The following is a 68,345-nucleotide window of genomic DNA, read 5'->3' on the forward strand; positions in this document are numbered from 1 at the left end:
ATGCGTTGACGTCAATTCACGCGATGAATATACGCACATGCGCAGGTTGGTTTTTCCCTTAAAAAGGTAAGCCTATAGCACGTCACAATGTTGGCGCAGCCAGGTCCACTCACTTCTTCGGAAAGCACTGGATCGTTACATAATATCACGCTCGATGGTTATACATGCGTTGACGTCAATTCACGCGATGAATAAACGCACATGCGCAGGTTGGCTTTTCCTTAAAAAAGGTAAGCCTATAGCACGTCACAATGTTGGCGCAGCCAGGTCCACTCACTTCTTCGGAAAGCACTGGATCGTTACATAATATCACGCTCGATGGTTATACATGCGTTGACGTCAATTCACGCGATGAATAAACGCACATGCGCAGGTTGGCTTTCGCTTAAAAAAGGTAAGCCTATAGCACGTCAGCAATGTTGGCGCAGCCAGGTCCACTCACTTCTTCGGAAAGCACTGGATCGTTACATAATATCACGCTCGATGGTTATACATGCGTTGACGTCAATTCACGCGATGAATAAACGCACATGCGCAGGTTGGCTTTTCCTTAAAAAGGTAAGCCTATAGCACGTCACAATGTTGGCGCAGCCAGGTCCACTCACTTCTTCGGAAAGCACTGGATCGTTACATAATATCACGCTCGATGGTTATACATGCGTTGACGTCAATTCACGCGATGAATAAACGCACATGCGCAGGTTGGCTTTTCCCTTAAAAAAGGTAAGCCTATAGCACGTCACAATGTTGGCGCAGCCAGGTCCACTCACTTCTTCGGAAAGCACTGGATCGTTACATAATATCACGCTCGATGGTTATACATGCGTTGACGTCAATTCACGCGATGAATATACGCACATGCGCAGGTTGGCTTTCCCTTAAAAAAGGTAAGCCTATAGCACGTCACAATGTTGGCGCAGCCAGGTCCACTCACTTCTTCGGAAAGCACTGGATCGTTACATAATATCACGCTCGATGGTTATACATGCGTTGACGTCAATTCCCGCGATGAATAAACGCACATGCGCAGGTTGGCTTTTCCTTAAAAAAGGTAAGCCTATAGCACGTCACAATGTTGGCGCAGCCAGGTCCACTCACTTCTTCGGAATGCACTGGATCGTTACATAATATCACGCTCGATGGTTATACATGCGTTGACGTCAATTCACGCGATGAATAAACGCACATGCGCAGGTTGGCTTTTCCTTAAAGAAGGTAAGCCTATAGCACGTCACGATGTTGGCGCAGCCAGGTCCACTCACTTCTTCGGAAAGCACTGGATCGTTACATAATATCACGCTCGATGGTTATGCATGCGTTGACGTCAATTCACGCGATGAATATACGCACATGCGCAGGTTGGCTTTCCCTTAAAAAAGGTAAGCCTATAGCACGTCACAATGTTGGCGCAGCCAGGTCCACTCACTTCTTCGGAAAGCACTGGATCGTTACATAATATCACGCTCGATGGTTATACATGCGTTGACGTCAATTCACGCGATGAATATACGCACATGCGCAGGTTGGTTTTCCCTTAAAAAGGTAAGCCTATAGCACGTCGCAATGTTGGCGCAGCCAGGTCCACTCACTTCTTCGGAATGCACTGGATCGTTAAATAATATCACGCTCGATGGTTATACATGCGTTGACGTCAATTCACGCGATGAATAAACGCACATGCGCAGGTTGGCTTTTCCTTAAAAAAGGTAAGCCTATAGCACGTCACAATGTTGGCGCAGCCAGGTCCACTCACTTCTTCGGAAAGCACTGGATCGTTACATAATATCACGCTCGATGGTTATACATGCGTTGACGTCAATTCACGTGATGAATATACGCACATGCGCAGGTTGGTTTTCCCTTAAAAAAGGTAAGCCTATAGCACGTCGCAATGTTGGCGCAGCCAGGTCCACTCACTTCTTCGGAAAGCACTGGATCGTTACATAATATCACGCTCGATGGTTATACATGCGTTGACGTCAATTCACGCGATGAATATACGCACATGCGCAGGTTGGCTTTCCCTTAAAAAAGGTAAGCCTATAGCACGTCACAATGTTGGCGCAGCCAGGTCCACTCACTTCTTCGGAAAGCACTGGATCGTTACATAATATCACGCTCGATGGTTATACATGCGTTGACGTCAATTCACGCGATGAATATACGCACATGCGCAGGTTGGCTTTCCCTTAAAAAAGGTAAGCCTATAGCACGTCACAATGTTGGCGCAGCCAGGTCCACTCACTTCTTCGGAAAGCACTGGATCGTTACATAATATCACGCTCGATGGTTATACATGCGTTGACGTCAATTCACGCGATGAATAACGCACATGCGCAGGTTGGCTTTTCCCTTAAAAAAGGTAAGCCTATAGCACGTCACAATGTTGGCGCAGCCAGGTCCACTCACTTCTTCGGAAAGCACTGGATCGTTACATAATATCACGCTCGATGGTTATACATGCGTTGACGTCAATTCACGCGATGAATAAACGCACATGCGCAGGTTGGTTTTCCCTTAAAAAAGGTAAGCCTATAGCACGTCGCAATGTTGGCGCAGCCAGGTCCACTCACTTCTTCGGAATGCACTGGATCGTTAAATAATATCACGCTCGATGGTTATACATGCGTTGACGTCAATTCACGCGATGAATAAACGCACATGCGCAGGTTGGCTTTTCCTTAAAGAAGGTAAGCCTATAGCACGTCACGATGTTGGCGCAGCCAGGTCCACTCACTTCTTCGGAAAGCACTGGATCGTTACATAATATCACGCTCGATGGTTATGCATGCGTTGACGTCAATTCACGCGATGAATATACGCACATGCGCAGGTTGGCTTTTCCCTTAAAAAAGGTAAGCCTATAGCACGTCACAATGTTGGCGCAGCCAGGTCCACTCACTTCTTCGGAAAGCACTGGATCGTTACATAATATCACGCTCGATGGTTATACATGCGTTGACGTCAATTCACGCGATGAATATACGCACATGCGCAGGTTGGTTTTCCCTTAAAAAAGGTAAGCCTATAGCACGTCGCAATGTTGGCGCAGCCAGGTCCACTCACTTCTTCGGAAGCACTGGATCGTTACATAATATCACGCTCGATGGTTATACATGCGTTGACGTCAATTCACGCGATGAATAAACGCACATGCGCAGGTTGGCTTTTCCTTAAAAAAGGTAAGCCTATAGCACGTCACAATGTTGGCGCAGCCAGGTCCACTCACTTCTTCGGAAAGCACTGGATCGTTACATAATATCACGCTCGATGGTTATACATGCGTTGACGTCAATTCACGCGATGAATATACGCACATGCGCAGGTTGGTTTTCCCTTAAAAAAGGTAAGCCTATAGCACGTCGCAATGTTGGCGCAGCCAGGTCCACTCACTTCTTCGGAATGCACTGGATCGTTAAATAATATCACGCTCGATGGTTATACATGCGTTGACGTCAATTCACGCGATGAATAAACGCACATGCGCAGGTTGGCTTTTCCTTAAAGAAGGTAAGCCTATAGCACGTCACAATGTTGGCGCAGCCAGGTCCACTCACTTCTTCGGAAAGCACTGGATCGTTACATAATATCACGCTCGATGGTTATACATGCGTTGACGTCAATGCACACGATGAATATACGCACATGCGCAGGTTGGATTTCCCTTAAAAAGGTAAGCCTATAGCACGTCACAATGTTGGCGCAGCCAGGTTCGCTCAGTTCTCTGGAAAGTGCTGGTTTACCACATTCGGCTGGTTCGGCATTATCCGTGTTAATGCACGTGCTGACACAGATTTAAGCGAATAATAAATGGATGTACGCAGATGAGCTTTCGTGCAAATAAACTTAAAAATAAAGCCTATAGCTCCTTATAATCTCGTTTACTAGTAAATGAGATTCTAAGTATCTCGTAAATATCGCCGTACGCTCTCGTTTACGAGTAAACGAGAGTCTGCGCTGCTGTAAAAACGAAGCGCGATTGCTGGGCTCATTCACAAAATTCTGTATTGACTAAGGAACAGGTAGCTCAATTCTACTTCTACATTTGGCTCATAATTCTAGCCAGTTGGTATTGAATGTATAAACCTTTTGCAAAAAAAAAAAAACCTCATCTGACTGACAAGCGCTTTATCTCCAACATTAGTTGCACCAAGCTCTATAATGTTTCACAGTCGTAAAGCATATCTTAACTATTTTCGGGCAAATAAATTGTATTACCTAATTCCAAAGCAAACATTTTGTATATTTAGATTAGCATGTGACTCTTTCTGTTCAACACACCTTTAGACTACCGGAGACCACTCAGGAAACATGACTTTATTGAGCGTAAGAATAAAAATATTATGGTATAAATAAAACGTGAGAGAACTTGCCGCCAATCTATTGCGCCAACAATTAATTGGGCCAATAGCTGTTTGGCCAATCTTCTGGTCCTTAAACCAACCCACTAAGATGAATGAATTGATAACACACTCTCCTCGTACATCACTTCTTTTTATTTTGACGAAAAGCGTACAAACTTCTTGTTGAAAGTAAAAGATCTTCAAAAAAAAAAAATCCCGCAAGCTTGAAATGTAATAGCCCCACAATTTGCGTTCTCATAGTTTTTTCATGCTTTCTGATCAGGTTCGGCTTCCATTGCAATGGACCACTTAAAGCTGCTTATCCATCACTTACTTATCGTATGTCATCCTGCACTCAACCTCATTGTAGAGAAATATCGCATTTTCCTGCAACACCTGTAAATCAGGACACGCAAGACACCGCAGCGACTACCTAATTTTTCAGAATGGTATCAAACGTATTTCGTGATATGCTTAAAGTGCTCGGGAGCAACAAAATTGAAGTATCTTTTGCCAACGGACCGGGTGACCCAACAAACAGCGCGCGCTGAACTAAGTATTACAGCATAACAGCGCACACCCGATAGCCGAAGGCCAGTCGTCACAAAAGCTCTGACAAGTCATTATGAGTGCGCACGATAACGGAACACAAATGATGAGAAAGCAACGCTGTATACAAGCACGTGCAGCTACGCATTGCTAGCAGACGACAGCAGGAGCAATTCACACTAGGCGTGGAAACGACGGTGACTCTGCTCGATTTCCCAGGCAATAGTGTTCTAGAACATTCCTTACAGTTGTACAGACTCACATAAAAAAATGCACGGAAAGTCGGCCGGTAGCGTCAAGTTGCATTCAAGCAGGGTAGCGCGCGGCATGGCTGACGTCCCTCAAAGATATCGGGATTATCGAGTACCAGGGCGAGAATGCGAGTGCGAGATGATAAAGCTGGCAGCTTGATTCCCACTATCTTCCCGAACGCCCATTCCTAGAGGTCAGGTGGTATGCCGAGTTTTGAAAGCATTGCAAAGTTTTGTGATCGCCAGCTTTGTGATCGAGAGTGGTCGTGGTCGTGGAGTGAACTCTGTTAATGTGTGTCTTCGGGCGCGTGACACGACGCGTGTTTACTTATTAAGCGAATGTTTACTGCTATTTATATTGCCCACAAAACGACGACCCTTACCTCGTGCTGTAGTCTAATGCTTTGCTATAGGTGTGAATGCTTCGCCTTTCGGGCGAAACTGCAATTTTTTTAGCATTATCTCGCTGGTATTAATTTAATGAAATAAAAATAAAATAAATATTTAAATACATCGAGAGCCGGTGCAGCAGTCCTTGATTTTGCAGAAATACGTAAGTGATGTTGACCAGATTGTTTTTGAAATGGCGTTTCTCGAAAGCTTTTCTGAGGCCGACGAGGAAACTACTGCACCCAAAAAAGATGACGAGTACGTGGTTGTGCGCATTAATGCTAAGGTTCCACACGCTTTATAATACAAGTATTACGCTGCCAGTGGATGCCTTGACAGCAGGCGCACATACGGATCGCAGGACTCACACTTTGCCGAAAGATATCGCTACTATGTATCTTGTCGGAAGAGACGTTCAATAAATTTTTTTGTCGTGATCGTTTTGACTATTTAGCGACTGTAGAGAAACGGGAAGGCAGGCTATTGTTTGTTGTCGTCTAGAACAAAACGTTCTGCTGACGCGGAAATAATTGCAACATTGCTTACGAAAAAAAAAAAAAAAAAAAAAACCCCGGTGCGATGTTTGTTCTGCCGTTGAGCAGGCTCGTTGTGCAGCGAAGCAAGCTTTTTTTGTGTCTGATGTTGCTAAGCTGGTCCCTTTTCGCCGAAACGTTGCGGCACAGTCTATGGGAACTTTATACGATGGCACTTATAAACTACTTAAAACCTAAAACGAGCACAATATGAAGCTGGAAATTAAGACGGCACTAGTTGACTGCTCGTACGCAAAAGTGGAAGTATGCTTTGCTGCTAGAATATGAGCTGCGCGGTGTAGCAGCCCACACGCGTGACAACATGTATGTATACAAATTCGTACTTTGAACACTGCCGGTGCAGAATAGTGAATGCGAGCCAAATCTTTCTGCAAATGCGGTGACTTTCTCTCCTTCTCCGAAACGTCCCTCTGGGACATGCCGGCACATTCGCTCCGTTATATTCTTCACACTGATGAGCACGACCATCACGAAGCAATAAGCAAAAGGAAGCAAGCTTGTAAGCGGGCTCATGCAGTAGCCGATGGTTTTGATAAGCTCCGTTACGGTTCGCAGGTCAGACAGTGGCACTCACAGCCACGTTGTCGACTGCTGGAAGAACTACCAAAAGCAAGTCAATGCTGTGTAAGCTTGGCAACGCAGACAACTAATTTGCGTTTTAATATGACTGGAGCGACACTTACCGGGCACCTTCGCACCAGTCTGTGAGCATCGGAAAGCATCGCTTAAAAACCATGACTGGCCCCATGTAGTCGTCTGCTATAAACGCTAACGGTCGCTGAAGGCTTGTAATTGTCGCTAAGTCCATTAAATGTTAGCTCGCAGTGCGCCCGCAGGGCGCGTGCCACAATGAGGGGACACTCAATATGCCGTTGACGATTTGATGTAAAACGCCCCGTGCAGCGCTCCAAAAAATTTGTACCGACCATGTCACCGGTTAAGAGGAAGCTTTAGCTCGCGATCAACTTTGATGCCACCTATTCAAATACATGTAAGACGTAGAAACCCTTTTCTGAGAGAAACTCCTGGGCCGACTTAATGAAATGTGTTGCGTTTGAGATAGAAAGTTAAACTCTAGTGATAGATGGACGCGGAGTTTTGATTTAGGGCATGAAAATTATCATTGGAATTTTTAAGAATTAGGAAGTTTGAAAAAAAATAGAAGCACCAAGTTTACAAATTCGTACGGAGCTCTGCACCAAGAACAGATATCGCAGTTATGCAACTGCATCCATTTGAGTATCAAAAGTGGCCAAAATGATTATGTCAATTCGCATGTTACGTGAATTTGTTGCATTGTTTACAAAGGTTTTGCAAAAGTTATATTCACAAATTAGTGGTCTATTTGAGAGTCATGTATATTTTATCACTTTTGTCCGCTTGAGATGTACTATTAGGTGCAATTTACAGAACTGTGATATCATTTTTCCACGGAGGTATATAAGCTGACTGGCATGATCACTGTCTTTGTCTGCATGTCGCGAATTGGGCAGCTTGAGGAAATGAAGCTGTTCTGGCCTTCCTGTTGTTCGTGAAAGGTAAGAATTTGCATGGGATTGTTGTCGGCAGCTTCAGCCTGGTTTCTGCACTTTGTCAGATACCAGCTACGTTTAATGCCACAGCAGCTCCAGGACAAATGAAGAATCACAGAACGAATGTCAGTAGTGAGACTCAAAGCGTGTGAAATTTGCCAAGAACATCGCAGCTCCAATGCTGACTTTGTAAAATTGTTGGCAATTTCTTGTGGCTTGGGCATAAACTGCGCATTACAGTTCTGTGAACACATGCTGCTATTTTTTTGTTTAACAGCTGCATGAAAATCGGCAGGCATATATAGAATAGGAATATTTCATTGTTGATTTGGTAAACATTTCGCTTGGTAAAAGCGTGGCGGTCATGTATTAATTCCTCATGTAACTTTTTCGCTGCTATAGAAGGGATCATAAAAGACAGACTGTCGCTGCTGCTTCTCTGACGGTTAGTTTAGCTAGGTAACTCCCAGTTTTCGGTGCCCAATAGAGGCTGTATCAAATCTGCAGTAGAGTAGCAGTCTGGGTCAGTTGGTACATACAGAAGGAACTTAGTTTCCTATCGCACTGGCGTTAGCTACGTGGCGTTTTGCAATCACCTTTGTTCGTGTGTGGGTGTCGGCTTTTGAGCTACGCATGCTCGCCGGGTTTTCCTGAGAGACGAGGTTCTTCAATAAAGCACAGTTGTTAGTCCAGTCGTCGTGTGTGCCACGTCTATTTCTCTGTCCTTCATTTTTTGACTGGTTTTTACTATTCTGTATCAAACCTGTTTGAGAAAATTTAAGTAAACTAGCAGCATTGTGAAATTTGAAACAAATTCTCTGTCCAAACACGATCATTGCAATCTGAAGGCTAGTGCACTTTCATGCTACTGCTTAGACAAACCTCGTGATTGCATAAATTCTGGAAAGCTGTGTCTTGCTGAGCAGACACAATCCTCTGTACGACTTACCTTAAAGATGTGTTACCAGCTACTTCATCCACTGGATTTTGAAGATGGAAAGTCTGATATAAAACGTACGAATAAAATCTCATGCGCGAAAATGTACGGCGTGAGGTTGTTACCACTGTGAACAATTGCGTTATGTTCTTTGTTTAGGAAAGTCAGAAAACAAGACTTCCAATTTGCTTAATGCATTTCCTATTGCGCAAGAAAAGAATAAAAAAGAAAAGGAAACAGATGAAAAATTAAGTTTAGGTGTAGCAACCTGAGTAAAAGAGCGCGTAGAACGCGATTTGACCTCTCCGTCATACTATCAGGATAATTGCATACCTTGCTCGCATTGTTTTTTTTGTCAGTTCATTCTTATTGCTTTCAGCAAGGCGCTTGTTTGTTAGAACAAGCATTCGCTCTATTTATATTTGTGTGTATTGTTGAAATGTTGTCCCTGCTAGCAGATTGTTATTGTTATTCGGTGAATTCTAATAACAAAACGCCTCTGTAGAAACAAAGGCAGAGCGCTACATTGTCGTAGCTGTTTCATTGAAAAAGCACAAGCCATAATGCTGAACACGGCTAGGCGTGTCATGTTTTATTTGCTATCACAAAATATATCAGAACTAAAAGACATACAAATTTATCCCCTGTTTTAAATATGCGATTGATTATTGTGTCATCAATCCCCTCTTCAATAAATTAATAAAGAAAACGTAGTGGTTAGATTTTTTGGAGTTCAAGCGCTAATACTAATGGTTACACAATTGAACTTATTGTTTTCATAAGCTTACCGCCTACTGCACTGTCACTATTGTAGACGGATATTTTGTATAAGTTTTTTTCAGTGCAGATTAGGTGCCATGCACAAAGTATTCATATCGAGGCGTGATTTTTTTTTTTTGATGCGCACTGAACAGAAGGGTCTTCAGCTTTGTGGTGCTTACAAGCGAATCGGGAGCCGCTTCCAGCACCACAGCGATTGATAGAAACATCGGCAGCAAACTCGTTAAGTTTGCTAGCAATGTGCCTCTAACAACAAGTCACATCTACGAAAATTCAATAGTGATTCACACGTAGTGCTCTTTAGCAAATGATTCTGATATATATATATATATATATATATATATATATATATATATATATATATAAGTAAACGGGGCCAGGTTAGACGACTGCGTAGTGCCGTTAGACGTGAAAAGCAACTTAATTTATAGACTAATTTATTAAAAGGAGGTTAAATTCACAACTCTATCTATCGAATATAAAATCATCCGTTGTGGATGCTTTGTTGCAAACGAGGTCGCCTTGGGTGTTGAAAAGTGCAGAGATATTTTAATAGGCGGTGTTTTTTGCATTCTCAGCTTAACTGAATACGCCGGCGAGGTCGGCTAGAGAACTAGGATTCTCCTGTACAGCTAAGGAATGTTACAAAATTGGAGCAACCTTTGGGACTCTACGCACTGTATGCACATACGCACATAACCTGCAAGCCCTCTTGTCTTTGTCATTGTTATACGTCGTGCTTGTTATGGTCGATGTACGCTTTGCTTCCGCCTATACTGAACATATTTCGTGTTTTGTATGAAAGTATTCAGTTGTTGACGCACTTACATTTTGTACTCACATTTGCGGATCGTGTCTTAATGCGTTCCTCATTTGATTTGATATAACTTTGTAATCAGCACGTTCCCTGTGTTTTTGATCTCCATTTTCTCATTCGTAATATCCTCACCTCTAAGATCTACTGAGTAATGAACGCATGTTTAATTCTGAAATGCAATGGTGAACTTTAGGTAGCTCAGCGAGCACTGCACGTGGCCAACCAGTGGCAGTTACTTAGGCACGCACTAAGTGCTTGAACACATGAAACCGGCTGCGAAGAAACTTGGTCAGCGATGTTTCCAACACCACGTAGACCGAGTACAGGGACACGCCCAGCCAGAGGCCGATGTAGCCGCCAATGTAGGCGAGCGCCTCTTGTCCCTGTGATAAAGGCGATTTAATAACAATACGCATTAAAAGAATTTCCGCGTAGAGACTTCCCGAAACATATCAATCAGCAGGATCCGAATACACAATACCATAAGTTCGTAAAATTTTTTCTTTATTGAGTGGACACGTTTTGTGCGCCATCAATAGTAGTTCGTACGCCAGAGTCACGCTAGCGACTCTTTCGTACGAACTACTTTCTTAATACGGGCACGGCGTGCGTATTATGTAACCATTCCTCTTATTTTACTTTCTTATTGCCCTTCGCTATCAGTTCGCACGGAGCCGCGCCCCTGCTACTGCTGGGATCGGCCCTCAGCGGGAAAGATTAAAAGAAATGAATAGAATAGAAGGCAAAGAATCCTTTCATAATAAGGCCCCAGGGCCGTGTTCACAAAAAACATTCTGATTTGTTTTTAACGCCAGTGATGTCTGCAATAGGCGAAGTGTACCTGTAAACTTGGTTTTATGCCGATAGTTATCACGAGTGGCGGGCAGCTAAATATCGGCAAATAAAAAAAAACCCGCTTGTGTAAAAAAAAAAAATATGAGTTGACACTTCAAAGTGGTTCCTAAAAAAGTACTGGTCAATCTCGAGGGTTAACGTATTATTAGCGAAGGTGGCTGGGCAATAAGAAATGGCTCTTTCGAACGAATGTAACCGTTGTCTGCTTTAGTTTTTCCGAAACCTCTCGGACGAGAATGACGCCTGTGATAGGCCGTCGCCGAGGAGAGCGCAATCATGTGTGGCGGGCCCCAAACGCCGGCCAGTGAGGAAACGCTCTTACGTACGAGGGACCGAATGCACAAAGCTTTTCCTTTGTAAGGCTTTTTGCCTTTGGTCGGCCCGCATCGCTTATAATACGTCCACCATCCCGAATGGCTGGCATCTCGGGTCGGATGCGCAGTGCTTTTCGTTCTAGGTCTCATTTGCATATGGCTCGCGGCTTTAGCTAATAAGAGCCCAGCATCCGAATTGACTGGAATTTTCTCTTACGAACAATTCTAGAGTAAGTGCTTTTTGTGCACAAAAAGCGCTTTCTCTACGAAAGGACTCTTTTTGTGGCTATGAGCCCAGCACCTGTGCACAAATACTCTTCTCTCGTAAGAACGTTTCTTTGACGCCCAGCCAGGGAGGAATGTGGTTGAACGCGATTGGCTGAAATGCCACCGGCAACGCTCGACGCTCCATGCAAACTAACATAACCTAACCTAACCTAACCTATCGTGGGTGACACGTAAATGCAATAATCCTCCCAGCATGACATGAGAGCGTCGCCAGCTGCGTTTCAGCCAATGGCATTCAACCGCGGTTGCTCAGGCGCTATGCCTTCTAGATTTTCAATATATGCGCGCCCCGGCAGCCACCACTCATGATAGCGATCGGCATGGTAATGAAAAGATCGCTATGACGAAGGCCGACCATAGGCCGTACTTAGACGAGTTTGGGAATACGGGTACAGAACTAAAGACTCATTTATACAAAGCGAGCGCTAACGGGTTGAGCCAAGGCTACTTTAGTGTTTCTCTTAAGTGCCCGTTCTGCTTGAATACGCGAGTAGGACTCACCGTAAGCCGCCTCTGGTAGTCGTAGACAGTTTGCAAATTTGTCGCGAAACGAATGATGGCCGTGAATGATGACCTGTGAACACAAGCCAACCATTGGAATAACGACCATGAAAGTGCTCTGTGTATCAAGGTATCTTGCATAAAACTTGCCTGCCCCCTTTGCCTCGTCAAGTGTGAGAGCCCCCCCCCCCCCCCCCCCCCCCCCCCCTGCAAAAAACCTAGAAAGAGAGGCAGAAGAACCCCAAGATAAAAAAGAATGCTTACTGGTTTTGTCCGGGCTGGTGCGTGTAAACGAAAGAAAAGAATGCGAGATAGCATGAAATCCTGTATATTTCATCATGTGCATACAGGATCATGAAATAATGCTCCAGTATGTGAGTTTTTTAGTTGATGAGAAGCTTCGATGTAGGAGCCCCACAAAACTGTAGCTACGGCGAGTCGCTGTGCCTTGATTGTCTTGACGTCGCTTTATTCTGACGAGCACGTTCTATGTAAGAGCTGTTAATTGATAGCCTATATGGGGCGAGGCTTGATTGAACGCAATTTGCATAAAAATAATTTGGTAATTACTTCAATTCAAGAAATAAGTTATTTCTTGAAGAAAGCTAAACTGAGTTTCAACAATTAGAAACCATTCAATACAGGTTCAAGCAAGGGTTATTTTTGTGTTATGTTAGCTGTAATAATTTCAAGTATTCTTTACGGACGCATTCATAAACGCTTTATGTTCAGTTAAAGCAGAAGTGCTGCGCTTAACCATGGAATAGTTTTGTGTCAAACCTTCTAGAAAATTGTTAAGTAATATTGAAATGAAATGTCTCTTGAAATGCAGGTGGACTAAAATAATATAAGCACCCTATTGTACAGATAATCGAAATGAATCACAACTGGATTAGTTGCCATGTAGTCAAAAGCTTAATCTCGACGATACCAACTCTATTATTTTGAGGAAATGGTGACGAGGAGGGAACAGTCCTACGCTGTAAGTTGAAAGTAATTGAAGATTGGCCAACTCCGTTCCTACGACAGTAGTCGGCAATAGACTCAGACGACATATCACTATTTCATGAAACTGAGTCGCGGATACCAAAAACGAAAATTATAATTATAGCCTGTAGCCCTCTTGGTCCGGTGTTTGCATTCGTAAATTACATATACATATGTAAAACCTCGAAGAGGCTGGTTGTCGAGCGTCGTTTGCGTGCATACGCAGCAGTGAAACCGTTTCTTCGTCAAGTAAAAATTTTCATACTGCCTCTACTTGTATAATCTTGCTGCCGGCCTGCTCTGTTGTACCAACTCTTCATGCGAGATTGAAATAGATGCAAGAGTTCTCACAATATATCAGAGCTGCTTCTTCCCTTACTTAAAATAATCGAAGTTCGCGTTACTTCTGCTTGAGTGACATTCTTGAGTTACATCTGACATGCAAGAGTGACATGCAAGTCAGATTCATCAAAACTGCTGCATGCAGGTAACAGTGCAATGTCTACTGATAAAGGAGTTGAATTGCTCGTCAGAATTGACAGTTTCAGTTTTTTAAGAGTTGCGTTACAGTTGCAGCTGTCTATAAATTTTACGTGTTGTGCTTTCAGCGCAAAGAAAATGATAAGCCAATCAGTAGTGACTTCTTAATAACAAACAACATAATTAAGTACACATTTCTCAACAAAAATCGACCATATAAGCGACTTAATAGTCAACATATGCAATTTGGTCTTGCACATTTATGACTACGTTTCTCCTGACAGTACCAGAATATTATCTATAGAGTCTCACTTGACACGTCGTCAGATGGTATTGGGAAATATTACTGCGTAGCATGCCACTGGCAGTCCTTCTGTTGTTATGGAGTTGGTCGAACACTTACGTGTACATTAAATGGTGGTGTTCAGCGTCCAGAAACTGCACGATTGTTAACACAGGACACTGGGTTATCCGTATTAATGTTGACCATCTGTCTTTTTTTAACGTGCATCCAAAGCATGGTACATGAACGTTCTTACATTTCGTCTCCATCGAAATGCGACCACCGCAACTGGGAATCGGAACCGCGAAATCGCGCTCAGCAGCGCCCAGCCATATCCACTGTACTCACCGAACGAAAGCTAGGAGAACTACGTTGAGCCCAATAATGTGATTAACTTGCTAGGCTATTGATATCAATAACATTTCACTTTTATTCGCAAGGAATGTTTTCACACAGTCTGTGATAAAACGTTTTATTTTTATTTTCAAGTGATACCACAGTCAAGTTAGTAGAGACAAGCCTCTGTGAATTGACTAACACGGCAGATAAAGAACAGCCGTAACCACGCGCAATTGTTTTATAACAAAATAAAAATTACGAAGCCAAACTTGAGAACGTACGAAGAAGAAAAGCCAGCACAACCACACAAGAGAGGTGAATTATCGCAATCGTACTTACCTCATTATCTGCAAGGCCAATGAGCTTGACGTCGTACGTAATCTCGCTGTTACAAAAGGAAGGGGGAAAATTGCGTTTAAGTAAAACGCTTCATGCTCTCTTGACTACAAAAACATTGACGAAAAGTGGCTCTAAAAAGCTGCTGTCAACATTTTCACATTTTTGATTGTCTGACTGAGCTAATCCCCAAAGCAACACGCTGGATATGAGCTAGAAAACAGTGGGGTGCTTTGGATAAATTTTAAACCTTTGGAATTGCTTAACGCGAGTTCTATACACGAACGTTTTTTGCACCCCTGCTGCAATATATATATATATAATGCGGCCGCGAGGGCGCAAGTCCAACCCAAATCTCGTTCTCGGCAGCATAAAACCATAACCAATAAGCCCGCAAGCAAGTATAACTATAGAATTTTAGAAATAGAGAATTTTAGTGGACTCTAGCGGTTGGGGCGTGCGATACAACGCAAATAGAATTTATCTTTCCTCGTTAGTTCTGCATTTCAATGTAACATACCAATTAACACGCTATGCTTTCTGTGGCTTCACTGTCTGCTTCTTTGTTTGGTTGTGACTGGCAATAGATTGCGCCTCTTGGACCCCTTATCTTTCCCACTCGAGTGTAGTTTGGGGTGTTCGCGCATGCTAAGTCACTTGGGTACGCATGTCACAAGGTACCGTTCCGAATAAGTAGTCGTAATACTTTAGCAATAATTAAAAAAATAATAGACTGCTCTACATGACTGTATTGAGTGATTGTATTGAGGCCTCAGCGAACAGAATATAACTGTACCAGAACAAGAAAAGTTGGTATACCTGCAGGGTTGTGAGCATCGCTCCTTACAGAATCTGTTGTTGAGGTCGCGTGACATAACTTTCGCACAATTGCCTGCAGAGAAAGCATCATTTTGTATACCAGGGAGGAGGAAAACAAGAGGTGAAATGCAGAGAGGTTAGCCAGATTAAGTGTCACACTAAAAAGCTGGCTAAACAAGACAGATTGTTGTCTCGGAGACGAAAAACGTAGTTTCCCGCAAGAAGCTCATTTTCGCGGGAATGAGCGACATCTAGGACGGTCCCAGCCATTTGCTGACTTACTTTTCTTTTCACTTGAGCAGATAGCCCCATTAAAAGAGGTCGCGGCAAACTCGTGGTCGGGAAAAACGCAACCACAAGTTTTCAGCTCTTGCTGAATCAAGCAATCTTGGAGGCACACCTGCGCAGCAACATGAAATGAACGGAAAGTCGCTCGCAGTAACTGCACGTGCGAGCTTACTTAAGCTTGGACACAACATTGTTAAACATGCTTTTAAGTGCGGAAGCAGATTTCTAGGCGTTTTCATATGCAAATGTACAGGTGATCTAAAAGTTTTACGCTCACGACGCTGCAAATATTGGCGTACTGCGTGCGCTGTGAGTGATAATGCATCATTTTGCGTGCAATGACCGTGTGCTGCTGGCGGAAGCACAGAGGCAAGATTCTATGTTGCATTAGATGCGGTTGGAGCTGAACAAAGAGCGATAAAGTCAAGCAGAATGCATCTCTGACGTCAGTCAGTCCAAGCGATGCTTTGTTAGCTTTGGAGAACGGTGCATTGAAAAACAGCACATGGTATGTATAGTGTACAGATCTATTTTTTTCCAGAATACAACGTGTACCTGGTTTCGGATTCTTGCATGATTGCGCTTAATATTGGTCTGGGGACTGTAAAGTAAGACGCGTATATAACGGCTTCCATGTTCACAATCCCCGTGGTGAACACGCAATCGACATGTCCACCGAACCTCGACCTATATGTATTGCGTCGTCTAATACCGGTGAGCAGCTGCGAAACACAACTGCTCTTGCTACTGCAGAAAGGCCCTGTGCTGACGATTTCCGCGCGGTTAAGGCGCTTGCTGCTATGCACATGCGTCATAAACTGCTTGAGTGAACTATACGAACACATGTAGCGCACACCTTTAGTCAAAAGCCAACACAGTGGACCAGGGCTGCATAAATATTCATGACAGTCATGGGTGCAGAAAGGGTGCAGGGTGTGTGGTCAGAATTAGGCACTATAGAAGTAAGAAAATCCTGACTAGGAGCTTACCACTGTCGTTGAAAAAAGAAGTGTACAATAATTGCATTCTACCCGAGCTAACATATGGAGCAGAAACTTGGGGGTTTCAACATTAATCGATGCTATGACCAGGTACTTCGAAGACGCCAACATCTCCGTCATCACAGCCTTGGCACGTACCGCGCTGCCTCCGCAATCTCTCACAGAAATTCTGGAATTTCGAGGGTTTCCGGATAACTCGACACTCTGGCTGCAAAACATCACTTCCCTGGGCAGTCGGCACTCTTGGCCTGACGACGTCAAAATGTCGATTGCTGAGAGCCAACTTCGCGATTCCGCCAAAGCATGGCATCGATACGATGGCTGGAATCAGCAAACTTGGGCCGAATGGAGTGCAGCTTTAGTGCTTGCCTTCAGCCCGCTCTCATTCACACACGATGACCAGTTCATGCGTATGCGGTCGCGCCGACAAGCTCCCACTGAAGACGTCACAAATTATGTCTACGATAAGCTCCGACTCCTCAATGACTGGCCTCACATGGCCGTCTCCAGCTACGCGCCAGTACGTGACCGACGGAATGTGCGAATCTACTCATGCAGCCATCCTGTCTTTTCAGTCTCCTGGGATTACATCCCTGGTTTTCGCTCACAAGGCAGCGGAACTGCAGCAGTGTACTCGACACCGTCTCATTTATGGCGGGCGGCGGGCCGGACAGTCCGTACACTTCTCAGCGCGTCGGGACTGCTTTTCTTGCGGACGTCTTGGACACCACGCCAAGGAATTCCGCCAATCGCCGCAGTCCCTAATTCAGTACCAGGCGTACCCAACTCCACTGTTACCAGTACATGTCGAAGGAATAGGTGACTTGTCCACACTCATTGATACCGGCGCCGAGCGGACGGCACTACACCAGCATCATGCTCCCGACACCATTTCCCCGTGGACGCAGCCTCCAATCCACGGACTAGGATGTAATGTGATGCCAGTGGGCATGCTCGACGCTTATGTCCGGACATCAGCAGGGACAAAGTTTCTACCGGCCATCCCCATGTTCGAGGACCTGCCTACCGACATGATTCTCGGATCAGATTTTCTACTGTACGACGACATTCAAATTACCATCGATCGCGGCCATGTAGAGCTCCGGCCTGCGTTAACTGAGACTACTGCGGCGCCCCTGCCAACGCCGAGAGGTGAGCCGCTTCGTTCGCTTACATTAAATTCGATACTGGCTCGCCATGAAGCGGTGTACGCTGACACTACCGCCGATCTCCCGGGCACAAAGATGTTCCTGCATCGAATACCGACAGGGAACCATTCTCCGATATGCGTACCATGAGAAGATACGCTGAGAGGGAGCGCTCCGTGATCGCAGATCAAATACGCGAAATGCTCGCCGCGGGCATAATTAGGCCTTCATCAAGTCCGTGGGCAGCGCCCGTCGTGCTCGTGCAGAAGAAAAACGGGTCCTTGTGTTTCTGCGTGGATTACCGGCAGCTCAACAAGTGTACGACGCCCGACCCGTACCCCTTACCCCGCATTGACGATGCTATTGACACAGTCAGCCACTGCAGGTTCTTTTCGTCGCTCGACTTACGTGTAGGGTATCGGCAGACCAACGTCGCTGAAAAAGAGTCTGAGTCTGAGTCTTTATTCCAAACATGCATACATAAATACATGGCTGTGGAGAAGAGAAAAAAAGCCGCTCAGTCGTAGCTTGACAAAGCTCCCTTTCCCCCGTATACATCGGTATTGCGGTATGCACGGAAACAGAAATAGCACAGGCTAATTAAGTAGCATAAAAGACTCCAAACTGGAAAAACACAGTGCACAATAAAAAGGACAATACTACAAATACATTATATCTTCGGATACATTCAAAGTAAGTTAGTTGCGGTCACAAAAAGGAATTTAAGTAGCGGTGAAAATGCACACATTAACTAAATAAGTTTCGGAGAGAGTTAAAGGGAAGTTCGCGTTTCGAGGTGTGAGAAAAGCCAAACTTGTTAAGCAGAGAAGGCAATGTGTAGCTTAGGGTTTGAAAGGCGTAGTTAGTACGTGGGTGAGGCACAGACCAATATTCGTGGTGCCTTGTAAGGTAGTAAAGAATATTGGTGTGGAGGTTAGCGACTTCACATCAAAATGCCATGTTCAATCTTTGATTTGTAGAGCTCAGGTAAAAGACGATGCTGGTACATGTTGGATAACTGCATGATACGATAGCTTGTAAACAGTGGTTCAGAGTGCGCTCTGTAAGGCACGTCAGCAATCGCTCTAAGCGCATTTTTTGCATTACGATCAGTTTACTAATATTTGTCTGTGTTGTACTTCCCCATAACAATACGCAGTATTTTAACTGTGATTCAAACAGTACGTGGTACAACTTAAGCCCAGATAAGTGCAAGACAGCCTTTCGCACTCCGTCAGGCTTGTATGAATTCAATCGCACGCCGTTTGGGCTGCGAACGGCCCCTAGTACATTTCAGCTCGCGATGAATTCAGTTCTAGTGTCTGTGAAGAACCGAGCCTGTGTGGTCTACTTAGATGACATCCCGGTTGTTGGAACCACCGAGAATGAACACCTTCGCGATTTAGATGAAGTGCTGTACAGACTTTATGAGGCGGGGTTTCGCTTAAACAGCGAGAAGTGCCAGTTTGGTCTGTCTAAGATAGCGTACCTTGGACATAATATTTCCCCCGATGGCATTCAGCCACTCAGGGAGCGCATAGCGGCAGTGTCGGAATATCCCACACCAACTTTCTTGAAACAGGTTCAGTCATTTATGGGTATGGTCTCGTATTTGCGGAGGTTTATTCCACACTTAGCTTCGATCGCAGCTCCCTTGAGTGATCTCCTTAAAAAGGACGCGCAGTTTGAGTGGGGCGCCACGCAAGAAAATGCTTTCAGGACGATAAAGCAAAAGCTCACGGTATGTCCAGTATTAAGCCACTTCAATGATGACTGGACCACTGAAGTGCACACCGATGCTAGCCAAGTCGGTCTAGGGGCAGTGCTCGTGCAACGCGATCCTGATGGCGTCGAACACGTCGTTGCTTATGCCAGCCGAAAACTCTCCGACACCGAGCGTCGCTATCACTTCAATGAGCTGGAATGTCTGGCATTGGTGTGGAGCGTGGATGACAAATTCCGACACTATCTGTTCGGGTGCAGATTTACCGTGGTAACTGATAATTCTGCCTTAACGTGGATGTTTTCTAAGCAACAGTTGTGCCCACCACGAATGTGACTGCCCTGACATTTCCTGCATGTTTGAAAACGCTCGTCTTCTGATACGCCGACACCTCCTAAAGCAGCACCCAGACCGGCGTGTTGCAGACGGATCGTTCCCTCCCCGTTTTCGTGGTAGAGGCTTGCCCTGTCGTGCTGGAGCACTGATATATAAGGTAAGGGTTGGATCTGTGTTGGTGCGCGAACGCCTTTACCAACAAGGACGTGTGGACAGCCCGTCGTGTACGTTTTGTGGCTCCTGTGAGACACTTGAACATCTCATTTTAGAGTGTCCCGCATTCGTTGCGCAGCGCGCATTGCTAATTAAAGAATATGGACTTATTGGACTGCAATGTGCGACCCTTGACGATTGCCCATTTCCAAGGGGGTGTGCTTCCCGACGTGACCAGGCTCGTCGAGCCTTGCTAACTTTTCTGAAGAACACTGACTTGGCCTCCCGTTTATAGACATTATTTGTATATTGTTTTGTTCTGTCTGTGTCTCCGTCATTTCTTCATTTCCTCTTTTCTTTCCTTATGTTTTCATTTCCTCTATTCCCTCCTCCTGAAAGAGTAGGCAGGCGTTACGCCCCTCTCGGTGGCAGTTGTCAGCTTGCTCCCTCCCTATTTCCTTCGTGTCCTTGTGGTTATATGTCTCAAACCAAATAATAATAATAATAATAATAATAATAATAATAATAATAATAATAATAATAATAATAATAATAATAATAATAATAATAATAATAATAATAATAATAATAGTAATAATAATAATAATAATAATAATAATAATAATAATAATAATAATAATAAAGCACAAATTCGCCCGGTGGATTATCACGCTTCAAGAATATGATTTTGACGTGCGTCATCGTGCCGGGGTCTTGAATAACATCGCCGATGCCTTATCACGCAACCCCTTCGAACGCTTGGAACGAAACAGGCAAAATCACATCTTTCTTGCCCAAATAGACTTGCCCAAAGCGCAACAAGAAGACAAAGACTTCGCGACAATTATTGCCTCCATAACTGGCACAAAAACAAACTCGATGTTTCCAATACGCAATGGTGTATTGTACCGTCGTTGGTGGCAAAAGGACCGCTCGGAAGAACGTTACCTCCTGGCCGTTCCGAAGTGTTTTCGCACAGAGATACTGCGAGCCATTCATGACACCCCCGAAGGAGGGCACATTGGTCAACGAGCCACGCTTCGCAAGCTACAAGAACGCTTCTGGTGGCCGAAGATGCAAAGCAATGTGCGCTCCTACGTTACTAGCTGTGAAGCGTCTCAACAGTTTAAGCGACTGACGGGGCGCCAGCCTGGACTGTTAACACCTGTGGAGATACCCGAAGAGATCTTTTATACGGTTGGCATCGACTACATAGGGCCGCTACCCACCTCCACTGCTGGAAACCGCTACATCATTGTAGCTGTGGACTATCTGTCCAAATACGTGGAAGTGACTGCCGTACCATCCCTGGCATCCACTCATTTATTAGATTTTCTGCAACACAAGTTTGAATGGAGACATGGCTTGCCAACGAAATTGATATCAGATCGTGCCACAACATTTCGCAGCCGCGAAGTACGAAAGTACCTTTCCACGGCGGGGTGCAGCATCATTATACATCCGCGTTTCATCCCCAGGCAAACGGCCTCCCTGAGTGAACAAACCAGAGCATTCAGGCAAGGCTCGCTTCATATACAAAAGTAGGACAGACAGGAGAGGCCGATTGGGAACTCCACCTTCCGGCAGCTGTCTATGCGGTCAATACAGCGCTGCAGACCTCTACTGGTGTGACGTCATATGAAATCGTATATGGGAAGCTGCCCCAGCTGAAAGCGGTCCTCAGGCTAGATGCTCCCGTTAGCGTCACACACCCTGACAGTCGCACAGTCGCCTGCCAGAAGATCAGTGCTGCGGCGAAGGGAAAAGCCACACAAGCGCAAGAAAAGCAGAAGCACTATTATGACCACGTCGACCTGCCCCTGCGTACAACATCGGAGACGACGTGTGGGTGCAAAGAGGTGGCAACTGTCCAGGCAAGAAGCTACTCGCAAAGTTTGAGGGGCCCTTCAACATCACCGACCACGTAGGAGATAATTGGCGAGTTAGCACCTCGGATCCAAGCTTTGGACTTGGCCGGCGGAAAAGAAATAACTTCGCCGTGCACATGTCACGCCTCAAGAAAAGATTACGCCGATTGGACTGAACTGTCGCTTCTTTTTTGTTTGCCAGGTCCTCAGCGTGGCCGAGTGTGACGTGGAAGTACGGCACCGTGTCTCAGCTGCTTGGGCGAAGAGCGAGGTGGAGGTGGGCGGAAATAGAACAGCCGGCCCAGGAACGAGTGCTGTTTCTATTTCTTTACAGTATATATATATATATATATATATATATATATATATATATATATATATATATATATATATATACTCACAGCCTTCTTAACGGTATTAAAATAATGATGACAAGGCTGTATATTATTCGCAAAGTATTCGAAAAATCTTCGATTCGCGTCTGGCATTATTCAATTCGAATTCGATTCAGTCTTACAACTAACAATCGCCCACCCCTTGACTCTATATATATTGTTGCATGATTTCCGGTTGTAGAATAGCGGCGTTTTGACGTCAATGTGCACCTGCGCCGTCGATAGCGGTTAAATTCCCCGCCCCGTAATCCGTTACTCAATAACGTGCCTTTTAGGATAGTGGGATTGAGCGATCGGTGACCGTGACGGTAAGGCGCCCTCTGCGTACTTGCTGCTGTTTTGAAACATGCGGACGTGACCCTTCGATTTCATGCATTGCGGTGGCGGATTGCGCAGAGTTGTATGCTAAGCGTGTGAAGTAGTCTATTGACGTACTGCGTAGTTCATATAACCGAAGTAGGCGCCCACCCGACCTCTTTGTCGGTAGTCGGTGCATCTTGAAGAGCTCGGGTACGGAAGGCGCCGAAACGTTCTCTGAAAAAAAAGAAAAAAAAAGCACACATGCGTTTTTTCACGCAGTTTGAATCTGCTACGGTACTATCACATTAATTGTAATCCTGCAAATGAGTTATTACGTTGGGTCTACATGTTGGTACGAGTATATCTGATGGGGAAGCGGGGAACTCTTGAAATGTTTTGCCCATTGAACACCTCCTTGATGCGATCCCTGATCCAGATTACTCTCTTCCCAGATGACTATCTCGAGAAGCGCAAGACCTTATAAACAAGGCAAGAGCAAGGTACGCCATGACAAACGACATCATCGCCTTATGGCCGTGACAGCGGCAGCGCAATGACCCCTACCACCCGCCGTCACCTCCACAAGTTAAATGTTATGCACGCTCAAGGAAGGTGGCTCCAAATGTCTGTCGCTCGTGTGAGAACGTGAAGGGCTCAAGGCATTCCGGGGTAGGTACCGGCCTTAGGTAGCCTAAAGAGATGATATCTTCTGAAGACTGGGTCCGACCACGGGTCAACGTAAAAAAAGCCCTTAACTCACTATGAAGCTTCCTGTGCGAAGCTTCCGTAGTGAGCCATACTTGGATTCCTTCCCCTTACCCCCTTCCTAAAATAGGCCTAGAGCCAAGCTTTTAATGAACTTCTCTCTCACTCTGAGCTGTGAGTGCAATGATTGCGCGTCGCGTATATAGTGAAAGAAAGTGACTCGCCTGGGCTACGGACACCGTGTAGCGCATTCCCTGCCTCAGATGGATGGGGGCCAGTTTCTCCGGTGGGCAGACCTCCGGTTCGTGCACGATGAGCGGGTACTTCCACACGTTGTCTGTGGGCCCAGTGTTGAGTGCGTCCCACGCTGCGGTCAGCTCCACTTCTGGCCATGCATAGGCCAAGGGTGGCCGTTAAGATATGGTCGATAAATAACACCGATGGGCCGTTTGTGGCGTATTCGGAACTGAAGGTAAAAAAGAAGGGGTTTTTTGAAAAAAAGAAAAGAGAGGCGTTTTACCTCTTTTTTCTTTCAATAAACCAGGGCCCATACTCACAAAAAATCTTAGGCTAGAATCGTTCTTAAGAGTGAATTTTGGCCACTGCTGATGCTGGACATATCATTATCGAAAGTAGCCGCTCAGTGACAAAAAAGCACTCACAAACGAAAAGCTTTGCGAGTTCGGCCCCAGGTTTCAAATCAGTGCTCCCTTTCTCTGCTCTTTTCCAGTTCTTCTGCCATGGTGTTGTCCTTAAACTCAGGTACATTTAAGATGTTGACAAAGCTTACTGTCTTATGACCTCATAACATTGACAGCAATTTAACCATTTACTGCGCGATACCAATCTTGTTCATGAAGTCATGGAATCGTTCATGAAGGTGTCAAACGTGTGAACGTGAGACAACTTGTTGCCGGTAGAGTTGGTCCCAGGACCCAGCACTCAATTCGAACTTACAGGGCGGGAGCTACGACGTCTATTCTGGTGAAAGCCTACGTGCTGTTTTACGTATAACACAGGGCGCGGTAAACTAAAGCCTTAACAGGCAACGGACAGCAGAGCAGGGACCTGCGGTATGCCAAATGGAGCTAGTGAAAAGCGACTAGCGTGCAATCGCAATAACTGCAGAGCGTATGCCATGTTGGTGGCTGTGTTTCCTTTATATATTTAATTGATAATGCACGGAGGATCGCGAAACTGTTTTCTAACCGGAATGGTGTCATGCCACCTCGTATTATCGCGTTCAACTTATTTAACAATTTATTGTTTGTCGAGAAGCCGGCGACAAGTTAGTTGTCAATATTTTTAATTTCAATAAAAGAAATTGGTACAATCGGAAAACGGTACAATCAAGTAACTTACAGAGAACAAGGAGAACATGATCGCTTCGGAGTTCCCCAAGAGCGTTTTGTCAAGAGCTCGTGCTGGCCTCGGTGGCAAAATATAGAAATTGGCGCAAGCCCTACCGAAAACCCGTCTGTTGGAGCAGTTCCTAGTTATGCTGTTCGAGCGAAGAACTATAGATGAAAGTTTTCGACAAACCAGATCTTGAGCAATCAAGTCAGTTCTTATAGGCTGAGTAATTATGGTGACATGTTTTTGAATGTACACCTGCTTCATGTTTGCTGCTCATGATTTGTATATTGTAGAGGACCCACCAGAATCGCCACCAGCAGAGGACCCACCTGTGGCAATGGGTACATATACTTGTATATGCAAATATTTAGCTTTTATAAAAATATTTCAAAATCCTTGAATTATTGCTTGATTTTATAGCTTCTATCGATATACTTCGTTTTGACTATAATCACAAAGGTTTTCAGCACAGGTTGCGGCGTGGCTAAATTAACGCTCCAATAATGTGTCCAATCTGTCTAATAAGAAAAAAAGAATCCAAGAGAGAGAGAGAAGAGAGGAGAGAGAAATAGTTCGTGACACAGATAGATATATAGATGCACAGATAAACAGATTGATATGTAGATAGGCAGGTACGTTGAAAGAAAGGGAGACTAATGCTTTGAACAAACAATGTGTTGCTAAACAATAGTGGGAATGCTTTTCTGGCTGAAATTGTCTATATAACAGTGTTGAAATATTATGAAATAAAACAAAGCACTTACCACGAAAGATTTACCGCAACCGGGACGAAACCATAACGTTCTAATTCTACTGCGCTCACCGGATTGAAGCCATTCAGGAGTTTCCGCCATAATTGATATACAAAGGCAGTACTAAGGAGTGTTCCTTGACTCGCTGCACACTCACAGTTTCGAAGTACGGTTACTGCACACCTGATTTCATCCTAATGTGTTCCGTGTTTTGTAGCATTACGTTATGCCATTTGGAAAGCTAACTACCTAAATGAGAACAAAAGTCATCATTGGCACTTATATCATGCCGATGATGTTAAGGACGCGAAGTTGAAAACGTTCGTTTTTACTCCTGAAATTATGCTGCTATAAGCGAGCATTTAATATGTGACAGAAAGAATATTTGCATACGCAGTCTCTAAGATCCGCAACTGCGTATCATATTATGTCTTCCTGAGACCCGAAGGCAGCGCCGTATTTAAAGCACTCACTTTTGAAGTCTGCTCATATTACCGCGCGGTATCCTACGAACGTGAAATACAGATTTTGTTTCAATGTAATTGATAGATGCCAGAAGGGGGACCTCGATGTACGCTGACAAAGCACCATCTTCGCATAAGGATATGGCAAAAAATTACTTTCCTTTACCTAAGCAGACAGATCGTGCAAGGATTGTGTGGTGGGTTGCCATGCTGGCGCAGCATCTTGGATTTTCCTGTCATTTCGTGGTGTTCGAAATGTATTGTATGGTTGATTCTCGTCGTCTGTGACTACACAACAGCCTATATGTCAAGTTAGTGTCAAGTTTCTCGAAAGCTAGCGGTAAGGATATTATTAAACCACTTCCGTACAGTTCCTCAAGTACTTGTGATATCCGGGATAAACATGTTGCGTAATTTCTTCCTAGATAACTTGGAGAAAGGCTGAAAGCAATGCGCATTTTGCACTGTACCATGAGTCTCAGTAGAATATACAAATACTATTCGCATATAATTATGTTTGCAATAAGTATCCCTTCATACCTGCTGAATGCAAATAATGATGCTGAACCAATCCATGAAATAATATTTTTATCTCATATCATGTTAACCGACCCACCCTTGTAATGCCTGCATCCATGGCCTTTGGTGTGAACCACAGATGAATGAAAAGAAATTGCATGGCTTGCTTTCATAACTAATGAAGGGATTATTATTATTATTTTTTCTATTTGTAACACTCCTGAAACTTCGCATGTCTGCATGACAAGCTGCATGACTATATCAAGTATCACACTGACGTCCTGAAGTAATGGGCGAACTTTGATATTTTGGAGCAGATTTGGTCAGATAACCTGGCCTGATTGAAGAGCTCCTCCTTTCTCGACGCTTTGCCCTTCGGGGGTTTGGCTTGGCTGAGCGAAGCACTAAACCGATAATGGAAACCCCCGGTGGAGCCAATGCAGGCCAGTACCGCTTATGTATGTCCGCAGGGGCTTTTTGCCCCACGCGCCCTTGCACATTATGCTTTTCTACTTTTTTCTAGAGAGAGAGAGAAAAAAAACTATTTAATAATTGTTGCAGCAGTAATTTTTGCTGGCTGACTCAAGAAGAAGAACGCAGTGTCGAACAAAGACTTTTCAGCCCCTGTGAAGCGCATAACTTATGTGTCGCTATATATATATATATTTTTTTTCAAACACGTGTATACGTGAACCAAAACTAATTTATCACGTTGCAGCCCTAAAGGCGAACTCAGAAGCGTAGATAAGCTCTGACTCGCAACTTCGTACCACATTTATTACTTTTCCCGCTCATAATTTTAGATAATGCAGCTTGCGCGGATTTCTCTGCAAAAACTGTAGTATATACGTCCAGTGTAGATAAGCGTGCTTTTGGTGGCACCGTCATTGCCGGAGAGCGCAAAATGTAAAAAAAAAAAAAAAAATGTGCAACTACTATCTACGAAATGAGTAGTTCGGCTTCGTGTCTGACCCTACATATGAGTAACGAGTGAAAGTGAAGTAAAATTTTAAAGTGCAGTAAAACCAAGCCGTGAGCCTGGCTTTGTTCATGCATTAGCGGGAAACGAGGCTTCTATGCAGATCGCTGTTATGCGCCTTATCTCTTATATCAACGATCTCTTTCGTTCGGCCCGATATGCTCCGTATGCTTCGCTCCACATGCATCTCCTATCTAAATACATTGGAAAGGAGAAATCGTTTTTCTCGGCTACCAGTGCATCAATTTGGATGAAGCTTGTGGCGCTTAAAAGGGAAAGTTAAAATCTACTAACCATAGGAAGTAGATTTTCAATTTATGTGAAAACAAATTTCTAAAATATTTCGAAAATTTTAGAATTTCAAAAAATTCAGCTATCAACTTTGCAACTCTATAACTAAGCAATAAATTCCGATATCCAAATTTTCTCAGCTGCACCTAATAATACACCCGAAGTAGATAAAATTGATCACTATCAAATATATCACTAATTTGTAAGGACACTTGCTTTTAAAACCCTTGAAGCATTGCTGCAAGAAATTTACGTAAGCTGTAAAATTGTATACAAAAATTGTGCGCCTGAGGCGATCAAACAGATTCAGCTTACAGAACTGCGATATATGTTTTTGGCGCAGAGTAATGAATTGGTAAACGTCGTGCTTCTATTTATTTTATTGTTACCAATTTTCGGCAATTTTAATTTCCCGCCCTAAATAAAGGTTGCTAATTCCAAGATTCACTAGAATTTAAGTTTCTCTCTCAAATGCAACAAGTACTCGTATTATTCAAATTGGTCTGCCAGTTGTCTCAGAAACGCATTTCCGCGTTTTACATGTAGTTCCATACACACATCGTAGTTGGCCTGGAACAAATGCTTCCTCTTAAATTCTGGCATGGCATACCTCCTGGGCCGCGATTTTGTAGCGAGGCATTATGACTTATTGTACTCTAGTCTTATCATCCACCGCTCACGGCCGGCTGATACCGTTGATAACGCGAGCGGACCGTCAGCTCCGACCACTGACAAAGCGCGATAAGCGCGAAAAGGCATTATTACATGAAAGGCATCGCTACAAAATACCGGCCCTGCACTTGGATATATTTATATAAAAAAACAATATCACAGAAGATGGTGTCCATTCGGCTAACCAGTTAATAATACTTAATCTTCACTTATGCCCGATTCCGTTGCCCTCCTACTCTTTCAGGTAAACGCGGCTTAAACAAACTAGTCGGAACACGCGACCACAGATTCGCCGACGATGTGAAGTTTTAAGCAGAGCGCGATTCGCAATTTGCTAACGCCTACCGATGCCCGAAGAGACACGTGTACTGCCGGGTCGTTTGTTTTCATTCTGTTTTTATTTGAGGTGAATTTCACATGGTTATGCAAACAGAACGAATTTCGTTAGTTTGGCTTTGTGCCCTTGGCAGCGATGGAGCTTGAAAAAAAAAGCTAAAAAAAAAAAGACGGTGACTGAGAGTCTCCGGCTGTTGAATTAAGTGCGTTAAAAGTATGTTTTCGGATGTACTTAACAACAGCTGTAAAAAGTTGAAAATTGTTATTAGAAAAATGTTTCTATGTCACTAACGTTTGTTCTGCTAAATACTGGAGCAAAGTGTTGATTTAGTTGTAATTATCTTTCATAAATTAATTAAACTCCCGTTTAAGCCAATTCACGGTGGTTCCTAGTGTGCTTAAGCACGCAGAAAGCGTAATTATAGTTGGGAAGCAGTCTCCATAACTCGGCATTAATTATTGTTTTTTGACTTATTGCATCGATCTACGTGCTTCATTGGACAATCACGCGAGTGATTGGTGAACATGATATACGAAGCGTCTCTGAGATATATTGTCAGGTCTTGCAAGTGTTGGGCATGCAGCGCACAGATGGCAAGAAAGAATATAGATCAGGAGTGAAATGCGACACAAAGAGATTGGGTGAAGGCTTGGGACAGTGAGACAGATAGAAATACGACTATAGGGAAGTAGCAGCTAAACAAGGATAAAAACCAACCGCAACAACCTTTAATCTACGACGACGTCGCTACCGGGCCTACCGACTCTTGTGAAAAAGCATTCATATCCCGCCATTCAACCTGCAGTGGCACAGATTTGCACGACGAAGTTCTTTCCACGTCCTTAAAGTTCACCGCTTCGCTTCCAATTCTGGATGCTTACAAAGGTAGCGCGCGCGTTATTGATTTTGGGCGGTGTGCTCCAGAAAAACGTTAGGCCGGAAACCATTTCGCACCGCCACGACCTTTCTGCTTACTTTTTTGGCATCAACAGCCACGAAGCCTGTCATTCTCACCTGCTTCTCGAACATTGTACTGCGTGTGATACCATGCATTTCTTGTACTGTACTTTGAATTTCAATATCTAAACACGCGCTTTCTTACTTTTGTCTGCACATATCCGAAAGTACTTCAGTGAATACACAGCATTCAGCGAATGCTGTGTATGATACGTGTTTCCTTTGCTGCATTGGGTATTCAAATCTCTGAACATACGTATTTTCTTTCGTTTTTGCGGGCCCATCTCCGCAAACAGATCAATGAATGCGTTGAGAACTGCCTGTCAGCGCACTGTGAATTGTTTAGCAGTCTAGCGCACATGTCGCTCGACAGCCTCGTAAACATTCATTTTCTCCTTCAACAAAAACAGTCTTTCAGTCCGCACTTCAGTTCTCACTATTCAGGATCCTGATCATTTCCATATATTTTCGTGTGATCAAGGGCATACTAGTAGGTATAGTAGGACTATCTGGGCCTCAACATGCAAAGCAGACTTCTTAAATCAACCTACTATACTTTTGGGAGTATCAGGTTGTAGTTTACTTGTCCTAGCTGGAGCTAAGAAAGAAATGCGATGAAAAAAGGATTTTTTTAAACGGAGTAACACAGTGCACAATATGAATAATACACCTAAAAAGAAAAAAAAATCCGAGGACACCTAAGCATTTCTTATGAGTTTTGAATGTGAGAACCTTCATGTCCAATTGAACGCCGCTGATCGGCCATTCGAGTTATGAACTACTCGCGGGCTGTGACGCGTTGTGACGATTGGCGCGTTTCGATTTGGTTTTACCGAGGCGCAGTTAGAACGCAGGCGAGAGGTTGCGCGGACAACGAACACGCGGATAGCACAGGCGAGAGCGAGGGTTACGTGGGGTCGTAGCGGTGTCCTCTCCCCTCACTCAACACTTGGCGCGCTAGTGTTGCAGCAGGTGTTCCTTTTCGCCCACTCTGCTCCGTCGAGGCGCGCTCGTGACGTGATGTCGCAGCCGATGGGAATTTAGGTGCCGTTTTGGTGCTGCAGACGACAGACGCCGGCTTTTTCGCTCAATGTGCCATTTGACGCTTTCGCATTAAAAAAAGAAACAAAAAACAGAAATTTGCCGTGACCGGAGATATTACTTGGAGTTGCGCGTGGAAGAGGGACTCTGTATCGTGAAGCTAATTAATTTTTGTTTCGTGATAGTTAATGCAGAAATAGAATCTAATACGTGTATCCAATGTATACATAGCGGACAGACCATCCGTAGTTTGCGTTTACAAACACAACACAGACAATTCACGGAAAAGTTAAGGATACAAACCTTGGCTCATGAGGCAATGACATTCAAATGTGGAAACTAAAAGGAAGTGGAGGATAAAAACACCATAAACAGACGATACCAGTCTTGTCTGGAACCTTTTAATTACTAAGAATGTTCAGGTGCCGAATCATCGGACTAGAACGCGGTTTAAAGAAACACACGTTTAGGCGTTCTGGCATAACATGAACATCTTCGATTAGGTGTACAAGCCTATGCGCATAAGTAGAAACATGGCAAAGGTCACATCATCGTTGTTAGTTGCCGTGAGACACAGTATGGTATCAGAAATAAGGTCAAAGTCTTTCTTTAAAGTTCTCTGGGGGACTCCGAACCATCTAACTAAGTGAAGAGAGTGCTGCAGCTCACAAAACAGTGAACAATTTAGCGAATATATTGCTGCGATATTTTCGATGCAGCGCGTGGTGTGGTGCTCATAACCTGCTTGTTTGATTGAGAACAGATATATCGGAGTCCTGAGTATATTTGGGTATGTGTTGCCACGCGGTCGTATATATTGTTACTGTATACTTATAAGTAAAGCAAACACTGGCCAACATGGAAGCCAGCCCACATAAAGCAGGACACGTTGGTACAGCGTTGCTACACGGGAGACTACCGAGCGGTAATAACGGCGCTGCACATCTGTTCGAGATGTGCAGTTTCCTCACAACTGCTGGGGAACTTAGTTTTTATTACGTTGTAATATGACTTAAGCTACTCGACTGCTGATTTCGCAGCTACAGATAAACCACCGGCGGAATTTGCCCAACTGTAGCCTTACCGTACAACCATGGTACCTCGCATGAACGAAATTGGTGACTGGTCTCCGAATACTGGTACAGGTCAAAGGTGTAGCACATCAAGAAGGGAGTTCGGTAGAAGGTCCTTCGGATCCTGCATGGGACAAGTGCCAAAAGACGGGAATGAATGTGCACAGTAAACAAGGGACAAGCATAAAAGGACTATTCTACGTAGTAAACAACTTTGCTGAACGGCCATCATAGACTTCAGACATCTAGGGTCTGCACTTCCCTCCTCATTTTATCACTTCTATGAATAATATTATTACATTACTATGAAGAACTATAAACTTCATCACAACTACTTCGTTTACATACACTAAGTGTTAGTCGTAATAGATTCCCAACTTCATTCGACTTGTAAAATGCACCACGCGCTTTTAAAGCTGCAGCAAGAACAATTGTGAGCGCAGTGCTGTCCCCAATAAACCAGTGGGGTTAAAACTCTGAAGATACCTCTCTTGTTCGACTCCCATATCCTGCAGCCTTCGAGAACAGGTGGTTGATTCAAGATGCATTTGATGGTGTGATCAGTATGTGCGGAGTTTTAGACACATTATCAAGTGATAGCCTGCTAGAAGTCGTAGTTGGCGACGTCAACGAACGTTTGGGACAGCGACAATATCTACCAGGCCCTTCTCAAACTGCGAACCTAGATTAGAGCTACTGGCAACACTAAACCAACTGAAATGGAGACCGTTTTCAGAAGCGAAGTGCCTTGGACCACGGCCGTGCGTGTCTCTGGCGCAGGAAGCAACCAGGACGTTGCTACAGTAACTCAACCCGACAGGTTTCTGCAACCATTTAAGAGCGCATCAACATGTGTGGTCGTGTTATTCACGCGTCTCTGTGTTTCGTTGTCTTTGCGAGAAATAACACACCCTTAAAAAGAAAAGGTAAATGTAGATAATAATAATTGTCAGAGTATTCACTACCGTGGGGGGTATAACTACAGTTGGTAACGGTATAATTAGCAACATCACTGACTAAACAAGGTAGTCACTGTTACTAGTGGGGTTCAACTATCAACTCTAAATGCAGTTTGCCGCACCGGATACAAGGTTTCTCGCATTTATTGCACGCTCTCTAGAATTTTCCAGACTGGAGCCGATAAATGAGAGGCACATTAATGGCGGTGAATATACCTCGTCTAGTCAGTAATGTTGCTAACTATATACCGTACTAACTGCAGTTACACCTTGGCAGTGATTGAACTGAGAACTAGTTAGTAGCTATAACAACCTCTTTTAAAGAGCGCATGATACTTTTTCTGTCTCCTTTTTTCTCTGGTTTCGTGCCTTTATCCTTTTTCCCCAGCTGCAGGATAACCAAACGGACGTTTGTCTGGTTAATCTTTCGCATTTCCTTGCTTCTCTATCTCTCGGCGAGAGCTCGGTTTTGAGGTATAATAGTTCGCACCACCATGAATAATTTTATGCTCCTAGAAAGAAGATGCCCTTGCACTACTTGCGATTTTTTCCTTTTTTTTCTCTCTGTCTCATTGCCCTCTTTGTAACCCCTTGTGGTAGGAGGACGACAATTTAAGGTTTGCGCTCGGTGTGCGGGGCCGAGAGATGAAATGCGCGGGCTTTTCCGTTCTTGTGTTCGGCGTGCGGGGCCGAAAAGCGCGGGATTTAGCGTCGCTGGTGCGCGTGGACGGCGCGCGTGAGGGGAGAGACCATCTAGAACGACGGGGCAGCCAGGCTGACAGAACGGGCAGTGCAGCGAGATGGAACGGACCAAACGCCGGCCCACGTCCCGGCATCCCGGTCCTGCACTGTGAACTGGGCACCGCCCCGGCTTCTACCATCGACGCGGGTCCTGCGGAGCTGGGCCTCGTTCCCGCTCGCACGACCGCTGCCGTGCTGCCGGGCTCGGGCCACGACCCAGAGCCCCCTGGTCCTGTTCCGAACCGGGCGCCGCCCCGGCTTCTACCATCGACGCGGGTCCTGCGGAGCTGGGCCTCGTTCCCGCTCGCACGACCGCTGCCGTGCTGCCGGGCTCGGGCCACGACCCAGAGCCCCCTGGTCCTGTTCCGAACCGGGCGCCGCCCCGGCTTCTACCATCGACGCGGGTCCTGCGGAGCTGGGCCTCGTTTCCGCTTGCACGATCGCTGCCGTGTTCCAGGCTCGGGCTACGTCCCGGAGTCCTGGTCCTGTTCCGCAAACCGGGCGCCGCCCCGGCTTCTACCCTCGACACGGGTCCTGCGGAGCTGGGCCTCGTTCCCGCTCGCACGACCGCTGCCGTGTTCCAGGCTCGGGCTACGTCCCGGAGTCCTGGTCCTGTTCCGCAAACCGGGCGCCGCCCCGGCTTTCACCCACTGCTGTGCTGGGCTTCGCCCGGCTCTCATCCCACCGCTACGATGCCGAGCTCGGGCTACGACCCAGAGCTAACTCTCCAGACCCGGGCTACGTCCTGGTGCCACCCGGAACGTCAACCGCCGCCCGTATACCCCACCGCCGTCAGAGCCAAGTCCGCCGAGCCGTCGCCATGAGGCCGGACTCCTGTGTAGAACTGTGAGTGCTCGAGCGTGACACTTAACCAGCTTATCTGTATAGTTCATGTTCCCGTATTCGTCCCACGTGCCGTTCGTGTCATAAATACGTCTCTTTGTGTCTCTGGTTGCTTTCTTGTGCGTCTGGCTGACCTGCGCCCACACATAATCATCACAATTTTGGCGAGCCTGCCAGGATCGGCTTTAACATCTTGCCGACAGCTAGACGCACGAGGGGAGACCATGGATATTGAGAGACTGTACGCAATCGGCAAGGACATGGGCTTAGCTGGCGCCGCTCTTCGCGAATGGGTTGACGCGGAACGTGCGACAGAGAGGGACCTTCGCGCCCAAGCTCGTGACGATCAGCGCGCGAACATCGAGCTAGAAGAAAAACGGCTACAAGCCGAGGAACGCGTGTTGCAGCTGAAGCTCAAGCTTCAAGAACAGGCAGCCAGTTCTAACGCGCTACCGGTGAGCGGCGACGCGGCTGTACCAGCTATGATGGATGGCTGTAGTCCACATAAGTTACTGCCACCATTTAATGAAGCGCGAGATGATCTTGACGCCTATCTGCAACGTTTTGAGCGCGTCGCAGCCTCTCAAGAGTGGCCTCGAAGTAAATGGGCCCTATCGCTCAGTTTGTGCCTGACAGGGGAAGCTTTGGCTTTGATTAGTCGGCTTGATTCCGCGTCCGCCTCAGACTATGACCAGCTTAAGGCTACGCTGTTGCTACGATTCCGATATACCGCCGAAGGTTATCGTGAGAAATTTCGCCAAGCGAAACCAGAAGAGAAGGAGACGGGTCTCCAGTATGCTTCTCGTCTAGCGGGTCATTTCGACCACTGGATGGAAATGGCGAAGATCGAAAAAACTTACGACGCCCTTCGTGACCTAATAATTTCAGAACAATTTATGAAAGGATGCTCCCCTGCGTTGCGAGTATTTCTCAAAGAAAGAAGCTGCAAGAAACTTAGCACGCTCGCACAGCATGCCGATTGTTTCTTAGAGGCCCAGGATATTTCCAATCTGAGCAAGAACAATGGAGAGATAAGTCGCCAGACAGAGTCCGCTAAGAGACCACCAAGAGGCCACACTCAATGCTTCTTGTGCAACAAAACAGGACATCGGGCATCTGAGTGTTGGTCTCGGACAAGAAACAGCCCGTCAGCAACTGGCTGGTCGAGTGGCAACACCGGTCCTCCAGGCGAAACAGGAAAGACGCAAGAACGGAGGCAAGCGTCATGCATGTTGTCTACCGAAGAAACCAGGGGGACCGGGGTACCAGAACAAGGATACGTCATTTCCCAAAGCGGGGAATCCATCCCCGTCGTGAATACGATGTCGACAAGTACTGCGGCCGTGGCGGACGTCGGAACTCTGCCAGTTGCGAAAGGTTTTCTTGAAGGCAAGGCTGTAATAGTACTGCGAGATACCGGCTGCAACACGGTAGTTGTACGGGAAAGGCTTGTCCCGAAAGAGAAGTTTACGGGTACCACAAGCCCAGTTGTCTTGTTGGACCGGACAGTCCTTTGCTTGCCGGAGGCAATCGTGTTCATAGACACGCCATTCTTCACGGGCACAGTGCGAGCTAAGTGCATGCAAAATCCCCTGTATGATGTGGTGCTCGGGAATGTTAAAGGTGCCCGACCTGCGGAGCAGGGGGTTTCCCTGGAGTCGCAACCACAACTGGAAACCAGGCACTTAGAAAGCGCTGTGGGAAGTCTGCCGAAACACCCCATGACTAAGGACACACATCGTTACTCGCGAGATAATGAGTATCCGCGAGTGTCCGAAGACGACCGAGAGGAATTCTCGAAGGAAGGTGCTGCAATGGCGGAGGGAATACGCTCCCCCTCCAGCCTCCCTGTGCTAAAAGCCACCGCCATGTCTGTGGACAAGGCGGCTCTCGAGAAATTACAAAGGAGTGACGCGTCTCTACGGCGTTTCTACGAAAGTGTGGGTAACACTATGGTTGTAAATAACCGTGAAACATGCTACTTCCTATCTGATGGTATTTTATATCGGCGACACAAACTACTATCTGAGAAGGAATTAGAACAGCTGATCGTTCCCAGACCGCTTAGACCGACTGTGCTCAAGCTCGCACACGAGGGAATCCTCGCGGGGCACCAGGGGATATCTCGAACAACAGACCGCATCCTCGCTGAATTTTACTGGCCGGGAGTACAGTCTGAAACCAAGCGGTACGTGAAGTCCTGCGATGTTTGCCAGCGGACTGTACCTCGACATGTAGTCGGCCGTGCCCCACGTGGCACGATGCCAGTCATCGAAAGCACTTTTTCTTGCGTGGACAGTGACATCAACACCGTCGTAAATCGACATCGTCGGCGCCGTCGGCATCGTCGGACGAAATGCCAGCGACGTGACCTGACCACAAAACTGACTCACTGATTTGTATCCTATCTCTCTCTGACGATTGGGCGAACTCCGCACTCAGTGTTTTGGTGTTACGTGTGGTTATTCGACGCGTCTTATCTCACCTCCGCGTCGTTCTTGAACAGGAGGGAAGTGTGGTAGGAGGACGACAATTTAAGGTTTGCGCTCGGTGTGCGGGGCCGAGAGATGAAATGCGCGGGCTTTTCCGTTCTTGTGTTCGGCGTGCGGGGCCGAAAAGCGCGGGATTTAGCGTCGCTGGTGCGCGTGGACGGCGCGCGTGCCGGGAGAGACCATCTAGAACGACGGGGCAGCCAGGCTGACAGAACGGGCAGTGCAGCGAGATGGAGCGGACCGAACGCCGGCCCACGTCCCGGCATCCCGGTCCTGCACTGTGAACTGGGCACCGCCCCGGCTTCTACCATCGACGCGGGTCCTGCGGAGCTGGGCCTCGTTCCCGCTCGCACGACCGCTGCCGTGCTGCCGGGCTCGGGCCACGACCCAGAGCCCCCTGGTCCTGTTCCGAACCGGGCGCCGCCCCGGCTTCTACCATCGACGCGGGTCCTGCGGAGCTGGGCCTCGTTTCCGCTTGCACGATCGCTGCCGTGTTCCAGGCTCGGGCTACGTCCCGGAGTCCTGGTCCTGTTCCGCAAACCGGGCGCCGCCCCGGCTTCTACCATCGACACGGGTCCTGCGGAGCTGGGCCTCGTTCCCGCTCGCACGACCGCTGCCGTGTTCCAGGCTCGGGCTACGTCCCGGAGTCCTGGTCCTGTTCCGCAAACCGGGCGCCGCCCCGGCTTTCACCCACTGCTGTGCTGGGCTTCGCCCGGCTCTCATCCCACCGCTACGATGCCGAGCTCGGGCTACGACCCAGAGCTAACTCTCCGGACCCGGGCTACGTCCTGGTGCCACCCGGAACGTCAACCGCCGCCCGTATACCCCACCACCGTCAGAGCCAAGTCCGCCGAGCCGTCGCCATGAGGCCGGACTCCTGTGTAGAACTGTGAGTGCTCGAGCGTGACACTTAACCAGCTTATCTGTATAGTTCATGTTCCCGTATTCGTCCCACGTGCCGTTCGTGTCATAAATACGTCTCTTTGTGTCTCTGGTTGCTTTCTTGTGCGTCTGGCTGACCTGCGCCCACACATAATCATCACAATTTTGGCGAGCCTGCCAGGATCGGCTTTAACATCTTGCCGACAGCTAGACGCACGAGGGGAGACCATGGATATTGAGAGACTGTACGCGATCGGCAAGGACATGGGCTTAGCTGGCGCCGCTCTTCGCGAATGGGTTGACGCGGAACGTGCGACAGAGAGGGACCTTCGCGCCCAAGCTCGTGACGATCAGCGCGCGAACATCGAGCTAGAAGAAAAACGGCTACAAGCCGAGGAACGCGTGTTGCAGCTGAAGCTCAAGCTTCAAGAACAGGCAGCCAGTTCTAACGCGCTACCGGTGAGCGGCGACGCGGCTGTACCAGCTATGATGGATGGCTGTAGTCCACATAAGTTACTGCCACCATTTAATGAAGCGCGAGATGATCTTGACGCCTATCTGCAACGTTTTGAGCGCGTCGCAGCCTCTCAAGAGTGGCCTCGAAGTAAATGGGCCCTATCGCTCAGTTTGTGCCTGACAGGGGAAGCTTTGGCTTTGATTAGTCGGCTTGATTCCGCGTCCGCCTCAGACTATGACCAGCTTAAGGCTACGCTGTTGCTACGATTCCGATATACCGCCGAAGGTTATCGTGAGAAATTTCGCCAAGCGAAACCAGAAGAGAAGGAGACGGGTCTCCAGTATGCTTCTCGTCTAGCGGGTCATTTCGACCACTGGATGGAAATGGCGAAGATCGAAAAAACTTACGACGCCCTTCGTGACCTAATAATTTCAGAACAATTTATGAAAGGATGCTCCCCTGCGTTGCGAGTATTTCTCAAAGAAAGAAGCTGCAAGAAACTTAGCACGCTCGCACAGCATGCCGATTGTTTCTTAGAGGCCCAGGATATTTCCAATCTGAGCAAGAACAATGGAGAGATAAGTCGCCAGACAGAGTCCGCTAAGAGACCACCAAGAGGCCACACTCAATGCTTCTTGTGCAACAAAACAGGACATCGGGCATCTGAGTGTTGGTCTCGGACAAGAAACAGCCCGTCAGCAACTGGCTGGTCGAGTGGCAACACCGGTCCTCCAGGCGAAACAGGAAAGACGCAAGAACGGAGGCAAGCGTCATGCATGTTGTCTACCGAAGAAACCAGGGGGACCGGGGTACCAGAACAAGGATACGTCATTTCCCAAAGCGGGGAATCCATCCCCGTCGTGAATACGATGTCGACAAGTACTGCGGCCGTGGCGGACGTCGGAACTCTGCCAGTTGCGAAAGGTTTTCTTGAAGGCAAGGCTGTAATAGTACTGCGAGATACCGGCTGCAACACGGTAGTTGTACGGGAAAGGCTTGTCCCGAAAGAGAAGTTTACGGGTACCACAAGCCCAGTTGTCTTGTTGGACCGGACAGTCCTTTGCTTGCCGGAGGCAATCGTGTTCATAGACACGCCATTCTTCACGGGCACAGTGCGAGCTAAGTGCATGCAAAATCCCCTGTATGATGTGGTGCTCGGGAATGTTAAAGGTGCCCGACCTGCGGAGCAGGGGGTTTCCCTGGAGTCGCAACCACAACTGGAAACCAGGCACTTAGAAAGCGCTGTGGGAAGTCTGCCGAAACACCCCATGACTAAGGACACACATCGTTACTCGCGAGATAATGAGTATCCGCGAGTGTCCGAAGACGACCGAGAGGAATTCTCGAAGGAAGGTGCTGCAATGGCGGAGGGAATACGCTCCCCCTCCAGCCTCCCTGTGCTAAAAGCCACCGCCATGTCTGTGGACAAGGCGGCTCTCGAGAAATTACAAAGGAGTGACGCGTCTCTACGGCGTTTCTACGAAAGTGTGGGTAACACTATGGTTGTAAATAACCGTGAAACATGCTACTTCCTATCTGATGGTATTTTATATCGGCGACACAAACTACTATCTGAGAAGGAATTAGAACAGCTGATCGTTCCCAGACCGCTTAGACCGACTGTGCTCAAGCTCGCACACAAGGGAATCCTCGCGGGGCACCAGGGGATATCTCGAACAACAGACCGCATCCTCGCTGAATTTTACTGGCCGGGAGTACAGTCTGAAACCAAGCGGTACGTGAAGTCCTGCGATGTTTGCCAGCGGACTGTACCTCGACATGTAGTCGGCCGTGCCCCACGTGGCACGATGCCAGTCATCGAAAGCACTTTTTCTTGCGTGGACAGTGACATCAACACCGTCGTAAATCGACATCGTCGGCGCCGTCGGCATCGTCGGACGAAATGCCAGCGACGTGACCTGACCACAAAACTGACTCACTGATTTGTATCCTATCTCTCTCTGACGATTGGGCGAACTCCGCACTCAGTGTTTTGGTGTTACGTGTGGTTATTCGATGCGTCTTATCTCACCTCCGCGTCGTTCTTGAACAGGGGGGAAGTGTGGTAGGAGGACGACAATTTAAGGTTTGCGCTCGGTGTGCGGGGCCGAGAGATGAAATGCGCGGGCTTTTCCGTTCTTGTGTTCGGCGTGCGGGGCCGAAAAGCGCGGGATTTAGCGTCGCTGGTGCGCGTGGACGGCGCGCGTGCCGGGAGAGACCATCTAGAACGACGGGGCAGCCAGGCTGACAGAACGGGCAGTGCAGCGAGATGGAGCGGACCGAACGCCGGCCCACGTCCCGGCATCCCGGTCCTGCACTGTGAACTGGGCACCACCCCGGCTTCTACCATCGACGCGGGTCCTGCGGAGCTGGACCTCGTTCCCGCTCGCACGACCGCTGCCGTGCTGCCGGGCTCGGGCCACGACCCAGAGCCCCCTGGTCCTGTTCCGAACCGGGCGCCGCCCCGGCTTCTACCATCGACGCGGGTCCTGCGGAGCTGGGCCTCGTTCCCGCTCGCACGACCGCTGCCGTGCTGCCGGGCTCGGGCCACGACCCAGAGCCCCCTGGTCCTGTTCCGAACCGGGCGCCGCCCCGGCTTCTACCATCGACGCGGGTCCTGCGGAGCTGGGCCTCGTTTCCGCTTGCACGATCGCTGCCGTGTTCCAGGCTCGGGCTACGTCCCGAAGTCCTGGTCCTGTTCCGCAAATCGGGCGCCGCCCCGGCTTCTACCATCGACGCGGGTCCTTCGGAGCTGGGCCTCGTTCCCGCTCGCACGACCGCTGCCGTGTTCCAGGCTCGGGCTACGTCCCGGAGTCCTGGTCCTGTTCCGCAAACCGGGCGCCGCCTCGGCTTTCACCCACTGCTGTGCTGGGCTTCGCCCCGGCTCTCATCCCACCGCTACGGTGCCGAGCTCGGGCTACGACCCAGAGCTAACTCTCCGGACCCGGGCTACGTCCTGGTGCCACCCGGAACGTCAACCGCCGCCCGTATACCCCACCGCCGTCAGAGCCAAGTCCGCCGAGCCGTCGCCATGAGGCCGGACTCCTGTGTAGAACTGTGAGTGCTCGAGCGTGACACTTAACCAGCTTATCTGTATAGTTCATGTTCCCGTATTCGTCCCATGTGCCGTTCGTGTCATAAATACGTCTCTTTGTGTCTCTGGTTGCTTTCTTCTGCGTCTGGCTGACCTGCGCCCACACATAATCATCACACCCCTATATCCCCCACCCCAGTGCAGGGTAGCAAACCGAAAGCTCGCCTGTGGTTAACCTCCGTGCTTTTACCCTCTCGATCTCTCTCTTGTGGCAACGCTTTCCAATGTAAAATGACTTTACAGGCAAACTCTGTTCCTCTCGCCGGTGGTGCAGTTCCGACTTTTGAGTTTTGCTGCCTTGGTATGGAAGCATGATCTGGGAGTCTCGGTTGACGTAGGTTTAGACTGAATGAAAAAATAAGCTATTCTCGCTAAATTCGAGCAGAATTTATTCAACCTTCTCACAATAGCACGCAAGCACAGAAAAAAAAAGTTAACGTTGAGGATCGCCCGTATGGAGCTGGCTTTCGCGTTATTTAACAGATACACAATTGCAAAAGCGCGAGAAAAAAAAAAAGAAAAGAAAAAGAACACAAATTTTTTGGTTGCTCTCAGGAACACTTCTAATTTCAAGGCTGAACATGTGACCAAAGTCATGAAATGTCCTTTGTGACGTCGATGTCGGCCAAGGATTGAGGAAAGAGATACAGCAGCGAGCTCTCCCTCGCTTTCAGTCGTTAAAAACTTCCCTTATTTTTTGTTTTTTTACTAAACGACTAACATCAAAGTACACAAGCGTATTTTCATTTGTTCTTTCATTCTTCCAGACGAACTGCACTGGATGAGACGTACAACAACGACAACAACAAAAAAAAAAATCGTAAAATGGCGCACGACAAGCAGAAAGAAAAGTAATCAGGGAAGTGGCGCCGTGTTTCTGTGGGCTTTGTTTGCAAATAAACAACCAGAAAAACACTCGTAGAAATAAACGCCTGCAACGAAAGGAACGTTAATTCAGTGCTGCCTTCCGAATAAACTCTCGCTAGTTCACATGCCACGAACACGGGCGACTGGTGACAAATAAAGAGGAAGGGCCTGAAAACAAACACATGGCTGCACCGTATGCCTCGCTTCCGTTTCATTTTTTTCAGCATTTTTGGTTGAAGTTTCCCCGAGTTGGCGAAGCGAATTTTCTCTGGAATTCAGGAACACCGAAACGGCCGTTTTCCTATGTTACCGAGAGTTGGTAAATAAATAAAAAAATATTGCAACCATCTGCGTTTGACGATGACGTTAAAGCAGCCGGGCGCAAAGCGGCGATGTTGTTTAGAAATTTTCTGTCCGAGAGCTTGAAGGCACGCGTAGCAATGTGTTTGTGGTTCACTGCATTATTCCCTCTACAAAGCGACGTTAAATGCTTGTGGCGTGTGTTTCTGTTGTTGCCTTTCATATATGTTTGTTTTTGTGAAATGTTTTTCGAGCCCAGTGAGTTGCATTGATGGCTATGGCATACTGGTGCTGTGCATGAAAGCGTAGGTTTGATTGTCGGCCATGCTGTCCGCATTCCGATGGTGTCGCAATGCAAAAAACAACCTTGCGCTGAGATTCTGGGGCACAATAAATATTTTCTGGTTGCTGAATTTAAGCCCTTTCTTTTCGACACCCCTCAAAGCACATATACATACAAATCACAAATGAGAAGTCTGCGTTTTATTCGGCCGTTATAATGATGCTGCAATTTTACCCTGATGATATATTTGAGAAGTAGTTAGGCTAATAAATACACAATGGAGTGCGGTATTTTATTGGTGAGCGACACGTACTGAGCCTGTAAGGGCGTATAACGTGTCGCGGGGTAATACTAAATCAATATAAATGGCTCCAGGATGTTCAGTCTGATGAAGCATTTTAATGCCCTGTCACTTCGGTTCTTGTGCTTTCAGAGCTAGGTTTCGGGTCACTTGTGATTGGTTACAAGCCTTGTTTAGGTTGCACGTACTCGGTAGGACCGCTTCGTCCTATTATATTCGTCATATTTTGCCCATTAGACATGGCTCCAATCACTGGTCACACTGTCATATTCGTTTAGATTCCTGGACACAGCAGCAAAAGTCGAAGAGAAACGAGATTTAGCTGCCTGCAGAAGTCTACATTAAAGAAATTTCAGGCGAATGTACTTCACAAGGACCGCCGCATCATCAATGGCAATTCATAGGCGATTCCTTACGCCTCGCTGTAAAGAATCATTGTGCGCTGTTTTATTAGTAGCAGGTGTCACCTTCAACCGAACCCCTTCCTTAGGCCTTGAAGCACAAGAACGCCCCACGACACGCCCTAGCGCATGCAGAAATTTTCGGAGTTCTTGACTTGCATAATTGTAATATGCAAGTGAAGCATTATGCATTTTCTCTTGTGTGAGTGTTTTCTTGCGCGTTTTTGCCACCAGAAGGCTGAAAGGTAGAACCTAATTCAAAGGAGAACTGGGTGGAGAGGTATAGAAACAGACGCTCAACCGACTACTCCATCTCAAATCTGAATTGAAAATGAAATCCGACTCAAGTGCGCGCAAGGGCACCACAGATGAAACTGTTAGCATTCGAGAGCTGTGCATAGTTAAGGCAAGAAGTAAGGATACACGCATGTAATGACTCAGCTCTTTAAAAATGTGGTGATGTGGTAATGATGTACATACATGGACATACAGGAAAATGCGGCGCACTTGTCGTCCTGCGAGCGCATGCGGCAGTTGAACAGCTCGCTCGGAGTGTAGGCAGCCTCCTTGCGTAGTTCAGGGTCGAAGAGGAGCCTCTCGGCCAGGGCTTCAGATGAACTCTGCAATGCAATTGTGAGAAAAAATACATTTTTTTTAGTGCTAATGCTTTTTTAACGCAGAAACGACTGCCTGAGCTTAGCTGCTCATCTGCAGTAGTGGAGCGTGGAGAGGGCTGAAGATGACTAGTTAGTGATGGCGATAAGAGAGAGACAGAGAGAAAGGTAAGTAAGGCGGCAAAAAAATTCTGCTCAGTTGTACAGAGAGAGAGATAAAGGCAAAATAAGGACCGCGTGCTTAAGCAGAGGATTGCTCCGGTTGGCTGCCCTGTACCGGGGTAGGGGGAAAGAGGTGCGAGAGATGAGAGAAAAAGAAGGGAAGAACGAACAATATAAAACTGTCCTGTGTGGGCGCTGTCACACAGCCTGTGAAGGCATCACATAGTAATAGCTTAGTGTTAGGACGCAGTTGTTATTTTTATGTTGGTGAAATGGGAAGGTAGCCTGTTTGACAGTTAACTACACCTCAGGGGACGTATTCTCGGAGGCTCACTTTCGGCGATACTATCGCCTTCGTGTGACGTAGTGCTCAATCAGCAAATCAAGTCATTCGGTTTTGCTCAATTAGCCAATAAGCAGGCATTGAAAGTGATATCGCCGACAGCGATCGTCCGAGAATACGTCACCTGAGGTATAGGTAACTGTCAAGCAGTCTACCTTCCCATTTCCTTGCAAGTCTACCTTCCGTGCTCCTTGTAATGACGAAGCCAGATACCTTGGCTGATGACTTTTGTGAAGCAAGTGTCAGTTCCTGTGAGTGACGGTATCTCGTGGTCTCGAAGCCTGATATCATCCATCGAAGTGATAAAATGACGATTGCTGTTATTTTCATTGTGGTTGATGGTATGAAAGCGTAGTCCGTTAAAGGAAAAATAATGGGGAAAATAAAAAGCGCCAACTTGCACTAAGCACTCGTAGGGACGGTGCAAAAAGTTGATTCACGTTTTCGCGCTGATGAAGTATGCAAACCATATTTTTCTGTAATTTATCCTATTTAATTTACCTTCTTGCTGCACAAAAAAAAAGCGTGCCTTCTAGGTATTTTCTGCCGCAATCTCTCCAGAACGACACATTTATAACTTGGCATACGAGAATTATGATTTCCACTCATTCATGACTCCTGTGCCTGATTGCACGTGCGACTTGTTTTAAGTCCGAAGCACTTTAGGAGCTCGGGCTGTCGTCGGCGTCTGTCGCGCGTGATCTGTCATGATCGCATTTAAAAACAAGTCCTCAAAAAAGGGTCAAAACAACTTCAAAATGAACTAACATGATTAAGCAAACCCAAAAGGATGGTGGTAGAAGCCTTTTGTCATGAGCATAACTCAGCAAAAATGACAATGACTCAGCAAAAGGACTAACATTCAAAAACCACTGAAATGAGTTCTGACGTGGGTAATAAGTGAAGGAAACACTAAGGGATGGTGGTAGCAGTCATAGTAATCAGCATGACTCAGCAAAAAACCGTTGGCTTCGGCAACGGTAGGCCGATTTGTGGCAACACCATGCAGTTGCAGAATGTAGCTCAAATGGAGTTCCAATCCGGCACAAATCCTGCTCATATCCAACGCTTAATGTAGCTCCAATTCTGCTCAAATACTGCGCTTGATTAGTTCAAATCCAGCTCAATACAGGGTCAAAACATGTGCAGAATTGATCAAAACTGGTTCAAAACAAGCTAACATGATTCAGAATAACTTAAAAGACAGGAATAATTAAGCAGTAAGCGCATTCATTAGCAGAAACTCGTTAAAATCGGTTCCGAAACGCCAGACTGATACCAGCGCAACGCAAGAGATGGCGCCACCACCTCACAAGCGCTCGATTGCTCCCCCCTCCAGCGCTACTCCAACACCGGCGCATCACTGCTTCGCACTTGCCCAGGATTCACGTTAGTGGAGCTGAATTAGCGCTGAATTTGAACTACACAAGCGCAGGATTTGAGCAGAATTGGAGCTACATTAAGCGCTCAATTTGAGCAGGATTTGATCTGGATTGGAACTGCATTTGTTTCTTAGTCCTGCGAAGTTAAGCAACGGAAAACGGAGAACAATTAGGACGGAAGCACCAGTTTACAAATACAGATTTGCAATGAATAAAAAAGTGTTTCCTAGAGATTGCAGCGCTGGCATTATATCCGGGAAAAGTACTTTTTTTTACCCCACGTTTGACTTCGTCACGTTTGAATTCCTTTCTAGCAATAACGCCAGTACGTAGTCTTAGTGGTATTTCTGAGGTGAGTGGGTTAAGTAAAGCATCTAAAAGTTAACGGCCACTCGCTGGCGCAAATAAATGGGCGCTCATGAAGTGAAACATCTCAGGCTCGATGAAGAGTAGCTTCTACAATAGATCACTAACTGTGTTTGCTGGTTGTGGAATATGAGCAAGAGAATTTTTTTTCCTTCACACAGGCATATATAGTCCTCGCCCAACCTATTATTTTTGGGTGGGGCTTCAGCGGCTAAACTTCGAGCGACAAGTATGGGAAACAAAATAAAAGAGAAGATAAGGGAATAGCGAGGGAAGGAAGGGTCATCAGTGCATCTCTCTCTCTCTCTCTCTTATTGAGGCTTTGTTTCACTCAGAGAGAGAGAGAGAGACAAGGGAAAGAAAACCGGAAGGAGGAAAGTTCACAGTTTCGCTCTCTATTTTGCATGCAAGCACTCGGGAAGGGAAAGGTGATGCTTGCTACCCCATTGATCAAAGTCGACGTCCTGGGGAACGACGTGCTTCAGAAGCACGGACGACAACGTCGAATGGATCGCGTCGCCTCGTCGGCGCTGCTTCACAAAACTACAGCGTGCGCCGTGTGCTCTGTTGTTCCATGCCTGAAGATGCGGCTTTCCGCCACGCACTTTTCAAGCTTTTTGTTAACAGCGATGGCGTTTGTAGGTCATGATTCGGTTTGGATACTGTTCGGAGTTGTTCGCGCCCATTGGGAAGCGGAGTAAGCGAATATTGCCTACTAGGCACGATGATCGGATCTCCCAGGCCGAACATTATGGAAAGCTTCGGAAAAAGATGTCGAGGGCAGAAGGGGGGGGGGGGGGGGGCTACAAAGCAGTTTGTGAACCAGAAAAAACGCCATTTATCACACTCGTTGAAAGAAAACGGTCGCTCGCACTGACAGTTTTCAGAGCTGCTTCGAATAGAAGAGGAGCGCATACATTTTCCCTTTAATATCGAAGTTTGTATCGCGCCACGTGCTACGCACTTCGCTTAAAGGGTGAGTGCCTGCGTTTGCTATGCAGCGGTTTGTCGAGATACTCAATTGTGTCATGCAGGCTGACTCACGATTCGTGAAACGTAGGACACTGCCTATGACTCTCGTTGTTAGTCGATCTCTGCGTAGCGTAACAGCAGTACAAACCGTGCACTTTCACGTTAACTGCATTAGTCGCGAATGTTTAGAAACAGCAGGGCGCACAAGTGCGAGGCGATATTTGGCTGCGCTCACCTGGCAGAGTGAATTGTTGTTCCCGCAAAGAACATCTCGCTTGGACCTGCATTTGGAGGCCGGGGCCAGAAAGATAGATTGAACAAACGAATAAATCTTGAGCGGTACTGCGCTCCCGGCCACCCAGCCGCTGTTTGGTCGATCAATGTATAGAATAAGGAGCCCGCCAATTAACCTAGCGGGAAGTCCCGCTTAACGACAACGACATGACTGCGGCCAAAGTTCTTTCATTAGAGCCACATGCTTTCATACAGATTATATGGCATGAACTTACGCTCTGCCGCTAATCACGTGTAGCTATGTGTAGCTCGACTGCTAATCGCGTGGTCAATGATTAGCAGGCTAATCACTGAGAAACATAAGGCTAAAAGAAACCGTGTTATTTTCATTAGAAATAAATATTGCAGTTAGATAAGGTTGCCTTGTTTTATCAAAACTATATAGAGGTTGCGAAGGTGGGTACTATGAGAGCTTCGCTTTGATCCATAAATGTTGCAGCCCTAACAACAATACTCATCCAGAAAGTAAATCCTTGAAGTTTGTTTTTTTTGCTTTGACATGTAAAATTTAGTGCTTTGAGTCAACTTTGAAGACCCCGCAACTAACACAAGAAGCTGAGGTGTCACTTATCTTGCCACAATTAGCACAGAAAGACAACAGACGCTGAAGCCAAGGAAAATACGCAGAAATAAAAATGTGTGGTGTAATGGAAGAATCTAATAATTAGAGGGAACGGCTGCATTGAGTTAATTCGGTAATTGAAGATGCGTGATAACATAGGGTGACAGGTAGCCTTAGACTAGCTGTCGCACTCACACCACCGCGCACTATTTACAGGTAGCTCCAGAACCGAAGCAGATGCTTTTTGTGCGCAAGTCCCGAGCCTCGTCGCGAGCGTTTATCTCGAAATAGTGTTGTGTACAGCGAAATACGCAGTTGAATAAACTGCTGCACATTGAGCACTGGGCGTAACATCAGCGGCACAGTTAACAGTACACGGCAGCGCGTGTTTGAATGCCAGCGAGTAAACAATATAGAAAAAGCAAGAAGCGCGTGGAATACAATTCGAGGTTTTTTGGAAACTTCCTAAGCGGTAACAACACATGTGTGACGTATATATGCAGGGCACCGCCTGATGTCAGCGTGTCTATTTAATGCCTTGAACTACGCTGTTCAACATTATTATTTTATCATCAGCCTATTTGATGCTGACTGCATGAGCCAAGGCCTCTCTCGGCGATCTCTGAGTACCCCTGTCTCGAGTCAGCCTAACGTTATCCGATGCCTGCAAATTTCCCAATATCATCACATCACCAACATCTCTGCTGTCCTCGATTGCATTTGAACAGTCGAGGACACTCCGTGAACAGTGAACAGTGAACACTCCGTCCCTGTAATAGATCGCAATTATATTATCAACTGCACTTCCTGTTAATCTCATCTATAGAATACTGAATTGCACCCGTATGCTTTCTAATGCATAAGGCGTTGTTTTCAAAGCCAAAATGCCTACAGCGGGGTAACATAATTTAATCAGTAACTCCATATAGCACAGTTCAGCTAATAAGATTCCTAAGGGAGCCTGAATGTAAGACCTGCCTGATTACAGCGCCAAATTACAGCACTGCCCAGCGCTCCAGCAGCAAAGGTGTCGAGAAGATTACAACGCTCCAGCGGTCATCGCACTGCTCAAGATGTTAACGCCTACGCTTGCTGACACGAAACCGAAAGTGCGTTGTAAGGGCCTTGCACGTTGCTTCCGCTATCACTACGGACTACGCGAAGAGCCAGTGCAATTGCAGTGGTAGCAGTAGCAGTACCGTTCCACCGCGCATATGAGAAACATGAAGTACGTGTCCACCATTTCTCGGTGCAGATGGTTGCGGCGGGGAAGCGGATGTGTCGTGAACCGTGTTCCTTGTACACGGTCACGGTGAAGGCGTGCCGGGTGTACAGCTGCAGCACATCGGACGCCTGGTAGAGGAAGCCCGCCGTACAGGCGATCCACACGAAGGCCTCGTAGACGACGCTCCAGGCTCCGGCCATCCTGGGCGAGCGGCTGAAGTTGTGCGCGTCGCTGGCTCTGTTACCTAGGTCATGGCCGTTTTAGCATTGAAAAGAAAATTTTCCCATTAGCAAACACTGACATGGGGAGCAGGGAAGAAGACACACGAAACACCGCTGGACTAGCTACTGAACGTTTAATATTTGTTTTGACACCTAATATAGGGGAAAAAAAGAGAGACAGAAAAAAAACTGTATTTTATCAAAACCATTGCCAGTGCACTATACAATCTTAAGATGTCAATGTTTTAGACAAAAAGCAGCGACTAGCTGACGAGCTAAAATTTTGGAAGCCATGGCCATTTAGACAGGAGCAGGCAACCACGCGCCAGTCCACCATTCATTCTACTAATCGAAAAATAAAAAGGGTAGATGCGCAAAATCATTCTGTCAGCCTAGAAAACGAACTATCGGCGTGAACAGAGAAAAAAGAGGGACCCCAAATTGGTTGGGTGGTGCTACAAGAAATGTAAAAAAAAATCACCGCTCATGCATCGCATACAGATCGTAAACCAGCGAAGCTGAAATGTGCGGTCCCGGTATGAGGCACACGTGATTTCTTTCTTTCTTTCTTTCTTTCTTTCTTTCTTTCTTTCTTTCTTTCTTTCTTTCTTTCTTTCTTTCTTTCTTTCTTTCTTTCTTTCTTTCTTTCTTTCTTTCTTTCTTTCTTTCTTTCTTTCTTTCTGGTCCCTGGCTCATTCTCGCATATCCAATGCGGGTATGCGCCACACGCGATTTTATTATCGTTAATCGTGACGCAACTGACGAGCATGCGGTGTTATTGATGTCATGACCTATCAGTCATGTTAGTCATACATTCATACTTGCATGCCAATTTTGGTATGTGCCAAGGGAACGAGGCGCGAGTTTTCGCCGCCGAAAATTGTTGTTCTACGCGCCGTTTTGTCAGCGGACGCGCTCAGCCAGAACCTAGCCATTTACAGCTTGGCTGCAATATTAAACGTTTAGGTACTAGACCAGTGGTGTGCCGTGCGCCATCTTTGCTACTGACAGTTGCGCAGCTGAGCTCGAGGTCGCGGGTTCGATCCCAGCCTCGGCGACCGTACTTCGATGGGGGTAAAATGCGAAAACGCTTGTGTACTTAGATTTAGGTGCATGCTGAAGAACCCCAGGCGGTCGAAATTAAACACGAGTTTCCTCACTACAGCGTGCCTCGTAATCAAATGATGATTTTGGCATGTAACACACCTGAATTTAATTCTGTTTTTCCTGCTGACCATGTCAGTACCTCTCTGCTGGCAGCCTTTTTTTGCAATGTGGATCCAACGCGCTCAGACAAATGCTATTCTCAGTTTTTAGAAGCTGCATAACGAAATCACAGCAAGTAGCAGCACACTATACGTTGCGCTTCACTACAGGTGCCCTAGAAAGATCTACTGTGGTGCAATGATGATTAGAGCGAGGACTTTCTGTGGGCTTTTATATTATAATTAACTTCGGGATGGTTTCAGCTGCAAATAGTGGGTCTCGTGTATTATAAATGCCGTAAATTGGGGAAGGTGGCGGGCAGTGCCACGAGCAGTATGTGAGCGGAGGCTGTAGAAACTCCTGTCTTTGTTAAAACACACATTTGAATAAACTAAAGACGAACTGCCTCTTTACAAGGAAGCACTTCAGAATTTACCCACGAAAATACTAGAGAGCGAGCTGAGTGTAGAAAAAAATAAGGAAAAGAAATTAAGTGAGACTTCTGCAAGTGCAAGGGCATGCACAGGTGAGATATGTAAGATAAAAGATAAAAAGAACAATAGAGATAACGTTCTGAAGACGTTCTGACTTTCGGCTGGGAGCGTCAAAAACAGCACCGAATGCCGAGGTTTATTTCGTAAGCAGCAGTTTGTAAGACACACTTGGCTTCGTTCTTGATCCATGCATCTCCCACTTTACGCTCTTGACCACACATGTAGCCGTGAAAGCTTGATCGTTGATTCATTGGTTAGCGCGTCCGGTACCTTCACCTGCGCAGACTGCTACATAACCGGTAGCAATGTGAGGTTAATACATTTAATAAATTACATTGCATACACGTAACGACACGCAATAATTTACATTGCGTTTAATGAAAACGATCGTGAAGCCGTTTTTATGGGCAAGAGATAATGGATAATTTGGGCCGATATACTAAGGCAGCAGCCAAGGAAGCAGAAGAACTAACACTGAGCTCTTATTAGCGATTGCGCTCTCTCGGACCCTATCGACTGGTCAATCGTTCGTGGCGGGTTATGTGTATAGAAGCAGAAATGAGCCCACCTAGTTGTAAACACACCAATTTTGGACGTGCGAAGCCTTGCTGAAAGACGAAAGAAAAAAAAAAGTATCAGGTGGCCTGATACAATCTGGATAGTTGAAATGACAGAAAGTGCGGATACGACTTACGTTAGAGGGTTCGCTCTCCGCACTTCAAAGCTCGACCAAGGCCCGATTCCTGAGCGCACACAGTTCGTTATGGTGTTCACAATTCAGAGTGGATATGCGGGTCGAGAGAGATAAGCAACTTTATTTGACCAAGGGATTTGGGCACCTAGGTTCCAGGGTCCCCGCACGACCCCACTGCACTACACGTTTGTGAGATCATCGAGCCGTCCGTAGCAAATCGAAATCGTGAATCTCTCGCATGAAAGAAAAGAAAAAAGAAAAAAAAGGTGCCTCTGATGTACCTCTTCTTAGGGCGTACGCAAGTTAGAGTTGATGCTTTCACTATCTAATGTAAACACGGCCGATGAAAACGACTGGAAGTGGAGGATTCCATCGAACGATTGGTACACAGAACGTAATAGAACGGTGGAAAATTTGATGAACGTTGACGTAGCACAGTAGAAGCCAGGCTTTTGGTCAAAGCCCACGGGGCATGCTGGCAGTATCGATTACGTTTCGGCCTCCTCTGCTGACGCAAGCTTCGATGGGCTTGTGAGGCATCTCGTCGGTATTACTCCTAATTTGATATGCATGCACGCGGTCCATTTCAGTTCGTGTATCTGATGATAGCGCAAACCCATTACCCTTATTAGGTCGATGAGCCATCCATATTTTAATAAAGATTGATCACCATCATCTTGAGTTGCGCATGCATTGGACCCATAATTAGGGTGTGTTCAGATAAGTGCGGCCGCGCATTTCTGGGGACCATTTTTAATTTTAATAAAAAAATACGTTCGGCTGCCTGAGTGCCAAGATGAAATCATTCTTAGTTTTGCAAGCAAGAAGTGTGCCGTCACAAAAAAACAAAAAAAAACAACAACAACAACAACAACAAACAAACAAAAAAAAACAAACAAACATCTAAGCGCCTGGGCAGTCAGAAGAGATTTTTGCGAATTATTCCAAATCCACATTTTGGTTAGCCCCCAAAGAAAAATGTTGCGGCTGCCGCTCTAAAACTATTTAGTGATAGAGTACGAGCCAGTAGCATTGATTCTAATTCAATATTACAGAGTACGACCGCTACAATGAGGGGACAAAAATTGCGAGAACGAAACATTGCACAATATTAGTTCAATTCGAGCTTTTTTTTCCCTCCGTGTCTGTGAAGAGCATGGTTCTTTTATAAAAGTTTGTCATCCTGTTGCAATGAAAGTTGCTGAAATCTGAGGCCAGCCTCATTGCCCTAAGCGACACTCAATATTCAGGAGAAGCACTCAAGTTAGGCCAATTGTTAAATTAGCAGTAAATTTTTTTCTAAAATAAAGCCATCCTCGATTTTTTTATAATTTTTCAAATTAAGTTTAACTTGAACTAATGTAACCGGGAAAGGCATGTTGTATCATTTCTTTTGTTTCGGAATTACAAAGCGGGAACTGTGGCCGAATACACGATACGACCGCAGCGACATATGGGGTTCGTGCGTGCTCGTGGTTGCAGGTTCCATTCTTTTTTGTGGCACCAAAATGCTCCTGGTTGATTAGGACAAAACTGAAAATTTGGAGGTGAATACGGTTCAGCGTGTTCTTGGACAGGAATCGCAAAATCTGTGCATGGGCGCAGCGACAGAACGTTGGGCCATTGTCACATGATTTAGAGCGCTTGCTCTTGATATCGGGCCTTTAAGAGCATGTTCTGCATACGGTTCATTAGAAGCAGAACGGAGGCGATGTGAGAACAATCTTTTTAGCTGTACAGAGGGTCGTAACCTCGTCAATAAGGGAGCGCTCAGTGGAACTTGCATTGAGCCAACTCCGCATCGGGCCACGCATCGTCAAGTCAATAGACCTAATTTGAGAAATTTTATAGAAAAACGAGAACGGCCTTTAAAAATATTTTTTAAGTGACGCTAATTTAACAATAAGCATAAACTTGAGCGCTTCTCGCGAATTTTTAGTGCTGCCTAATGTAAAGATATTTGCCGCAAATTTCAGCGACTTTCATGACAAGTTCAAGAAATTCTAAAACCTAAATATAAATTCTAAATCTCGCCTAAGATACGGAGAAAAAATATCTACTTTGACCAATATTGTGCAATGTTCCGTTATGGACATTTTTTTCACCTCATCACAACGGTCATACTCTGTAATATTTAACTAGAATCAGTGGTATTGACCTTCACTTTATATATCACTAAATATTTTTAGAGCCGTTGACACAACACTTATTCTTTGGGCGCTAACCAAATTGTGGATTTGGCAATATTCGCAAAAAGCACTATTGACTGACCGGGTGCTTTCGATATTTTATTTCGTAAAGACAGATGTTTTGCTCACAAGGCCAAGATTGACTTGGGCTTTTTTGGTACTCAGGCAGCAAAAAATATATATTTTTGGTCAAAATTAAATATGGTCGCCCCAACATGCCTGGCCGAACTTATCTGAACACACCCAGCTACGACTTTGATCCACTCTGCGCATCGAATAAGTTATCGGCCAACGCTTGTTTCTGCGAATGATAAAGCCAAACAATTACCAGCCGTATTCGCAATGAAACAGCAGCAAGGTTGGACATGCTTATTGGTAAGCCTAGTTCTGGGTTGAACATTGGAGTACTCTATTTAGAGGAACCAGCCAGAATGATTGCGCTGTCTTCTTAAGCAAGGAAGAACTGTCAGGAAAAGTTTGACCTCCCATGTGTGTTGAGAGAAGGATCAGTAAAGTTCTGCGCAGTCAGCAGAGTGCGACATCATAGATCTGTATCAATGCCGGTGCGGTTGTCGGACCCCTTGCTTTCTTCGTCATTTATTAGTCACGTACGAATAAGCACGGAGCAAGAGTAGTTCTCTGAGATCTTGCTTTATTAATAGTGGTAGCTGGTATGATTCTTCGCTTCCCAGAAACAGCAGTACGCATCCAAATTATTGAACGGTTGTCACTGCCTTGATATATGCCGGCTGTTTCTCTTAAAGGCTTAAATTTAACGTTGCGAAGTCCGAGCATCAGCATGCTTTTGCATAAACCAGTCTGTCCTTTTCCTTTTTATCATCTGTTATCCTCTTTTAAACGCGACCGCCTGTTAAACACGCATATGGCGTTTGCAACAAGCTCTCAAAAGCCGCCGCTTGTTGCCAAAAGACGTATGTAAGTCGGGCTTCTTCATAGTAACACGTTTTGAGTGGTGAAGCCGACTTCACAGATTAGCTTTTATATTTTATGACCTGTATATAGGAATGCATATTCCTGTGCGCAGACAAAAACCATGCAACAACCATGGTATTCATTATTGGGACTAATAAGCAAGCCGAAATGAACCAGAAGGGATCGAATTAAAAACCTAAATATGTGCTCATTCAGCAGCCGCGTGACCTGCTAAAATGTCAACTTATGTGAGTGTTCTCGAGCTCTTTTGTGTTTAAGGAACTGTGAGCCTCTGTGTTCTTTTCCTCTTAACTGTAACTTCCTTTACTCTTGTCCGAAACTTCGCAAATGTTTGTAATATTTGACTGTTTCAATGTTATCAAGCTTTTAGTTGTGCTTGCCCAGCAAGGCATAGTAGCCTGAGCTATTAAAGGCGCCACTCTCTCCTTCCGTTACATATCAATATAACTTAGTAGCACAAAAAAAGAAAGAAAAGAAAAACAAGTCTCAATTTTGAGACCGACGCTAAACTGTTCAAACCACGACGCAATCAAATAACACTATGAACTATGAGAATCTAAAGCACCTCGATGCATTGTGAAAACCAGTACGCTGAACCACGAATGTATTGTTGAGCGCTTAAAGCTGAGCGCTGGTAATAATTGTATTAAGTTAGCATTCAGTGCCACATGCTGTATATTGATGATGACTGAGCAAGGTAAGCAAGATAGGAGCGCTCAACCCGTCAACCAGATGTTCACGACAGTGCCGGGGCGAACACAGCGCTTTGTGGCTTAACACATACGAGATAAAACTTGCAACGAACAGCAGTTGTGCAGAATAGTGCCGGAGTTATACCACAATTCTGGTGACGCCAAACCTTTTCACTTGCCAAAGTGACTAATAGCACTTTTATTCTTCGCTTGCGCATAACAAGTGCGCGCTTCGATTGCTTTACGTTTTAGCTCAAAGATTCTCAATTCGAAACGATGGTGAGTTGCGATAAAACATAAGTATAAGTTCGCTTCCCCTGCGCTCCTGGGGTTGGAGTCACTTTTTTGTAATCTTTGCCTTGTCCGCATGGTGACACGCATGTGTTGGAGCAGCTAGCGAAGATAGGAAATGAACAGTGGGGAGATCGGAAAATGCGAGGGGCCGATAAAGTCAATGGGAAACGAGAGTACGTAGGGAGCTAGCCGTATAGGGTCCCTGAAATGCTTGGGCAGCGAGCACGTCAAACACATTACTAGGTTGGCGAGTCGGCGTTGGAATTTGCTCGCGCAGATGTGACTTCGAATGACTATGTTTGCACGTGCGGACTATTTGTCGTTCAAACCGAGTTTTGACATGTGTACTTACTGAAACGTAAACACGCGCAAGCTTATCGCTCTCTAACCGCAGCACTAAGTATGTAAAGTAAGAGAGAACTGGCAGCATTTTCAAACGATCCGTGTTCATTTCCCGTGATCCTCCTATTTTGTTCTGGCTCGCCCGTCACCAAGTCGGTGTTTTCGTTGGTATCGACGACTTGGTGTGGCGCATGTTAAATTGATAATGAAACGGAAGTCGCTACGAGACCCAGGCCATGACAACTCTTCGACATCGACGAACTCTCTGCTATCTGAAGTGAAGCCCTTCGTGTGCTGAAGCGATGTCCTTATTTGCGAACTGCTGAACAGGCTTTGAATTATTTCCACGTGCGCCTGCTGTTAGTGTCAGCACCCCATCCCACTATGCGTCTCTAGCAGGGTCGTCGTCATCACTGGATGGGCTACAGTTACGTTCCTGAGTGGTGGAGCAATCCCCTAGTTTTATTTCGTTTTCTCCTACGACACAAGCACGAGCAGTCGGCACGGGATGACGTTGATTGCGCCAAATGCTAGCGCATGAAAAATAATTTGCCAATCTTTCCAAACTGCAGACACCAGCCTCCAGCGTCAACCTGGGCCACAAAGCACAGGCAACAGTCAGCAGTTGCTTAACTAGTTGTTATCCGCCAGGCGCTCAGATTCGTTGGCAACTAACTGCCTTCTTGCCTGAACAGTGCGTTGCGACTCTAAGACTGCATTTCATTTGCTAATTATCGCATGTGTTCTAAGATCATGACATAATAACATTCAGAACTTAAGAACTTATTAACATTTCACACCCCGAGGAGGCGAGGAAATTAAACTCCCGGGGCTACCAGGCCACTGCCCTCCGGTGGGCAATAAAACTTCGGACACTGAGGCAGGAGCTGCCATGCGTGTTGGCACCACGTAGCACACATTGGCTTTCCAAGATCTGATGCGAATTCTCTACTAACTCATTATGATACGGAGCTTTAGATCCGATCACTGGCTATAACCAGAGCCTCACCACCGGCATCTGCACAAGCACGACACCAAAATGAGGTTCGCATGCCAACGCTGCCGCATAGTTTTGCTGCACAGAATACGACTTGACGTGGTATTCGCATGGCGCAATACGTATAGTCAAAGCCTTTATGACAGTAAACAAGGGAGCGCGTGCCGCACAGTACAAGCAGAGAGCTCTAGCGAGGGCCTGGCGCACTCTCGTAGTTTGTACGTTTAACGGACGCTCTCCCAGCTCTAGTATTTACGTCACGGCATTTGAAAATAAGACCTCGTGCGGATGAAGCATTTTATCACCCAATCGCGCATCAAAACGTAAACGTTTGACAATCCTTTTTGACCGTACATTTGTTTTATAGTGAAAGTCCAGCGAAATGTGCAGTTTTTTGTGTACAAAGAAAAGGGGAGATCGGAGAGAGAGAGTTTAGTACATCGTTCTTCACGAATGCAATCATTATGATTGGCGGCATGACGTAGTTAACAGCAGCAGACGACGCGTGATCGAGCGCTATTAGGGAGTGGGTACGCTAAACGTACAAAGTATGAGAGTGCGTCAGCCCCCAGCTATACTGCTCTGCATTTACCGAGCGGCACGCACTCCCGTGTTTACTGTCATAACGCTTTTGGCTGTACTTCATGAACCGTGAGAGCAGCCCAGATTGCAACCACTGATTTCTACCAGATACACTGGCGCACATATTTTGCGTTCTGCGAAATAGCGCACAACCTGGCTCGAGAACTGACGGACCGAGCAGGTGACACGCGAATACTGGGAACGGAGAGAGAGCGGATGACTAGCTTTACCGAAATAACCAAACACTATAAATTGGGCAGGGCCCGTTTCCCTCCGGCACACTCCTTCGCTAAGCAGACGGCAAGCGACAGCATGGCACTTGTTGCAAACAGAAACATATCCGAACCCGGTGGCCAACCACCGTTACTATCCAGAACTTTAAACCGATAGATGCAGATTCTGTCAAGAAAGGGCGGACTTACAACACATGGTTTGGGCTTGTCCTGGGACACCCACACATAATAAAACGCACAAGACCAGAGAGCAGTGGGAGACCGCGCTGCTCAGCTCTGCACCGCAAGACCAAATTAAGGCAATCCAGCAGGCCGAAGATGCCGCCAGAGCCCAAGGGCTCGAGGCCGTCATCTAGGTAGAGAGGCCTAGGCCTCACAAATCTGCTGTACAAAAATAAAGTTTATTCCTCTTCCTCCTCCTCTTGCCAAACACACAGACAGGAGTGGCAGGTTATAACTTTTTATCTGGCAGCTATGAACGTCAGATCACTATTGAATGTCTTTCCTGTGTTCTTGCCTCAAACCTAGATTTGCTTGGCAATATTGTTATCATTATTCTTCATCTCACTTTCGTTTCCATTTTCATGTTCCTCATGCGTAGAGTAGCAGGTTAGAGCGTACATGATCAGGACGACCTATCCACCTTTCTATAAATAAACTACTTTCTATTTCTCTCCTCCAGCAACATAAAGTGCCTTTCCCTGACTAAAACACCCTTGTCCGTCCGCGGAATATTGCCGTAGAGTGTTATTGAACGCATAACGTGGTAATTTTTCACTCTGTTCGGCACAGGTCGCTGTATGTCCGTAACCCAATTTTCACGATGCAGCAACACCTTACATGGCGTTCTTGTTACGGGTTTAATGAAGCCATATAATCCACGCCCAAGGTGGAACGCCTCTCTAAAGGATTCGCGGGTAATGTCGGCGAGATGCGTTAGGAGGGTCCGCAAGCGGCTTACCTGGTAACTTTACGAGTGTCGTTTCTCTTTCACGGCCTTCAGTTCCGCTCGTTCCGGAGATTTGCGCTGATTTTGCGCCTTCCATCCGAGAAATGGCTTCGTTAATCCTTCTGTAAGAGCACTCAGTGCTACGCTAGGTGAGGAGAAGAGAGAATTACTTGCATCGCGGGTTTCGCGGAACATATCGTTTTATTTCTGGCAGGCGGTAAAGTGAAAAGAGATTGCTTACTGCGGTGATGGCAGAGGAAGGCAGGGAGTCTGGCAACAAGGCGGGATTTCGGACGCCTTCTGAGGTAGCGCGTGAACTGATGCCATGGAGTCTTAACCGGATTAGCGCTCTGGAATGGCCGACCGTTACGCTGATGGAAGCGCGGCGTTATTGTCGTGAGCCTCGGAACTGCTCAGCGTGACCTTTATATATTTTTTTACCTGCCTTTCCTTTCGTGGTGGTTTTATTGAAACGAAGGAAAATAAATATCCGGAGAAAACACCTGGAAGAGGAGGTGCTTCTAATAAGATTAAGCGAAAACATTGTTGGACGCAAGACGAAGAGCGCTATGCCGCGAACGGCATCGCCCAAGATTCTTGAAGCCCTATATTCAAGTGTATCAGAGCAGTGTACAGGCAAGAGCTGGAGTGAGCGTGTTAGGCCAGGAGGATCCTAACTGCTGGCCAGATGAGTGCTCCGACTGGCTTGAGAAACTTTTGTGGGCACACGCTGTTGACGCTAGAGGGAAAAAAAGTAATACACTAACACGCACATATTTTCAGACGTAAGAAAGAGTGATATAATATAAAAGGTTAAAGAAAATATTCCTCGTAATATAACTGAGTGTTCATGGTCTAGTGGTTCAGAAACCTGAAGGAGACGGTTGCATGCACTGTTTGTACGAGGTTTCCAAGGGCGTTGAGTTATTTAGAAAGCGTCGTGCTGAAAAAAAAGGGGTGCTGGTCTTTCGTTACGCATGGTGAAGTGTCGCGGTGAAGATTCATATGACTCACTTGTTTACCTGCTTGTATTCTGAAACACAAACGACACAGACGTACTGATACGTTTTATGTGCGTAATGATGTATTTGCAATATATGGCGGGAAGTAAGCCAGAAAAGTGTATTATAGCAAGAACTTTGCATTTTCTTGGGCTGTTTAGGGACAGTTTGCCTTTACGGCACGGTTCGTCTCCTCAACAGCGTGAAAGAACGAATCGTGCAGGAAGGTAATAAAAAAAGTGCAATTTCATTGCTTACGTGCCGTTGTTTCGTGCAGTTATAAAAATGACCCAAGCGGGCAACTCGCCCAACTTTCAGTTTTGCTGCAAGGCCTGTACACCAAGTCTTGTGATGAGAAATTAACACATTTGAGAATTAACACCGAAAAAAAAAGACGGTTCCTCGTAAAAATACAATTTCACATCCAAAGTGAAATCACACCGGCAGATGGGGGTGTGTTTGCCAAGTAGACTTGCATCTACTATGGGCATGCTCAAAAAACCCACAGTATCAAGATTCCAATATTATGATAAAATATATCTATGCATTTGCTGTAGCTCTCCGAGAAAAAGTTCACACATCATCTGAATCACAAGGATTGAGGATATTCCAGCGTTCAGTGCCGATTTCTTAGCCACAACCACACGCCATTCTTCGGTGGCCATGACGAAAAAGATCATGATTTTGAGGTCTCGATTGCCAGTTCTCAGTCTATTTACCTCTCGCAAAGTCGGTGGATAACCATGCAGGACAACGCAGAACAGCCATGAGAGAATAAGGATGGTCTTGTGACCCCCTCTTTAACAGCAAAATGGTTCATCAGCGCTGAGTACTGAGTAGGAAGACCATGAAGCTTAAAAAAATGATTTGAACAGCTGCAACTGTGTGCCTTGAATAGCTGTCACTAGGCAGGCTTGCCTCTAAACGACAGACTACGCATCAGAGTCCTGCAGATTGCAGATAACAGCAGCAAACGAAGAGTCAGAAATATGCTCTTTCGTGCAAGGTTGATTCAAGAAGTCGACTACATATCGCTGGCGCGGACTCTGTTTTAAAGAAAATTGCCCAGTTTCCAGCTTTACACTGCTCTATGTCGCTGTGCTCATTTTATATATTACTATGTACATAAAACGAAGAAAAATGGCTGTGTTCTTTATTGCGATGCAGAGGAGCTTGCCATAATATACCACACATGGGCAACAACCTCAAGTAAGCACGCGTTGGAATGCCGTTAAAGAGCCAAGAATGCAGTACTGCGAAGGTAGTATAGCACCCGATTCATGCTTGAACATGCTACATGGTGTCCTCGTACAGTCAAGTATCCGCGGCTCGCCATTTAACAACGCAAGTGCCCGAGTTGGGGTCCCATATGTATTCGACACGTGAAGGATGAATCATCAGCGGCAGGGACCGGCCATGTGCCCGGCGTGACTCACGATCGGTGGCATTGACGATGACGGAAATGCAACGCGCACAAATGTCACGACACGATAGCAGGGAAAACAAAGTCTGGTAGCAGCTGCTCTACCAGACTTTGTGCTTATGCTCGAAGCGAATTTTATGACACACATAGCTGCAATCTCAAGATTGTCTACACAGTGCACACTTACCGCTGTTGTACCGCATGTTTCGTTCTGGTGGCAATCAAAAAAATATAAAGTGAAATCAGATGATGAATGGGAAACGGCGTGCGGGACATGTTCTTCTTTCACCGCTGGTAGGTACCCCATGAGCGGAATACCTCTTCCTATCATGCTTTAAAAATAAATATGGCAGAACTATAGAATTTTGTGGGGGAAGCCTTCGGGGATTGTAAATTGCGATATTTTACGGTCACATAGGTTGGGGGATGGCTTCCGAGAGTGTGCGTAAGTGAACTAATAAGTGGACATTGGGGGAGCGGGAACAGCCGTCTGCAGAGGGTACGTCTAACCTTAAAAAAAAAAGAGATGCTCACAACAAGCTATATCCAGAAAGAGAGGTACCAATCAATTGCGAGAAGTGAAATAGCATCATTACTCTGGATCATATGCTTTGGCAATGTCCTGTGGCTTTCACAGACTGCGACAGGGAAAGAGACTGGTGGTGGCGAGTGCTTCACAGTGGAGTTCTTTTAGATCAAGTACAGGCCGTCCAGAAGGCCCACGACACGGCGGTAAGGTTAAACCTTACTGTCCCGACGTGGGAGCCGCCTGCGTCATCCTAAGGGTTGATCTTCAGGACCTTAATAAAGTTTATCATACCATCATACCATACAACAAATACCTATATTGCCTTTATTAAGCACAATGAAGTATCGACTAAATTATACGTGGCAGCACTATGCTTACTTCCTGCATACGGCGCACAAGAACTATTTATTGTCACACATACGCCGTCACTTAAGCTAAGTGATGTTCGGCAGCGCGAACGTATACAAAGGACGGTGACAGAAGCGAACAAGGGCTGTCCTCTTTCGCCGTCGTTTGCCTACATTCGCGCTGTCAAACATCATGGATCAACACCACCTAGCCCGGTCGCATACCTTACTGCAGCTTAAGTTAAAAGCGAAGGTCCAAACAAACATGCGCTACCTGCTTCAAAGTCTCCGGCTCCCCAATCTTTGGTGGCAATTCTGCTACTACGCAGGTATTATAGAGACCTTTTGCTACGTGAGGGCAAGTAACACCTAGCGTTGGTTACGTTTGTGTCATACGTTTTCAGCTTTACTGATTCCTTTAGTACGCGGTCACAATAATTTCACGCCCTCTGTGCTCTCCTTGCGGACGTTACCGAGTTGATATGTATAACTGATCGCTTCAGCAGGATGCATGGAATGAATAGGATATTGAATTTAGCGTGTAGTTTTTCAGAAGGGAGGCTGCGGACCGCGCTACCAGAATTGATTCCCAGGCATGCACTGATGTTTCTACGAAATGCAATAAATGCGAAACTAAGGAGAGTAAACAGAACCTCCCTTTGCACATTACGGACTAGCACACATTAGACGGAGTATCAGCTCTGGTGACTCGTTTTAATGAAACCGTTAATTGAAAGCGTCTTAGGAGGCTGCGTGCAAGCCAAGCTATTACTTTCATGAACGAAATCAATATGTACTACAAGTAAGTCCCCGTGGAAAAAGCATGTCAAACTTCTTCTAATGGCAAATCCTATAGCGCTAGCATTACGATCCAGCTATACACTGAAAAGAAAGGCAGCGGCAATGCATCGTCATCTAACAAAAACCTAAAGGGCGACGACACTTTCGACGAACTGAGGCAGGCCACTTTGATGCGACAGAGGGAGCGCCTCAGCTTCACAAAAATTGGTAGGGCAATATTGGCACGACTTAATATCCCAGCATACCCGATTTATCTCATCGAACAGGCCGTACCTCTCCCTCCTTCGGTGAGATCCAAATTTACAGTAGCTCCAATTACCAAGAATATGCATCCCGACTACAACAAGGAAAGGCGCAAAGGACGCGCACAACATATTCAATCGATGTACTCTAATAACGCTAGGTGCAATACGTACTACACGGACTGCAGCTGCGTATGCAGAGGCTACCGGGCAGCGCTACCAAAGGAGGTACGCCCTGGCAGTCGTGAACACGATCAGCCAGCAGCAAATTACCGCGTCGACCACGGCGGGCTCCCCCACCTCGGCCGAAATGTTAGCAGTGGCGATCGCGCTCGCTCACGCGGAGCGTTCGGAAAGGGACTCGGTTGTGGTCACTGACTCCAGGGAGACATGTTACATGTTTCTCAAGGGGCACGTGACTGCGGCTAGCCTCGCGATAATCCCCAAATCGTTCAACCACCGCCATCGCCTACTCTGGTGCCCGGGACATGCGGGGGCACAAGGGAACGAACAGGACGCGTTAGCTCGAGCGTCTACTAACCGAGCGATGGCGTCCTCTTCGAACTCCAACCCCTCACACTATCCCTCACAAAATCCCATCAATTTAAATGTCAAAGACATCCTTGCTCATCAACGTGGATGGATGGATGAAGAACTTTATTAGTGTCCTTTAGGGCGCGTGCTAGCGCGCAGCGGGCCGCTCCCACGTCGGGACAGAAAGGCCGAGCCTCTCCGCCGCGTCGCGGGCCCGTTGGACAGCCCATAACTGTTCTTCGAGGTTGGGGCTGCGTAGAACCGCATCCCAACGTGAAGAACTGCTTGCTTTCATCGCCGCGTAACGCGGGACACCGCCAGAGCATGTGAGGTAAGCTCGCTAAGTCATTGCATAGTGCACATGTGTTTGTTGTCTGAATTTCGGGGTATATTTTGTGAAGAAGTAGGGGGTTTGGGTATGCCCCCGTCTGTAGAAGCCTTAGTGTTAAAGCCTGAGGTCTATTGAGTTTACAATGCGGGAGGGCGTAGATCCTACGAGCCAAGTAAAAATGCTGAGTAATTTCGTTGTACGAGAGAGGAGAGTCCCGATAGTCAGTACTAGAGCACTGCACGGGCCGATTTTTGCGGCCCGGGCCCGGCCCGGGCCCGTTTTTACATTGGGCGGCCCGCCCGAGCCCGATCAAAACATTTATGGCGAGACCCGGGCCCGGCCCGGGCCCGGAAATAATCTACGTTACCCGCCCGGCCCGGCCCGGCCCGCCACCCCTTTACCTTAAGCCCGAGCCCGGCCCGAGCCCGACTCGAAACCGGCCCGAACCCGGCCCGAGACCGAAAAATACATGTTTTTCAGAGTTGAGAAGCCCGAGAATAACTCGCAGAAAGCCCGAGCCCGGCCCGGGCCCGCGTCGAAAAACCCGAGCCCGGCCCGGGCCCGCGTCAAAAAACCCGAGCCCGGCCCGGGCCCGGGTCAAAAAGCACACGCCGTGCCCGAGCCCGGCCCGAGCCCGTGAAAAAACTCCTCTACCCGGCCCGGCCCGGCCCGTGGGCGGGGCCGGGCCCGGGCTTTCGGGTAAGCCCGAGCCCGTGCAGTGCTCTAGTCAGTACCCCCAACGCCACACTGCCCGGTGGTACTCGTAGCTACGCGGTTGATAATCCCTCGCGCAGCATTGTGTGCCGACTCATTGAGGTTGGGCGGGGCACCCTCGATCTGTCCCATGTGGGCTGGAAACCAAATCACTGTGTGTGGCTTGATCTGCTTGCTTCCTAGTATCCCTAGGGCCAGCTCGGATATGGTTCCTTTGGTAAATGCCCGAACGGCTGATCTCGAGTCACTGTACATTGATGTCCTCTTGTCGTCCAATAAGGCCATCGCTATTGCAGCCTGCTCTGCGGTCTCAGAGGACGTTGTCCGAATCGAGATTGCGTTCGTTACTTTACTTTCATGGTTTACGCTAACCGCAGCGAAGGCCTGTCCGTCGGCTGTAGCGAGCTGCGTCTACAAAGCTGTTCTCCGAACCCCGTTCACGAGCCTTTTCCAGGAGGGCCTTCGCGCGCGCCCGACGTCTTCCCACGTTGTGTTCCGGATGGACGTTTCAGTGGGATCGGGGCGACCGTGATGCGGTCCCGCTGCTCTCGAGGGATGCTGCAGAACTTTGTTTTGACTACTGTGGGGGGAACGTGGAGTCCGCAGAAAATACCCGCCGCCTCACCCACAACTTAGCGGGGAAGAGGCCGCCGATTGGCGCAAAATACAGACCGGGGCATTCCCCCATCTAAAACTGCTAAACGCCATGTATCCCACCCGCAAAAGGCCACATGCCCTTGGTGCGGTGGCATACCTACATTAATACATGTAACCTGGGAGTGTGCTAAGCACCCTCATAGGCCATCTAATAATATCACAATGGAGCAGTGGGAGGCACAGCTCGCCCGTTCCGACTTGGCAGGACAAAAGTCCTTAATTAACCAGGTCAGGCAGGCGGCAGAGGCTGCAGTGGGGCCCTGGACTGAGGGGCTCCTACCACCGCTCCTTAAAATATTTACCAGCCAAATAAAGTTTATATATATATATATATATATATATAAAGGGTGACGCGATGGTAAAGACAACTCGTGGTCGCGCTAAGCATGAAAGCAGGAAGATCACACCTTTGTGTTTCTCGTAAGCCTTCGCCGTTTCGAATTTTACTGTACGCGAAAAGATACGGTAAGCACGTAATGCGTGGCTGGGGTGGCCGCAGAGCGTACAACATTTTTTTTCTATCCCTCGGTATTACACTACCCACTCTGACATGTACTCTTCCATGTCCCCGGACATTCGTAGTGTCTTGCTGCGGACAAATATTGGCAAAAAGAAGCCGACTTCTAGGCACCCTGCCCAACTAAACGACCCCTCTTCCACTCTTCCTATGCGTCCTTCCTCCCCATCCTCCTTGCCCCGTTAATGAGACACACGTGTCTAGCTTCCGCTCGATGGAGCAATCCTTGCTGCGTCCGTCAAGTCCCCAGCGAACATTTGGTTTCTGCTGTACCAAAAGCAGCAGTCATTCGCAGCCATGTAGCCGCGCGGGAGATACGCCTTAGGACCGGATACTTTGACGGTTATCGGTAGGTCATTATTAAGACGAACAGATTGCCAGTAGCGATACCTTGCTGCTAGGCCCCAACATATCGTGCTCCGCAAGTAGCAGTAACACCGAAGAGAAATAGCGAGATATGGAATGTCAACCAGAGCAGAGTTGCGCGCGTGTTTGCATCTCCGAGTAAAAGCCTAAGTGACTGACTGTTGTTGCTCACTGTAATGCGTACGTGAAAGACCCCAACAAAAAGAATGTAAACGAACGAGACTGGCATAGAAAGTTCCCGAGCGATCACAAGATTGATGACACATTGGAGCCACCGTATATTCGCGCAGTGGGTGCATTTTCTCTGAAAACATTGCCTTTCGAGTCTATTATCTTGCATCTCTTTAGAACAGCAACTAACGCTGTTGTATAGGACGAACTAGATTGCTAGACTCATAAAAAGTGTTACCAGTGCAATATCGAATGAGGCAGTGTCTTTTGTGTCGCCGTTCGATATTGCGCTGGTCGCATATTTCACGAATTTGAGAACTGCCACTCGGTGTAGATGTGTTCAAACTCAGTGGTAAGCTCCCGTTACCTGCAGGTGTTTACAATGGTGAAAGGTGCAAAGTGACAATAAAAACCCGATGCATCTGTATCCAAAATTTTATTCACGAAAGGTGACTTCGGGAGGAAACACTTTACCAAATTTTACCCTTGAGGAAGCGCTTCATTGAGGACAGTGTCTTGTGAAGCAGAGCCTGTATTACAGATGGTTAACTTCTTCATAAGACAATGACCTTAGCATGCTTCTATTCAGGACGCACTCGAATTGTACGTACCCACTTCAAGGAGAGAAAATGGCATCAAAATTCAATGTAGTCCTGCGCGCTGAGAAGCAGGTGGCAGCGATCTGGCGTACAAGGAGGCAGAGTGATGCCTTATGGATAGAAATTTGTTCTACGTTCCATTTCAGAATCCTGAGATTACTTTCCCACATAATGCGTAACATCCTAGCGAACTACTGCAGTCATTTGTATCAGGTCGATCGTCTATTTTTGTCTAATGCTTATGTCTGGTGTCATTTGTCTACGTCTGGTGCAGAAAGACAGTCGTCCATTGTCTGAAATAATAACGCTGAGCTAGGGGACAAAACATTATGCTCGCCAGGCAGCAAAGGACACTCGATGTGCGTCCATAAAAGATAATTCCTGTCTTAAATTCGAAGTAAACAAAAAAAAAGTATCACCTGCAGGTACACAATGTTACCGACTGCGCTTCCATTCCCTTGGCGCAGATTCACTACCTCTAACAGAACACCGGTCATTAGTTACATGTCTTGCACAACCGCGTTTCTCGTCCTGATTGCCGCCTAAACCGAAATTTATCAAGTCTTTTTCACTTCGCTGCATGGCCAAGCGCTGAGCCGTGCTCACTGCATGCAAGAAGAAATAGCGCCTCTTTCCTCTATGCAGCCTCTTTTTCTCTCGTCTCTATCTGCATGACTTGAGTGTATAGTCGTAAAGAGGTTTAATGTGCACGACAGAACTGCTAGAGTTTAACTATAACTCGCGGGACGTCGCCGCTCGCCGACTGTCTCGACTTGAAATGGGGATGCGGCGAAGTTCTTGTTTTTCATTCATGGGGGTTAGCAGTGATAACCATCATTCTAAGAAAACATTACAGTGGTCCCCATACCTCGGAATATGCACCCCGAACACCATAAAGGCAGGCGCACTGCACGTGCAATGGCACTGCACCGAGCATACTGCAACGACCTCGACACCTTCTATACAGACGCCGCGTGCTACCCCGACATTACAGCCAAAGTGGTAGCGGTGGC

General features: G+C 46.7%; 1 protein-coding gene across 1 annotated transcript; it reads right to left on the reverse strand.

The window, feature by feature from the left end:
- Positions 1–10,389: 10,389 nt before the first annotated feature.
- On the reverse strand, positions 10,390–49,453 carry LOC119456926 (uncharacterized). Its single transcript, XM_049669143.1, has 10 exons — positions 49,269–49,453; positions 47,408–47,453; positions 43,841–43,953; positions 31,725–31,837; positions 23,497–23,657; positions 22,703–22,801; positions 15,638–15,755; positions 14,540–14,585; positions 12,112–12,184; positions 10,390–10,536 (listed from the first exon to the last, which is right to left on the reverse strand). The coding sequence occupies exons 1-10, from the start codon at positions 49,451–49,453 to the stop codon at positions 10,390–10,392; spliced, it is 1,101 nt and encodes a 366-aa protein (XP_049525100.1).
- Positions 49,454–68,345: the final 18,892 nt, after the last annotated feature.

The sequence above is a fragment of the Dermacentor silvarum genome, chromosome 6, assembly GCF_013339745.2.
Source record: "Dermacentor silvarum isolate Dsil-2018 chromosome 6, BIME_Dsil_1.4, whole genome shotgun sequence".
In the NCBI taxonomy this organism is placed as follows: domain Eukaryota; kingdom Metazoa; phylum Arthropoda; class Arachnida; order Ixodida; family Ixodidae; genus Dermacentor; species Dermacentor silvarum.

What these genes read in the sequence shown, in the direction of transcription:
- LOC119456926 (XM_049669143.1), bottom strand. Translation starts at nt 49,453, where the DNA reads ATGGCCGGAGCCTGGAGCGTCGTCTACGAGGCCTTCGTGTGGATCGCC. An exon ending in ACAACAATTCACTCTGCCAG is followed by an intron (nt 43,954 to 47,407) that starts GTGAGCGCAGCC and finishes ATTGCATTGCAG; the next exon opens with AGTTCATCTGAAGCCCTGGC. An exon ending in ACTACCAGAGGCGGCTTACG is followed by an intron (nt 10,537 to 12,111) that starts GTGAGTCCTACT and finishes CCTTTATCACAG; the next exon opens with GGACAAGAGGCGCTCGCCTA.